General features: G+C 49.0%; 4 long non-coding RNA genes across 5 annotated transcripts; 2 read left to right on the forward strand and 2 right to left on the reverse strand.

Annotated features, from left to right (window-relative positions):
• Positions 1-2,352: 2,352 nt before the first annotated feature.
• On the reverse strand, positions 2,353-7,711 carry LOC148217663 (uncharacterized). Of its 2 annotated transcripts, XR_015800881.1 has the most exons (4): positions 7,564-7,711; positions 6,803-6,901; positions 5,078-5,294; positions 2,353-2,435 (listed from the first exon to the last, which is right to left on the reverse strand). It is a non-coding gene; the product is annotated as an uncharacterized LOC148217663 (long non-coding RNA). The 2 variants fall into 2 exon arrangements; XR_015800880.1 differs by lacking the exon at positions 2,353-2,435 and having other exon boundaries at positions 3,806-5,294.
• Positions 7,712-24,203: 16,492 nt separating this feature from the next.
• LOC148217664 (uncharacterized) lies at positions 24,204-27,136 on the reverse strand. Its single transcript, XR_015800883.1, has 3 exons — positions 26,689-27,136; positions 25,929-26,027; positions 24,204-24,420 (listed from the first exon to the last, which is right to left on the reverse strand). It is a non-coding gene; the product is annotated as an uncharacterized LOC148217664 (long non-coding RNA).
• Positions 27,137-41,487: 14,351 nt separating this feature from the next.
• On the forward strand, positions 41,488-43,977 carry LOC148217665 (uncharacterized). The gene is made up of 2 exons (XR_015800884.1): positions 41,488-42,689; positions 43,008-43,977. It is a non-coding gene; the product is annotated as an uncharacterized LOC148217665 (long non-coding RNA).
• Positions 43,978-59,875: 15,898 nt separating this feature from the next.
• Positions 59,876-62,531, forward strand: LOC148217666 (uncharacterized). Its single transcript, XR_015800885.1, has 2 exons — positions 59,876-61,244; positions 61,562-62,531. It is a non-coding gene; the product is annotated as an uncharacterized LOC148217666 (long non-coding RNA).
• Positions 62,532-72,089: the final 9,558 nt, after the last annotated feature.

Genomic DNA, 72,089 nt, shown 5'->3' on the forward strand with positions numbered 1-72,089 from the left:
TTTCATGGATATTTCCTGATTTTCCCCCCATTTCTCACTGATATTTGCCCCCATTTCTCTCTGAATTATTCCCCCCATTTTTCATGCATTTTCCCGCCCATTAATCACTGATTTTTTCCCCATTTCTCACCGACTTTTCCCCCCATTTCTCACTGATTTTTATCCCCCACTTCTGACTGATTTTTCCCAATTTTTCGTTGATCTTTTTCCCCATTCCTCACCGATTTTTCCCCCATTTCTCTCTGATTTTTCCATCATTTTTCATGGTTTTTCCCCCCCATTTCTCACTGATTTTACCCCCTTTCTCACTGATTTTATTAATGTTTGTATTTCTATTTCTATTTCTATTTCTATTTATTATTATTGTTTTGCATGTTTATGTTTATGTTTATGTTTATGTTTATGTTTATATCTATGCAGGTTAACGTTTGTGCATGTTTATGTCTATGTTTATATTTATGCATATTTATTTTTATGCCGGCGAACGCGGGCAGGCGTTTTATGTAAACGCCTATCCGCCGGGGTCCTAGAGAGGCCGCCATCTTGAGCGTGTCGGGACTCTCAAAATGGCGCCTCGGGCGGCACCCCGGCTGACCTGCCAAAAATGGCGGCAGAAAGGGCGGGAAAAAATCAGGACCCCGGTGTGTAGGCATAAGATGCCTGATTACATCGCCGACGCCGATCCGCTCGCCGACAATTTTCCCGGATGTTTCAGAGCGTGCCGACAACGGCCGCGCGGTCCGCGGTTCCGCGGGCGTGAGGGCGCCGGCGGGCGCGGGCAGGCGTTTTATGTAAACGCCTATCCGCCGGGGTCCTAGAGAGGCCGCCATCTTGAGTGTGTCCGCACTCTCAAAATGGCGGCTCGGGCGGCACCCCGGCTGACCTGCCAAAAATGGCGGCAGAAAGGGCGGGAAAAAATCAGGACCCCGGTGTGTAGGCATAAGATGCCTGATTACATCGCCGACGCCGATCCGCTCGCCGCCAATTTTCCCGGACGTGTCAGAGCGTGCCGACAACGGCCGCGCGGTCCTCGGTGCCGCGGGCGTGAGGGCGCCGGCGAGCGCGGACAGGCGTTTTATGTAAACGCCTATCCGCCGGGGTCCTAGAGAGGCCGCCATCTTGAGCGCTGCCGCACGGCTGGGTCCCGGCCCGCGGGCCCTTCCGCCATCCTGAGAGGGGCACGGTGCAGTACCCGCCTGTGTCCACACGGCGGCAGCACTGCCGCCCAACTCAGCCCGGCACTGCCGCCCTGTCAGGGACAGACAGAGAAGGGAGAGAGTTCCAAGCACCAGAGTCCCCCACCCGTCATAAAATCCTCTCAATGAACGCCCCAAAAAAACCCCGACCCAAACTAAAATGCCCTGCCTCTGACCAAATGAAAAAAAAACCTTTTATATATATAAATCATCTATTTTTTAATATTTAATTTCTAGTCATAATCTAGACATATTTCATATATTCAATTTAATTGCTATCTATTCTATTTATCATATATACAATATTATTTTATTATTCATTATATACATAGATTTATATTACTAATGTTATTTCTATTTTATCTATATCCATCTATATTTGGAGGTTCATAGTTTTTAATATTATTTCTTTAAAAGCTCTGCCTCTAACCAAATAGAAACAAAAAACTCGATTATTTTAAATTATATTTGAATATATTTTTCTATTTAGTTTTCATATTTATATCTGTAGATTTATATGTCTATATTGTGTATTCGATATTTATATACTATTTAATGTAGTTTTTACTAGTATATTAATATACTCGATGCTATTTACATTCTATTATAACATACTATTTAATATAACATATTAAAATCGATAAATTATTTATATTACATACTACATACATGTATTTTATATTTATATTTTATTTCTATATATTTATACTTACATATATATATGCATATATAGTTATCATCATTTTATGTCAGTATCTATTTTTGCATATTTGTATATTTTTGCCTATATTATTTTCAAAAAACCCTCCTCTAACCAAATAAAAACCAATAAAACATTCCTTTTAAAGTCTGAATATTTATATATTTCTATTTTCATAACATAATGTAATGTAATATATTTATATATTGGTTTCTTATATTTGCTTCTATATTTTTATTCTTTATCTTTTCTATTTACAGTATCTATAAAAAAACCCTACCTCTATCCAAACACAAGCCAATAAAACATTCCTTTTAGACTATATTTAGCTATTTTTTAAGGTTCTGTTTTTCATGCATTCTACACCCACCCCTCCCTCTCAATGTTCTGGCACCCACCATGACCCCCCCCCATGCCCGACTCACCTGCTCCTCCAGCGCAGCCCGTCTCCCTCTCCCAGGGACCTTGGGGTGCCCCAAACCACGTCGGAGCCCCCCTCAGCCTTTTTTCCTCACCCCAAAGAAGGCACAGAACGACTCCTTTAATGAAGTTGTTTTAACAATTGTAAGGCTAGAGCTTTTGGTATCCACTGCTTGCCATCCCTTGTAAACCAATTTTTTTCTTCTTTCTTCTGCAGCTTAATAAACCTCTTTTTTTCCCCATAGTTTTCCAAATGCATGTATTACCGCATATGCATATTTAGAATCAGTAAATATATGTAATGTCTTGTCCTGCTATAATTCACAGGCTCTCAAAAGCGTGTGCAGCTCTGCTGTCTGAGCTGACCAGGTGGCTGGTAACCTCCCCCCTTCCTTTAATTGCTTTCCATTCACGATAGAGTATCCTGTAAATCATGAAGAATGGGGGGAAAAATCAGTGAGAAATGGGGAAAAAAATCCCTGAAGAATGGGGGGAAAAATCAGTGAGAAATGGGGAAAAGTGGGGAAAAAATCCGTTAGAAATGGGTGGGGAAATTCCATGAAAAATGGCGAAAGAAATCAGTGAGAAATGGGGAAAAATGGGTAAAAAATCAGTGCGAAATGGGGGGGGGGGGGGGGGAAATCAATGAGAAATCGGGGAAAAACATAAGTAAGAAACGGGGGGGAAAAGTCCATGAAAAATGGGGAAAAATCAGTGGGAAATGGGGATAAATCTGGAAAAAATCCATGAAAAATGGGGGAAAATATCAGTGAGAAATGGGGGAAAATGGGGAAAAAGTCAGTGAGAAATGGGAAAAATCAGTGAAAAACGGGGGGAAAACTCCATGAAGAATGGGGAATAAAATCAGTGAGAAATGGGGAAAAAAATCCCTGAAAAATGGGGGAAAATATCAGTGAGAAATGGGAAAAAATGGGGAAAAAAATCATTGATAAATCGGGGGAAAAATCAGTGTGAAAGGCGGGGAAAAATCGGGATCGGGGACGTGGACCGGGACTGGGATCGGGGACCGGGACGGGGAAATGGGACAGGGACCGGGATCGCGGACGGGGACCTGGGACAGGGACCGGAACCGGGATCGGGGACGGGGACTGGAGACAGGGACCGGGACCGGGATTGGGGACTGGGACCAGGACCGTGATCGGGTTCCGGGACGGGGAACTGGGACTGGGACCAGGATCGGGGACCGGAACCGGGGACTGGGACCGGGACCAGGACTGGGGACGGGGACTGGGGACAGTGACCGGGACTGCAATCGGCACCGCCCCCCGAACCGCTCCCGGAACCGCTCCCCGGGCTACCCCGGCACGGCGACCGGGAACGCCCCCGGCACCGCCCCGGCACCGCCCCCGGTGCCGCCCCCGGCACTGCCCCGGCACCGCCCCGGGTAGCGCCCCCGGCACCGCCCCCGGGGCGGGCCGCCGAACGCACGCGATGACGCGCGGGGGGCGGGACGGCGCGGGGCGGTGACGCGCTTCATGCCAGGAGCAGGGCCCGGGTGCGACGAAGACGGGAGCGGGCCGACCCGATACCGCGCGGGGCCGCGGGCCCGGCGGAGCCCGGCCCGCTGGGTAGGGGCCGCCAATGGCACCGGGGCTTCTGCTTCGGCTTCTGTCCGTGTCGGCGGGGAGGCCCCAGCCAGCGGTGCCCCTCTCCCTCGGCGACACGGGCGTGGAACTCGGCATCGGGCGCTGCATCGCCGCGGACAGCAGGGGGCGCACGGGTACCGATACTGCCATGGGGCCCGGCGCTGCTCTCCTGCTCCGCCGCCAGGCGGCGCTGCGCTGCCGTCCTGCCGCGCCTCCGGGCACGCTCGGTTTCCTCGGGACCCCGGGCCCCGCCTGTCCCGCCGCTGCGGAGGCGGGGGATGCTTTATGGGACTGCCCGAGCTGGCAGTGCCGGGTCTGGGGCGTTGGGGCGCGCCTTGGGGGGCTGCGGGTGCGCTCGTTTCCTCTTCTGCATGGCCTTCTGTGTGAGCATCTCTCGTTGCGACTGCTCTTGGAGAGTCAAACCCCTCCTCCTAAGTGGTCTCAGGAGCCTGGCAGGGTGAGTTTTGTTTCACAGGGGAAAGGGCCACTGGTCGTGTCCAGAGACCTGTGCACCCAGCCAGGTTTCTGCCTGATAAAATTCCAAATGGATGAGGATTTCTCCCAGCCCCAAGCTGCCCCCACCTGTAACCCTGGCTGCCTTTGGGGTGCCCAAAGCCTCCTCTGTGCAGATCTCAGGAACCTGGGAGGGGTGAACAATGTTGCACAGGGAAAAACCCCACAGATTTTATCTCCGGGCCCGGGGCCAGGAGCAGGCATTTGCGTGCTATAATTCCAGAAGGAGCACGGTGTCTCCCAGACCCAAGCCGCATCCAGCTGTGACCCAGCTGCTCTTGGAGTGCCAAAAGCCTCCTCGTAGCTGATCTCAGGAACCCTGGAAGGGTGAGTTTGGTTTCACAGGGAAAAGGCCTCAGTTTGTGTCCAGAGATCAAATAAGGGACTCTGCTTTTCCTCTAGTTCTCCTTCCTGTTTTCACCTGGGCTACAAGGATGGGCATGGCCTGTATTTCTCATATCAAAGTGATGTTACTAAATTTGTCCAGAAGTTCTGATTGTTATTTTTATTAGTAGTAGTAATTTTCTGATAGAAAACACTCTCATTTTGCCTTTCCCACGTTGTTTCCAGGTGCTGCCCAGGATGGACATCCGTGGTCTCAGACAGTGATTCCCGAGGAGCAAGGAAAGCCTTTTCCTCACCTGCACAGTTCAGGTGGATGGGACAGAATTGGTGTGGCCTGACAAGGCAGGAAAAGCTGTCTGTGTTCTGGAGTGCCTTGAAAGCTTTCTCCGTCAGGTTTGGAAGGGGTTTCTCTCTGGGATTTCTTGTGATGCAGCACCACGGGTATCCCTTTGTGCCAAGTCCAGTGCTAAAGGATTGAAGAACTGACAAGTGGGGTCTGGGATGAAAATGCCGCTAATAAAATTAAGCAAAGAATACAATAAGAGAAATGAGCATCCTTTTAATAGTTAGGAATAAAAATGCTGGAAAAGGGCACTCTGAATTGGTGTCACTTGTCATGGATAAAACCCCAGAGTGAGGAATCAGAGCAGAAGTTGAGAGCTGGAATCCTTCTGCAGTCGACTTAATTTTCTTTTCCTCCTCTCTTTCAGGACAGGAAGAATCACGACTCTCCTGGCATCTTTGCCAAGAGCTGTGGTGTTTGATCAGCCAAAGCCCAGAGGCTTCAGCACCAGAGGTCTGAGCCTGGAGGGCTCCTGGTGCTGCCCGTGCTGTGGGCTATGTCAGAGGATGCAGGGTTCCTCTTTGCCTCCCTGCTGGGATTAACTGCCATGGGAATGTGGGATCTGGGTGAAACTCCAGCTCTCCTGGTGTTCAGGGGAGCAAGGTCTGAGGGACTCCTCTCTGGGGATGTGCGGTGAAGGACTGAATAGTGTGGAAGGAGAGTATTTATAAACTGTATCACTGTTTCTCCCAAAATTGGGGTGGAGCGGTGATGGGGGCGGTTGGGTTTGGTCTGGGCCGGTTATTCTTTGTGCAATTTTTAAATTCTCTTGTATGATTTACTGTCCAGTATCTTTCTAACAAAAGCTGACATAAATTTAGATTAAGGATTAGAACTTGGGTCCATTCATTGCAAACATTTGACAAGGCTGGAGGACTGGGGTGGTGACTGCTCTCAGGAAAGGTTACTTATTAATACTGTGTCAGATTTCCCGCAGTGACTGTCAGGCCTGCATGGCTGTGAGTTCGTGCTCTTCTCACTGGGGAAATAAGTTCAGCAAAATTAGAAATGTTAGGAAAATCCAGCCAAAAATTCCACCTCTGTACCCCTAAGTTTTCCCAGTTTTTCCCAGCTAGGAGCTGCACAGAAGTCAGGCAGGGGAAGTGACAACAGGGAACAGCTGAAAAATTCAAAGGCACAAAGAGGAAAGGGGAAAGGTTTCAGAAAACAATTCTATGGTCTAAGAATAATTTCTGATTCCCTACTGAGAAGAACACGAACTCACAGCCATTCAGGCCTGACAGTCCCCTGCAGTGAGAGCTCAGCACACATCCACAGAGGCAAGTCCAGCATCTTAAATGAAAAAATAAAAATAAAAACCAGAAGAAAAAGGTGATTTCTTTTGCTTCAGAGTTATTTCAAGTTCTTAAAGCCCAAGCAACATTTGCTCTTGATTTTGGTTGGGTGAATCATGAGCAGTGGGCACGGGTCATGCCATTCATTGAGCAGAAAACCCGGGGTCATTTAGAGGGGACACAAGAACTGTTTGTGTAGCGACCTCGGGCTGCAGAGGGGCAGGAGAAAGGCCAAGGGAGCTCCCCGGGGCCACCAGGGCCTGTGGGGAACAGAATGGACGCTTGGATGACCAGTGGAGGTGAGGAGTGGATCTGAGTTCATCTACAGGGAAATAAGGAGGGGATACTCTGGAGTGAAAAGCTGAGGTGATGAGTTCACCCACCTGGGCACGAGTTGTGTTTGCACAAAGTGGGACCAGAGGTGAAGGTCAATCCAAAGTCGATCCTGCTTGACCTCTGAATTCCAGGATAAGTTTTACAAGCTGCCAAATGAGGGAGTAAAAATACACAAAAATGAAACTGAGAGCATTCATGAGGTTCCTGGGAGTCCATTACACTGTTGTCATAGAATTCTTAATGAGTTTTGAGCTTTTAATGACAACAATTCAGTACTTTCTTTGGATTATTCACTGTGTAGGATTTGGGGTTTATCTGGATTTTAAAGGCGTCGTGGTGGCCCTGACACTGCTCAGGAGCTGGTAGGAAAAGCAGGGTCAGAGCTCCTGGCAGGCACAGGGTGTTTTTCCCAGAGTGGACTGTGGAGGAATTGTTTGGGCCTTGGATTGTCCCTCTGGGTGATGCCAGTTGCTGTGATTTGTGTAATTCCATACATTTAACTCCCAATACTTCCCAGCCCAGGAGCTTGAGCTGACAGGGCAGCACACAGATTGTTCTCTGTGCTGTGCCCCGATTTGGGGTTGGCTGTCAGCTTTGCTAGCTCCCGTGAATTATGCCCATAGCCCCGAATTCCCTGCTCAATTCCCACTGCCATAACCTCACAGCGCCTCATGGAGTGGGGATATACTGTGGCAGGAAGCTCAGCAGCATCGGCACAGGGACAGGTGTATATTCCAAAGAATTTGCTGTTTCAAACCCTCATCCCCCAGCCCCGCCGATGTCCCTGGGGGGCACTTGACAGAGTTACCTGGATTTCAGCTGATTTCACCCCCCCGAGCTCGGGCTCCAGGTGATCTTTTCAAGCAGGAGAAGGCAGGGGCCGGAGGCGCTCGTGGCCCGTGCCGAGGCAGTCCCTGGGGCCACGAGAGGACATCTCTCCCTGCAGAATTTCAGTTCTTTCCAGAGCCTCAGCAGTGACAGAGGACAAAGAGGAAGATGAGGAGGAGGAAGAAGGGGGAGAGGGTTTGAGAGGAGGGGAAGCCCAAATCCGTGCTGTGTGCGGAGCTCCGACAGCACGCTGCAGCCCGCAGCTCAGTGTGAGCACGGGGCAGAGGAGGCGATTTCTGGGCATTCAATCACCCTGAGGCGGGCCCGGCACCGCCCCTGCAGCACCGTCCCCAGCACAGCTCGGTACCGCTCCGGGATCACCCGGCCCCGCCCCCGGTGCCGCCCGGGACCACTGGGGACCGCCCCTAAAGCACCGCCCCGGCCCCGCCCGGTCCCGTCCCCGGGACCTCCGTGCCCCGCCTCGCCAAGCCCCGGCTCCGCCCCGAGCCTGCCCGGGCTGCGCCGGGACCATCGCTGGCGGCCCCGCCCCTCTCCCCCGGGCCGAAGCGGGCTGAAGGAGATGTCCGCACGATTGGAAACGCCGCCGAAAATCGCACCCGTGGCATCGGTGTCGGCGTCGTGCGCAGGCATCCCACTAGAGCGAGCGGGCTCCTTGCTGTGCCCCCCTCCTTTTGCAGCCAGAGTTAGAAGGTCGGGGAGCGACACCCGAGACGCCATCTTGGGAGAGGCAGGCGCGCAGTACCGCGCTCTGCCCACAGGGTGGCGCTTGGGAGACAGGCAAGGGATGGAATCAAGGAGTGTCCCAATCCTTGAGGAAATCCCCCTGAATGAACGCCCCAAAAAACCGCGACCAGAACTGAGAAACCTCCTGCCTCTGTATGACTGCAAAGCGTGTGCAAGGAGTGTGCAAATAGTGTGCATTAGCAATCGATCGGCAGGCATTGGAAAGCGATCGCCGATCTAATCGATCGGCAGGCGCGATCAATCGATCGCCGAGCTAATCGATCGGCAGGCATTGGCAATCGATCGCCGATCTAATCGATCGGCAGGCATTAGCAATCGATCGCCGATCTAATCGATCGGCAGGCGCGATCAATCGATCGCCGATCTAATCGATCGGCAGGCATTAGCAATCGATCGCCGATCTAATCGATCGGCAGGCGCGATCAATCGATCGCCGATCTAATCGATCGGCAGGCATTAGCAATCGATCGCCGATCTAATCGATCGGCAGGCATTAGCAATCGATCGCCGATCTAATCGATCGGCAGGCGCGATCAATCGATCGCCGATCTAATCGATCGGCAGGCATTACCAATCGATCGCCGATCTAATCGATCGGCAGGCGCGATCAATCGATCGCCAATCTAATCGATCGGCAGGCATTAGCAATCGAACGCCGATCTAATCGATCGGCAGGCGCGATCAATCGATCGCCGATCTAATCGATCGGCAGGCGCGATCAATCGATCGCCGATCTAATCGATCGGCAGGCATTACCAATCGATCGCCGATCTAATCGATCGGCAGGCATTAGCAATCGAACGCCGATCTAATCGATCGGCAGGCGCGATCAATCGATCGCCGATCTAATCGATCGGCAGGCGCGATCAATCGATCGCCGATCTAATCGATCGGCAGGCATTACCAATCGATCGCCGATCTAATCGATCGGCAGGCATTAGCAATCGAACGCCGATCTAATCGATCGGCAGGCGCGATCAATCGATCGCCGATCTAATCGATCGGCAGGCATTAGCAATCGATCGCCGATCTAATCGATCGGCAGGCGCGATCAATCGATAGCCGATCTAATCGATCGGCAGGCATTAGCAATCGAACGCCGATCTAATCGATCGGCAGGCGCGATCAATCGATCGCCGATCTAATCGATCGGCAGGCATTAGCAATCGATCGCCGATCTAATCGATCGGTAGGCATTACCAATCGATCGCCGATCTAATCGATCGGCAGGCGCGATCAATCGATCGCCGATCTAATCGATCGGCAGGCATTACCAATCGATCGCCGATCTAATCGATCGGCAGGCGCGATCAATCGATCGCCGATCTAATCGATCGGCAGGCATTACCAATCGATCGCCGATCTAATCGATCGGCAGGCATTAGCAATCGATCGCCGATCTAATCGATCGGCAGGCATTAGCAATCGAACGCCGATCTAATCGATCGGCAGGCGCGATCAATCGATCGCCGATCGAATCGATCTGCAGGCATTAGCAATCGATCGCCGATATAATCGATCGGTAGTCGTGATCAATCGATCGCCGATCTAATCGATCGGCACGCATTAGCTATCGATCGCCGATCTGATTTTTCCCGCCATTTTTCATGGATTTTTTCCCCCATTTCTTACTGATTTTTCCCCAATTTTTCATGCATTTTTCCCCGCAATTTTCGTGGATTTTTTCCCATATTTTCCCCATTTCTCACTGATTTTTTCCCCCCATTTCTCAATGATTTGTTTCCCCAATTTATCAAAGATTTTTTTTCCCCATTTCACCATGATGTTTCCCCCATTTCTCACTGATTTTTTCCCCCATTTCTCACTGATTTTTTCCCCCCATTTTTCCATGGATATTTCCCGATTTTCCCCCCCATTGCTCACTGATTTTTGCCCCCATTTCTCTCTGAATTTTCCCCCCATTTTCCATGCATTTTTCCCCCCATTAATCACTGATTTTTTTTCCCCATTTATCACTGATATTTGCCCCCATTTCTCTCTGAATTTTTCCTTCCATTTTTCATGCATTTTTCCGCCCATTAATCACTGATTTTCTCCCCATTTATCACTGATTATTGCCCCCATTTTTCACTTATTTTTTCCCCACAGCATCGGCCACCACAGCACGAGCAACAACAGCTCGCTCTGTTCCCGCCATTGCCCATGGATTGTTTGCCTGTTTTCCACGGATTTTTTCCCCATTTCTCACTGATTTCCCCCCCCCCCCCCCCCATTTCTCACTGAATATTCCCCCATTTTTCATCGACTTTTCCCCCATTTACCACTGCTTTTTCCCCCATTTCTCGCTGATTTTGTCCCAAATTTTCCCCCATTTCTCATTGATTTTTTTCCCTGTTTCTCACTGATTTTTCCCCCATTTCTTAATGACTTTTCCCGCCATTCGTCACGGATTTTTTCCCCCATTTCTCAATTATTTTTTCCCCCACTTTTCCCCGTTTCTCACTGATTTATTCCCCCATTTTTCATGGATTTTTTTTCCCCCATTTCTCACTGATTTTTTTCCCCATTTTTCAAAGATTCCCCCCCCATTTTTCACTGATTTTTCTCCATTTCTCACTGATTTTCCCACCATTTTTCATGTGGTTTTTTTCCATTTCTCACTGATGTTTTACCCCATTCTTATTCCCATTCTCATAGCTCTATTTTATATTTATACATATTCTTATATTTGCATTATTTCTATTATACACTAGATTTTTCATAGATATTTGCTACTTATATTTCATTATATTTTACATGTATACCAATCTATTTCTATTCTTTATATTTTATTTTTATATTAGCTATAAAAACCGTGCCTCTACCCAAATAAAAAGCATTTAAACATTCCTTTTAGACTATATTTAGGTATTTTTTATGGTTCTGTTTTTCATGCATTCTACACCCACCCCTCCCTCTCAATGTTCTGGCACCCAGCATGACCCCCCCCCCCCCCCCCCCCCCATGCCCGACTCACCTGCTCCTCCAGCGCAGCCCGGCTCCCTTTCCCAGGGACCTTGGGGTGCCCCAAACCACGTCGGAGCCCCCAGTCTCCACACCCTCCCCCTCCGTAGGGAACGGGAATGGGATGGGGAGCACACAGGACAAGAAAGGAACACAAAAGACACACTGGACAGAGAGAAGAAAAGGGCTGGAAGCTGGATATGAGGATGAAAGTGGAGCAGCAACAAACCTCAGGACTCTTGACTAGAGAGTGTGGCTGCTGAACGTCTCAAAAAAAAACCCCAGCTCCAACACAACATGCTGTGCTCACGGCTCGGCCTGGGACTCGTCAGTGAACATCTCTCTCTTGCCAGGGCCATAAAGCCCCCGAGAAAACACGAGGTGAGGTTGATGTGCTCCGGCTTTGCTCCTGCTCAGCCCTAACCCCAGCCCCTGCTGCCAGCGAGCACCCTGATCTCTGAACCTCTTCTCAGCTTGTTTGTACGCTTCCAAATTCCTTCCTCTTTCTTCAAGCTTCATCTGTTTCCTGGCATTGGGAGAATGACAAGTGTTTAGCACAGCGCAATGAATACAACAGTCTCATTTTCAGAAGACACAACTGAACGAGAACCGACAGCAGCACTGCTTCGAGACAATCTGGGCACACGTTTCCCTTCCAGCAATCTGAGCGTTCTTTTGTGTCACGCCTGAAATCCTGAAAATGGTTTTTTGAGAAAAATTATCCATAACTAGAAAACAATCAAACCAAATAAATAGAACCCCTAGGATATAATAACAGCCCATATACTACAACACTCCAATTCTAATATTAATAAGAAAACAGAAATTAGCTACACAGCATTACCTCAAACAAACACTACATACTGGCAAGAATCAAAGCCACCACAAAATAATTCAAAAACTACCCTATGCCTTATGCTACGGGCTAGAACGCCATCGGCAAACCTTATCAAGGTATCCTTTAAAAACAACGCCCCACCAAAAACAAAAACAACACAAAACGCCATTCAAGAACTCCCTTATCAACACCTGAATGAAAAAACATGGCATTAGATAAATAGACCATAGCCCTTATCATACACCATCTACAAACAAAATAAAGCTATACCATACATCCTCGAAAACCACCTTCAAAGCACGACATTAGAAAAAAAAACTTTCCAGAATTAAAAGCTGTATCTAACAAAAGCCGTCTGATAAAATTAACAACCAAGCCCCCACCATCAGAGCTGCCCCTACTAAACTCCCCATCGTACATATGAAAAATCAGTTTTAAAAACCTACTTCAATTCATTCTGCCTCAAATACAAAGCCATCCAGAAAGTTACCTTCACTCAAAAACAAAAGCGCACGTAGTAAATAACATTAAAAAATAAATCAGCACACTACACACCACAAGCATAAAATATTGAATTAAAACCAAAAATACCCCTATTCATTAAAGAGCCCAGCCGCAAGCTATATTTAACTATAACTTCGTGCAAACGTACACATATCATTAAAATAGATTTCTTTCAGAATACAACTGATGATCTAAAATAGTAAAATGTCCGAGAACGATATTATAATAGGATATCCTCGATCATCCTCCCGCAAATTCTCTCCACTGTATTGTCCGACACACACCGGAAAAAAAATCCAGTTTTTACTTTTTTCAGCTAACTTCTCATTTATTAGCTGAGAGGAATGTTGAATTTGTCTTTACAAATGAGCTGTGGATCAGCCTGTAGATAAGGCTAGCACTGAGAGATAAAAGAAACAATGGGATGGATTCCACTGATTGATGAATGGAAAGAGATAGTTGCCTTTACAAACAAACTGCAGGGCTGCTGATAAATGAAATTGGATATCGAAAGATGAAAGAAGCAACGGGGGGAAGCTATGAATTCTATAAGAATTAAAAATTAAAAGGGAGGGTTATACATTAGAGGGGAATTTCAGGTATCAGGCGTTCCGGGAAGTCTGTGCCTCTCAAGTACCTCAGCCAATGGGAAAAGAGAGAGGGAAATGCGGCCGGGAAAATAGGATAAAAAGGAGGCTGCGTCCTCCAAAAATTTGAGAGATCCCAGGGGAATGTCCCATGGCCTCTCCCTTTATTCGAATAAAGCAAAAAGGACTCCTCTGTTTCCTTTTTGGACATAAACCGCTGGTGTTTGTGGATTAATTTTCCTGACATTTAGCAACATATTGTTAAAAAAAAAAAAAAAAAAAAGTGATCCAGAAGAGGGCAACATTGACAGCCATTCCAAGACAGGATGAACAAATGCTTTCACATTGACAGAGGATGCTGCGATGTTCTGAGAACAGAAGATAGAATAAAATAAAGGAAGGTGATGTTACAAGACAGAAAAGGGTAAAATAAAAGGAGTACCTGAGACTGGGGGGCGGGGGGGAAGAAAATGGGGAAATATTAATTGCTACACACTAGGTACAAATGCTTTTTACAAGTAATTTATGAGAAGCAAGCTAAAAGCGTCTTACTGCTGCTAGTGATATCATGCTCCAAGCTCTGCTAATAATTCCTATTTCTAGCAATAGTTAAATTGAACTCACTACATTCCAACTATTTTTCTGCTTGTTTAGATGGCAGATCCGTTTGGAACACACCTTCGTATAGCAAATTCTATGCCCAGGTAGGGACCTCTCAGTTCTTCCATAAAACATTTTCTTCTGCATTATGGCAAGCCTTTGTTTTAGCTTGACAGCTTTCTTGAAACTTCAATTTACGCATGTATCCAAAGACATTTGCAATTCCAGAAATTGGTAGGCACATCATATGGAAAGTAAATAACATTCTCGAGAGGGAGTTGCTTTGTTACTGAGGGGATGAAAAGCAAGGCTAGAGCTAGTAGAACTACCCAAGAAATTGGACTTAACGCAGCTTTTACAAGGCTCAAAGTAGCCATACCGAGATGTTTGAGCTAAAAGCCCCAGTTACCAGACTTACAGGCCTAATAGTTATCACCACACCACATTCCCTGGTTGCAGTATTTTTAACAGCAGTGCAGAACGCTACTGAAAATTATTTTTAGGTTGAATTGTTCTCTCCCCTCACTGCCTGTGTAGCTGTTAGAGGCTTCCAGGAGGCTGGGGAAGCAGACTGCTGGTTTCACTTCCAGACAGGTCACTTCCATGGTCTGCTGGAGGGCACTTTGAAGCCCGTGGCCTTTTCTTGCTCTATTGTATCTGACAACTTTCCTCCCCCACGTCTGTTTTTTAGCGGGCAGCATTTTTGGAGGGCCAGTCAAAGACCTCAGGCTCCGAGAGAATTCGTCTGCTTTGCTCTGTTTATGTGTGCAACAGATGGGAGCAGCAACTAAGTCAAGTAGTAACTTCTGAGCTGCCCAGTTATCAGTAAACCAAAATATTCTTTTGTGACTCTCGCCAGACGAACATATCATCCTATCCGAGTCACACACTGCCCCTCTGGCATTTTCCAGTCAGACAAAGAATTCCTGGCCCCTTCCTTGCATGAACCTCAGCTCTCCACCTTGTTCCAGAAAGAGTTCTAGATCCAATGCCCAGTGAGCCAGCTACCCTTTGCTGCCCTGAGCAGTATGGAAACAGCCAAGCCCCAGCCCTGCAGCCCTGCCTAACTCGCCTTTGCCTCCCAAACCTGAACCTTTTCCTTGGCTGTGGCATCCTCACTCATGCAATCCTGAAGACAAAAATCTGATTTGGCAGGTGAGGCCGTTTCTAACGCAAAAGCTTCACCAAGGTTTCTCTTCCAACTTCAGCCTTAAACAGTCCTGTCCTCCTCAGACAGCCCCCACCTCCAGCCTTTAGCTGTAAATACTTACTGGTTTATAGCTAATGCTTGCCACCCCTCAAAATTAAGTCTTTTGATATGCATTTACATCCCTCCCTAACCATGTCCTCATCACCCTTCCCAAACTCAGCCTCATCTCCAGGCCTAGAACCTCTCCCTAGGTGAGGGACTGTCCTCGGGCAGGAGTGCTGACAGACCTGTGCATGAGCCCAGCTGCATAGCCCGTGCTAATCCCAGCCCAGCTCTAGCCTTTAAACCCACTGGGGCTTTGGTACTGGAGGCCCAGTTACAGTAACCCCTGTGGCCGTTCCGCTTCCAGGCCATCTGTGAGTTGTGATCCCCCACCCTACACCACTTTGGTGAGAAATGCATTCCTTTCTTACAATAAAGTTTTCATTTTATGTCTAAATTCAAGCATTCCGAGAAAACGTGTAGCAATTATATCAAGACAGACATGACAGGCACCAACATTAGTCTTTCATTACACACTTTTCATGCCTTCTCTCCACAGATTTCTTTGAGGCAACTCTGACTCCTTTTCTCACAGGCAGCTCCACACAGCACCGACTCCTCCTCTCCTCTGTACGACTGGCTAAACCCCAGCCTGTCCCTTCCCCAGCCACCTGAGCCTGTCTGTCCCACACACAGCATCCTCTCACCTTGTCCATCCCTTGCACGGCCACGTGTCCCTTCCTCCTCGCAGCACAGCCAGCAGGCTCCAGCCCACACTGCAGCAGGCTCTGCACCTCCAGCTGGAGCTGTGCTTAGTGAAACTGGCAGCCAGCTGACCCACGCTTTTATAACAACCAGCCTCACTGGGCAGGCAAGGCTGTTTCCACTCCTTGCTAATCACTACAGCTGTAACTCGTTGGCAACTAGTGCCTTCTGCACTATCCTTACAAACTATTCTCCTACAGAAATGGACCGGAATTCCGCGGGGATTTTCCGGGGATTCCGGGGGGATTTTCCGGGGATTCCGGGAGGATTTTGTCGGGAATTCCGGGGGGATTTTGTCGGGGATTCCGGGGGGAATTTCTGGGGGATTCCGGGGGGATTTTATCGGGGATTCCTGGGGGATATTCCCGGGGATTCCGGGGGGATTTTATCGGGGATTCTGGGCATATTTTCTCGCGGATTCCGGGGAGATTTTATCGGGGATTCCGGGGGGATTTTTCCCGGGAAATGCGGGGGGCTTTTTCCCCGCGATTCCAGGGGGATTTTCCAGGGGATTCCAGGGGGATTTTATCGGGGATACCTGGGGGATTTTCCAGGGGATTCCTGGGGGATTTTCCCGGGGATTCCGGGGGGATTTTCACGGGGATTCCGGGGGGATTTTCACTGGGATTCCGGGGCGATTTTCTCAGGGAATTCCGGGGGATTTTCTCGGGAATTCCGGGAGGATTTTCCCGAGTATTCCGGGGGGATTTTCCCGAGTATTCCGGGGGGATTTTTTCGGGGAGTCCGGGGGGATTTTCCCGGGGATTCCGAGGGGATATTCCCGGGGAATTCCGGGGGGATTTTCTCCGGGATTCCGGGGGGATTTTCCAGGGGTTTCAGCGAGGAATTTCCCGGGGAATTCCCGGTGGATTTTCCAGGGGATTCCGGGTGGATTTTCTCGGGGATTCCGGGGGGATTTTCCCGAGTATTCCGGGGGGAATTTTTCGGGGAGTCCGGAGGGATTTTCCCGGGGTATCCGGGGTGATTTGACGAGGAATTCCGGGGGGATTTTCCCGAGTGTTCCGGGGGGATTTCCTCGGGGATTACGGGATGATTTTCTCGGGCAATTCCGGGGGATGTTCTCGGGTATTCCGGGGCCATTATCTCGGTGATTCCGGGGAGATTTTCTCGGGGATTCCGAGATTATTTTCCCGGGGAATTCATGGGGATTTTCGCGGGGATTCCGGGGGATTTTCTCGGAGATTCCGGGGGGATTTTCATGGGGATTCCGGGGTATTTTCTCCTGGATTCCGGGGAATTTTCCGTGGATTCCTGGGGGATTTTGCCGAGTATTTCGGGAGAATTTTCTCGGGGATTCCGGGGTGATTTTCCCGGGAAATTCCGGAGGGATTTTCCCGGGGATTCCGGGGGGATTTTACGAGGAATTCCGGGGGGGTTTTCTCGGCGATACCGGGGGGATATTCTCGGGGATTCCGGGATGATTTTCCCGGAGAATTCCAGGGGATTATTCCGGCGATTCCGGGGGGATTTTCTCGGCGATTGCGGGGGGATTTTCTCGGGGATTCCGGGGGGATTATCCCGGGGAATTCTAGGGGATTTTCTCGGGGATTCCGGGGGGATTTTCCCGGGGAATTCCGGGGGGATTTTCTCGGGGAGTCCGGGGAGATTTGCCCGGGGATTCCGAGGGATTTTCAGGGGAATCCGGGGGGATTTTCTCGGGGATTCAGGGGGGTTTTTCTCGGGGATTCAGGGGGGATTTTCCAGGGGATTCCGGGGGGATTTTCTCGCGTATTCCCGGGGCATTTTCCTGGAGATTCCAGGGGGATTTTATCGGGGATTCCGGGGGGATTATCCAGGGGATTCCGGGGGGTTTTTCCAGGGGATTCCGGGCATATTTTCCCGAGTATTACGGGCGAATTTTCTCGGGGATTCCGGGGAGATTTTCTTGGGGATTCCGGGGGGGCTTTCACAGGGATTTCTGGGGGATTTTCGCGTGGATTCCGGGGGGATTTTCTCGCGGATTCCGGGGGCTATTTTCCCGGGGATTCCGGGGGAAATTTCTCGGGGAGTCCGGGGGGATTTTCTAGGGGATTCTGGGGGGATTTTCCATCGGACTCCGGGTTGATTTTCCCGGGGACTCCGGGGGATTTTCTCGGGGATTTCTGGAGGATTTTCCCGGGGATTCCGGGCGGATTTTCTCGTGGATTCCGGGAGGATTTTCTCTTGGATTCCGGGAGGATTTTCCCGGGGAATTCCGAGGGATTTTCAGGGGAATCCGGGGGGATTTTCTCGGGGATTCCGGGGGGATTTTCTCGGGGATTCAGGGGGGATTTTCCACGGGATTCCGGGGGGATTTTCTCGGGGATTCCGGGGAGATTTTCTCACGTATTCCCGGGGCATTTTCCTGGAGATTCCAGGGGGATTTTATCGGGGATTCCGGGGGGATTATCCAGGGGATTCCGGGGGGATATTGCAGAGTATTCCGGGGGGATTTTCTGGGGGATTCCGGGGGGATTTTCCCGGCGAATTCCGGGGGGATTTTCTCGGGGATTCCTAGGGGATTTTCCAGGGGATTCCGGGGTGATTATCCCGGGGATTTTCCTGGGGGATTTTCCCGGGGATTCCGGGGGATTTTCTCGGGGATTCCGGGTTGATTTTCCCGGGGAATTCCGAGGGATTTTCTCGGGGATTCCGGGGGAATCTTCCAGGGGATTCGGGGCGGATTTTCTCGGGGATTCCGGGGAGATTATCCCGGGGATTTCGGGGAGATTTTCTGGGGGATTCCTGGGGGATTTTCTCGGGGATAGCGGACGGATTATCACGGGGATTCCGGGATGAGTTTCTCGGGGAATTCAGGGGCATTTTCCAGGGGATTCCGGGGGGATTTTCCCGGGGAATTCCGGGGGATTTTCTCGGGGATTCCGGGGGGTTTTTCCCGGGGATTCCCGGGGATTTTCTCTCGGATTTTTTCCCCAATTTTTCAAGCATTTTTTCCCGCAATTTTCCTGGATTTTTCCCAAATTTTCCCCATTTCTCACTGATTATTTTCCCCATTTCTCAATGATTTTTGCCCCAATTTATCAAAGATTTTTTTTCCCCATTTCTCACTGATGTTTTTCCCCATTTTCCCCCCATTTCTCACTGATTTTTATCCCCCATTTTTCAATGATTTTTCCCCATTTCTCTCTGATTTTTGCCCCATTTCACCATGATGTTTTCCCCATTTCTCACTGATTTTTCCGTTGATTTTTCATGGATTTTTCCACCCATTTTTCGTGGATTTTTTCCCCATTTTTCCCCATTTCTCACTGATTTTTTCCGCCATTTTTCATTGATTTTTTCCGCCATTTTTCATGGATGTTTCCCCCAATTTTCATGGATATTTCCTGATTTTCCCCCCCATTTCTCACTGATATTTGCCCCCATTTCTCTCTGAATTATTCCCCCCATTTTTCATGCATTTTCCCGCCCATTAATCACTGATTTTTTCCCCATTTCTCACCGACTTTTCCCCCCATTTCTCACTGATTTTTATCCCCCACTTCTGACTGATTTTTCCCAATTTTTCGTTGATCTTTTTCCCCATTCCTCACCGATTTTTCCCCCATTTCTCTCTGATTTTTCCATCATTTTTCATGGTTTTTCCCCCCCATTTCTCACTGATTTTACCCCCTTTCTCACTGATTTTATTAATGTTTGTATTTCTATTTCTATTTCTATTTCTATTTATTATTATTGTTTTGCATGTTTATGTTTATGTTTATGTTTATGTTTATGTTTATATCTATGCAGGTTAACGTTTGTGCATGTTTATGTCTATGTTTATATTTATGCATATTTATTTTTATGCCGGCGAACGCGGGCAGGCGTTTTATGTAAACGCCTATCCGCCGGGGTCCTAGAGAGGCCGCCATCTTGAGCGTGTCGGGACTCTCAAAATGGCGCCTCGGGCGGCACCCCGGCTGACCTGCCAAAAATGGCGGCAGAAAGGGCGGGAAAAAATCAGGACCCCGGTGTGTAGGCATAAGATGCCTGATTACATCGCCGACGCCGATCCGCTCGCCGACAATTTTCCCGGATGTTTCAGAGCGTGCCGACAACGGCCGCGCGGTCCGCGGTTCCGCGGGCGTGAGGGCGCCGGCGGGCGCGGGCAGGCGTTTTATGTAAACGCCTATCCGCCGGGGTCCTAGAGAGGCCGCCATCTTGAGTGTGTCCGCACTCTCAAAATGGCGGCTCGGGCGGCACCCCGGCTGACCTGCCAAAAATGGCGGCAGAAAGGGCGGGAAAAAATCAGGACCCCGGTGTGTAGGCATAAGATGCCTGATTAAATCGCCGACGCCGATCCGCTCGCCGACAATTTTCCCGGACGTGTCAGAGCGTGCCGACAACGGCCGCGCGGTCCTCGGTGCCGCGGGCGTGAGGGCGCCGGCGAGCGCGGACAGGCGTTTTATGTAAACGCCTATCCGCCGGGGTCCTAGAGAGGCCGCCATCTTGAGCGCTGCCGCACGGCTGGGTCCCGGCCCGCGGGCCCTTCCGCCATCCTGAGAGGGGCACGGTGCAGTACCCGCCTGTGTCCACACGGCGGCAGCACTGCCGCCCAACTCAGCCCGGCACTGCCGCCCTGTCAGGGACAGACAGAGAAGGGAGAGAGTTCCAAGCACCAGAGTCCCCACCCGTCATAAAATCCTCTCAATGAACGCCCCAAAAAAACCCCGACCCAAACTAAAAATGCCCTGCCTCTGACCAAATGAAAAAAAAACCTTTTATATATATAAATCATCTATTTTTTAATATTTAATTTCTAGTCATAATCTAGACATATTTCATATATTCAATTTAATTGCTATTCTATTTATCATATATACAATATTATTTTATTATTCATTATATACATAGATTTATATTACTAATGTTATTTCTATTTTATCTATATCCATCTATATTTGGAGGTTCATAGTTTTTAATATTATTTCTTTAAAAGCTCTGCCTCTAACCAAATAGAAACTAAAAACTCGATTATTTTAAATTATATTTGAATATATTTTTCTATTTAGTTTTCATATTTATATCTGTAGATTTATATGTCTATATTGTGTATTCGATATTTATATACTATTTAATGTAGTTTTTACTAGTATATTAATATACTCGATGCTATTTACATTCTATTATAACATACTATTTAATATAACATATTAAAATCGATAAATTATTTATATTACATACTACATACATGTATTTTATATTTATATTTATTTCTATATATTTATACTTACATATATATATGCATATATAGTTATCATCATTTTATGTCAGTATCTATTTTTGCATATTTGTATATTTTTGCCTATATTATTTTCAAAAAACCCTCCTCTAACCAAATAAAAACCAATAAAACATTCCTTTTAAAGTCTGAATATTTATATATTTCTATTTTCATAACATAATATAATGTAATGTAATATATTTATATATTGGTTTCTTATATTTGCTTCTATATTTTTATTCTTTATCTTTTCTATTTACAGTATCTATAAAAAAACCCTACCTCTATCCAAACACAAGCCAATAAAACATTCCTTTTAGACTATATTTAGCTGTTTTTTAAGGTTCTGTTTTTCATGCATTCTACACCCACCCCTCCCTCTCAATGTTCTGGCACCCACCATGACCCCCCCCCATGCCCGACTCACCTGCTCCTCCAGCGCAGCCCGGCTCCCTCTCCCAGGGACCTTGGGGTGCCCCAAACCACGTCGGAGCCCCCCTCAGCCTTTTTTCCTCACCCCAAAGAAGGCACAGAACGACTCCTTTAATGAAGTTGTTTTAACAATTGTAAGGCTAGAGCTTTTGGTATCCACTGCTTGCCATCCCTTGTAAACCAATTTTTTTCTTCTTTCTTCTGCAGCTTAATAAACCTCTTTTTTTCCCCATAGTTTTCCAAATGCATGTATTACCGCATATGCATATTTAGAATCAGTAAATATATGTAATGTCTTGTCCTGCTATAATTCACAGGCTCTCAAAAGCGTGTGCAGCTCTGCTGTCTGAGCTGACCAGGTGGCTGGTAACCTCCCCCCTTCCTTTAATTGCTTTCCATTCACGATAGAGTATCCTGTAAATCATGAAGAATGGGGGGAAAAATCAGTGAGAAATGGGGAAAAAAATCCCTGAAGAATGGGGGAAAAATCAGTGAGAAATGGGGAAAAGTGGGGAAAAAATCCGTTAGAAATGGGTGGGGAAATTCCATGAAAAATGGCGAAAGAAATCAGTGAGAAATGGGGAAAAATGGGTAAAAAATCAGTGCGAAATGGGGGGGGGGGAAATCAATGAGAAATCGGGGAAAAACATAAGTAAGAAACGGGGGGAAAAGTCCATGAAAAATGGGGAAAAATCAGTGGGAAATGGGGATAAATCTGGAAAAAATCCATGAAAAATGGGGGAAAATATCAGTGAGAAATGGGGGAAAATGGGGAAAAAGTCAGTGAGAAATGGGGAAAAATCAGTGAAAAACGGGGGGAAAACTCCATGAAGAATGGGGAAAAAAATCAGTGAGAAATGGGGAAAAAAATCCCTGAAAAATGGGGGAAAATATCAGTGAGAAATGGGAAAAAATGGGGAAAAAAATCATTGATAAATCGGGGGAAAAATCAGTGTGAAAGGCGGGGAAAAATCGGGATCGGGGACGTGGACCGGGACTGGGATCGGGGACCGGGACGGGGAAATGGGACAGGGACCGGGGATCGCGGACGGGGACCTGGGACAGGGACCGGAACCGGGATCGGGGACGGGGACTGGAGACAGGGACCGGGACCGGGATTGGGGACTGGGACCAGGACCGTGATCGGGTTCCGGACGGGGAACTGGGACTGGGACCAGGATCGGGGACCGGAACCGGGGACTGGGACCGGGACCAGGACTGGGGACGGGGACTGGGGACAGTGACCGGGACTGCAATCGGCACCGCCCCCCGAACCGCTCCCGGAACCGCTCCCCGGGCTACCCCGGCACGGCGACCGGGAACGCCCCCGGCACCGCCCCGGCCACCGCCCCCGGTGCCGCCCCCGGCACTGCCCCGGCACCGCCCCGGGTAGCGCCCCCGGCACCGCCCCCGGGGCGGGCCGCCGAACGCACGCGATGACGCGCGGGGGGCGGGACGGCGCGGGGCGGTGACGCGCTTCATGCCAGGAGCAGGGCCCGGGTGCGACGAAGACGGGAGCGGGCCGACCCGATACCGCGCGGGGCCGCGGGCCCGGCGGAGCCCGGCCCGCTGGGTAGGGGCCGCCAATGGCACCGGGGCTTCTGCTTCGGCTTCTGTCCGTGTCGGCGGGGAGGCCCCAGCCAGCGGTGCCCCTCTCCCTCGGCGACACGGGCGTGGAACTCGGCATCGGGCGCTGCATCGCCGCGGACAGCAGGGGGCGCACGGGTACCGATACTGCCATGGGGCCCGGCGCTGCTCTCCTGCTCCGCCGCCAGGCGGCGCTGCGCTGCCGTCCTGCCGCGCCTCCGGGCACGCTCGGTTTCCTCGGGACCCCGGGCCCCGCCTGTCCCGCCGCTGCGGAGGCGGGGGATGCTTTATGGGACTGCCCGAGCTGGCAGTGCCGGGTCTGGGGCGTTGGGGCGCGCCTTGGGGGGCTGCGGGTGCGCTCGTTTCCTCTTCTGCATGGCCTTCTGTGTGAGCATCTCTCGTTGCGACTGCTCTTGGAGAGTCAAACCCCTCCTCCTAAGTGGTCTCAGGAGCCTGGCAGGGTGAGTTTTGTTTCACAGGGGAAAGGGCCACTGGTCGTGTCCAGAGACCTGTGCACCCAGCCAGGTTTCTGCCTGATAAAATTCCAAATGGATGAGGATTTCTCCCAGCCCCAAGCTGCCCCCACCTGTAACCCTGGCTGCCTTTGGGGTGCCCAAAGCCTCCTCTGTGCAGATCTCAGGAACCTGGGAGGGGTGAACAATGTTGCACAGGGAAAAACCCCACAGATTTTATCTCCGGGCCCGGGGCCAGGAGCAGGCATTTGCGTGCTATAATTCCAGAAGGAGCACGGTGTCTCCCAGACCCAAGCCGCATCCAGCTGTGACCCAGCTGCTCTTGGAGTGCCAAAAGCCTCCTCGTAGCTGATCTCAGGAACCCTGGAAGGGTGAGTTTGGTTTCACAGGGAAAAGGCCTCCGTTTGTGTCCAGAGATCAAATAAGGGACTCTGCTTTTCCTCTAGTTCTCCTTCCTGTTTTCACCTGGGCTACAAGGATGGGCATGGCCTGTATTTCTCATATCAAAGTGATGTTACTAAATTTGTCCCAGAAGTTCTGATTGTTATTTTTATTAGTAGTAGTAATTTTCTGATAGAAAACACTCTCATTTTGCCTTTCCCACGTTGTTTCCAGGTGCTGCCCAGGATGGACATCTGTGGTCTCAGACAGTGATTCCCGAGGAGCAAGGAAAGCCTTTTCCTCACCTGCACAGTTCAGGTGGATGGGACAGAATTGGTGTGGCCTGACAAGGCAGGAAAAGCTGTCTGTGTTCTGGAGTGCCTTGAAAGCTTTCTCCGTCAGGTTTGGAAGGGGTTTCTCTTTGGGATTTCTTGTGATGCAGCACCACGGGTATCCCTTTGTGCCAAGTCCAGTGCTAAAGGATTGAAGAACTGACAAGTGGGGTCTGGGATGAAAATGCCTCTAATAAAATTAAGCAAAGAATACAATAAGAGAAATGAGCATCCTTTTAATAGTTAGGAATAAAAATGCTGGAAAAGGGCACTCTGAATTGGTGTCACTTGTCATGGATAAAACCCCAGAGTGAGGAATCAGAGCAGAAGTTGAGAGCTGGAATCCTTCTGCAGTCGACTTAATTTTCTTTTCCTCCTCTCTTTCAGGACAGGAAGAATCACGACTCTCCTGGCATCTTTGCCAAGAGCTGTGGTGTTTGATCAGCCAAAGCCCAGAGGCTTCAGCACCAGAGGTCTGAGCCTGGAGGGCTCCTGGTGCTGCCCGTGCTGTGGGCTATGTCAGAGGATGCAGGGTTCCTCTTTGCCTCCCTGCTGGGATTAACTGCCATGGGAATGTGGGATCTGGGTGAAACTCCAGCTCTCCTGGTGTTCAGGGGAGCAAGGTCTGAGGGACTCCTCTCTGGGGATGTGCGGTGAAGGACTGAATAGTGTGGAAGGAGAGTATTTATAAACTGTATCACTGTTTCTCCCAAAATTGGGGTGGAGCGGTGATGGGGGCGGTTGGGTTTGGTCTGGGCCGGCTTATTCTTTGTGCAATTTTTAAATTCTCTTGTATGATTTACTGTCCGGTATCTTTCTAACAAAAGCTGACATAAATTTAGATTAAGGATTAGAACTTGGGTCCATTCATTGCAAACATTTGACAAGGCTGGAGGACTGGGGTGGTGACTGCTCTCAGGAAAGGTTACTTATTAATACTGTGTCAGATTTCCCGCAGTGACTGTCAGGCCTGCATGGCTGTGAGTTCGTGCTCTTCTCACTGGGAAATAAGTTCAGCAAAATTAGAAATGTTAGAAAAATCCAGCCAAAAATTCCACCTCTGTACCCCCTAAGTTTTCCAGTTTTTCCCAGCTAGGAGCTGCACAGAAGTCAGGCAGGGGAAGTGACAACAGGGAACAGCTGAAAAATTCAAAGGCACAAAGAGGAAAGGGGAAAGGTTTCAGAAAACAATTCTATGGTCTAAGAATAATTTCTGATTCCCTACTGAGAAGAACACGAACTCACAGCCATTCAGGCCTGACAGTCCCCTGCAGTGAGAGCTCAGCACACATCCACAGAGGCAAGTCCAGCATCTTAAATGAAAAAATAAAAATAAAAACCAGAAGAAAAAGGTGATTTCTTTTGCTTCAGAGTTATTTCAAGTTCTTAAAGCCCAAGCAACATTTGCTCTTGATTTTGGTTGGGTGAATCATGAGCAGTGGGCACGGGTCATGCCATTCATTGAGCAGAAAACCCGGGGTCATTTAGAGGGGACACAAGAACTGTTTGTGTAGCGACCTCGGGCTGCAGAGGGGCAGGAGAAAGGCCAAGGGAGCTCCCTGGGGCCACCAGGGCCTGTGGGGAACAGAATGGACGCTTGGATGACCAGTGGAGGTGAGGAGTGGATCTGAGTTCATCTACAGGGAAATAAGGAGGGGATACTCTGGAGTGAAAAGCTGAGGTGATGAGTTCACCCACCTGGGCACGAGTTGTGTTTGCACAAAGTGGGAACAGAGGTGAAGGTCAATCCAAAGTCGATCCTGCTTGACCTCTGAATTCCAGGATAAGTTTTACAAGCTGCCAAATGAGGGAGTAAAAATACACAAAAATGAAACCGAGAGCATTCATGAGGTTCCTGGGAGTCCATTACACTGTTGTCATAGAATTCTTAATGAGTTTTGAGCTTTTAATGACAACAATTCAGTACTTTCTTTGGATTATTCACTGTGTAGGATTTGGGGTTTATCTGGATTTTAAAGGCGTCGTGGTGGCCCTGACACTGCTCAGGAGCTGGTAGGAAAAGCAGGGTCAGAGCTCCTGGCAGGCACAGGGTGTTTTTCCCAGAGTGGACTGTGGAGGAATTGTTTGGGCCTTGGATTGTCCCTCTGGGTGATGCCAGTTGCTGTGATTTGTGTAATTCCATACATTTAACTCCCAATACTTCCCAGCCCAGGAGCTTGAGCTGACAGGGCAGCACACAGATTGTTCTCTGTGCTGTGCCCCGATTTGGGGTTGGCTGTCAGCTTTGCTAGCTCCCGTGAATTATGCCATAGCCCCGAATTCCCTGCTCAATTCCCACTGCCATAACCTCACAGCGCCTCATGGAGTGGGGATATACTGTGGCAGGAAGCTCAGCAGCATCGGCACAGGGACAGGTGTATATTCCAAAGAATTTGCTGTTTCAAACCCTCATCCCCCAGCCCCGCCGATGTCCCTGGGGGGCACTTGACAGAGTTACCTGGATTTCAGCTGATTTCACCCCCCGAGCTCGGGCTCCAGGTGATCTTTTCAAGCAGGAGAAGGCAGGGGCCGGAGGCGCTCGTGGCCCGTGCCGAGGCAGTCCCTGGGGCCACGAGAGGACATCTCTCCCTGCAGAATTTCAGTTCTTTCCAGAGCCTCAGCAGTGACAGAGGACAAAGAGGAAGATGAGGAGGAGGAAGAAGGGGGAGAGGGTTTGAGAGGAGGGGAAGCCCAAATCCGTGCTGTGTGCGGAGCTCCGACAGCACGCTGCAGCCCGCAGCTCAGTGTGAGCACGGGGCAGAGGAGGCGATTTCTGGGCATTCAATCACCCTGAGGCGGGCGCGGCACCGCCCCTGCAGCACCGTCCCCAGCACAGCTCGGTACCGCTCCGGGATCACCCGGCCCCGCCCCCGGTGCCGCCCGGGACCACTGGGGACCGCCCCTAAAGCACCGCCCCGGCCCCGCCCGGTCCCGTCCCCGGGACCTCCGTGCCCCGCCTCGCCAAGCCCCGGCTCCGCCCCGAGCCTGCCCGGGCTGCGCCGGGACCATCGCTGGCGGCCCCGCCCTCTCCCCCGGGCCGAAGCGGGCTGAAGGAGATGTCCGCACGATTGGAAACGCCGCCGAAAATCGCACCCGTGGGATCGGTGTCGGCGTCGTGCGCAGGCATCCCACTAGAGCGAGCGGGCTCCTTGCTGTGCCACCCTCCTTTTGCAGCCAGAGTTAGAAGGTCGGGGAGCGACACCCGAGCCGCCATCTTGGGAGAGGCAGGCGCGCAGTACCGCGCTCTGCCCACAGGGTGGCGCTTGGGAGACAGGCAAGGGATGGAATCAAGGAGTGTCCCAATCCTTGAGGAAATCCCCCTGAATGAACGCCCCAAAAAACCGCGACCAGAACTGAGAAACCTCCTGCCTCTGTATGAGTGCAAAGCGTGTGCAAGGAGTGTGCAAATAGTGTGCATTAGCAATCGATCGGCAGGCATTGGGAAAGCGATCGCCGATCTAATCGATCGGCAGGCGCGATCAATCGATCGCCGAGCTAATCGATCGGCAGGCATTGGCAATCGATCGCCGATCTAATCGATCGGCAGGCATTAGCAATCGATCGGCAGGCGCGATCAATCGATCGCCGATCTAGTCGATCGGCAGGCATTACCAATCGATCGCCGATCTAATCGATCGGCAGGCGCGATCAATCGATCGCCGATCTAATCGATCGGCAGGCATTAGCAATCGATCGCCGATCGAATCGATCGGCAGGCATTAGCAATCGATCGCCGATCGAATCGATCGGCAGGCGCGATCAATCGATCGCCGATCGAATCGATCGGCAGGCATTAGCAATCGATCGCCGATCTAATGGATCGGCAGGCGCGATCAATCGATCGCCGATCGAATCGATCGGCAGGCATTAGCAATCGATCGCCGATCGAATCGATCGGCAGGCGCGATCAATCGATCGCCGATCTAATCGATCGGCAGGCATTACCAATCGATCGCCGATCTAATCGATCGGCAGGCATTAGCAATCGAACGCCGATCTAATCGATCGGCAGGCGGGATCAATCGATCGCCGATCTAATCGATCGGCAGGCATTAGCAATCGAACGCCGATATAATCGATCGGTAGTCGTGATCAATCGATCGCCGATCTAATCGATCGGCACGCATTAGCTATCGATCGCCGATCTGATTTTTCCCGCCATTTTTCATGGATTTTTTCCCCCATTTCTTACTGATTTTTCCCCAATTTTTCATGCATTTTTTCCCGCAATTTTCGTGGATTTTTTCCCATATTTTCCCCATTTCTCACTGATTTTTTTCCCCCATTTCTCAATGATTTGTTTCCCCAATTTATCAAAGATTTTTTTTCCCCATTTCACCATGATGTTTCCCCCATTTCTCACTGATTTTTTCCCCCATTGCTCACTGATTTTTGCCCCCATTTCTCTCTGAATTTTCCCCCATTTTCCATGCATTTTTCCCCCCATTAATCACTGATTTTTTTTCCCCATTTATCACTGATATTTGCCCCCATTTCTCTCTGAATTTTTCCTTCCATTTTTCATGCATTTTTCCGCCCATTAATCACTGATTTTCTCCCCATTTATCACTGATTATTGCCCCCATTTTTCACTTATTTTTTCCCCACAGCATCGGCCACCACAGCACGAGCAACAACAGCTCGCTCTGTTCCCGCCATTGCCCATGGATTGTTTGCCTGTTTTCCACGGATTTTTTCCCCATTTCTCACTGATTTCCCCCCCCCCCCCCCATTTCTCACTGAATATTCCCCATTTTTCATCGACTTTTCCCCCATTTACCACTGCTTTTTCCCCCATTTCTCGCTGATTTTGTCCCAAATTTTCCCCCATTTCTCATTGATTTTTTTCCTGTTTCTCACTGATTTTTCCCCCATTTCTTAATGACTTTTCCCACCATTCGTCACGGATTTTTTCCCCCATTTCTCAATTATTTTTTCCCCCACTTTTCCCCGTTTCTCACTGATTTATTCCCCCATTTTTCATGGATTTTTTTCCCCCATTTCTCACTGATTTTTTTCCCCATTTTTCAAAGATTCCCCCCCCGTTTTTCACTGATTTTTCTCCATTTCTCACTGATTTTCCCACCATTTTTCATGTGGTTTTTTTCCATTTCTCACTGATGTTTTACCCCATTCTTATTCCCATTCTCATAGCTCTATTTTATATTTATACATATTCTTATATTTGCATTATTTCTATTATACACTAGATTTTTCATAGATATTTGCTACTTAGATTTCATTATATTTTACATGTATACCAATCTATTTCTATTCTTTATATTTTATTTTTATATTAGCTATAAAAACCGTGCCTCTACCCAAATAAAAAGCATTTAAACATTCCTTTTAGACTATATTTAGGTATTTTTTATGGTTCTGTTTTTCATGCATTCTACACCCACCCCTCCCTCTCAATGTTCTGGCACCCAGCATGACCCCCCCCCCCCCCCCCCCCCCCATGCCCGACTCACCTGCTCCTCCAGCGCAGCCCGGCTCCCTTTCCCAGGGACCTTGGGGTGCCCCAAACCACGTCGGAGCCCCCAGTCTCCACACCCTCCCCCTCCGTAGGGAACGGGAATGGGATGGGGAGCACACAGGACAAGAAAGGAACACAAAAGACACACTGGACAGAGAGAAGAAAAGGGCTGGAAGCTGGATATGAGGATGAAAGTGGAGCAGCAACAAACCTCAGGACTCTTGACTAGAGAGTGTGGCTGCTGAACGTCTCAAAAAAAAACCCCAGCTCCAACACAACATGCTGTGCTCACGGCTCGGCCTGGGACTCATCAGTGAACATCTCTCTCTTGCCAGGGCCATAAAGCCCCCGAGAAAACACGAGGTGAGGTTGATGTGCTCCGGCTTTGCTCCTGCTCAGCCCTAACCCCAGCCCCTGCTGCCAGCGAGCACCCTGATCTCTGAACCTCTTCTCAGCTTGTTTGTACGCTTCCAAATTCCTTCCTCTTTCTTCAAGCTTCATCTGTTTCCTGGCATTGGGAGAATGACAAGTGTTTAGCACAGCGCAATGAATACAACAGTCTCATTTTCAGAAGACACAACTGAACGAGAACCGACAGCAGCACTGCTTCGAGACAATCTGGGCACACGTTTCCCTTCCAGCAATCTGAGTGTTCTTTTGTGTCACGCCTGAAATCCTGAAAATGGTTTTTTGAGAAAAATTATCCATAACTAGAAAACAATCAAACCAAATAAATAGAACCCCTATGATATAATAACAGCCCATATACTACAACACTCCAATTCTAATATTAATAAGAAAACAGAAATTAGCTACACAGCATTACCTCAAACAAACACTACATACTGGCAAGAATCAAAGCCACCACAAAATAATTCAAAAACTACCCTATGCCTTATGCTACAGGCTAGAATGCCATCGGCAAACCTTATCAAGGTATCCTTTAAAAACAACGCCCCACCAAAAACAAAAACAACACAAAACGCCATTCAAGAACTCCCTTATCAACACCTGAATGAAAAAACATGGCATTAGATAAATAGACCATAGCCCTTATCATACACCATCTACAAACAAAATAAAGCTATACCATACATCCTCGAAAACCACCTTCAAAGCACGACATTAGGAAAAAAAACTTTCCAGAATTAAAAGCTGTATCTAACAAAAGCCGTCTGATAAAATTAACAACCAAGCCCCCACCATCAGAGCTGCCCCTACTAAACTCCCCATCGTACATATGAAAAATCAGTTTTAAAAACCTACTTCAATTCATTCTGCCTCAAATACAAAGCCATCCAGAAAGTTACCTTCACTCAAAAACAAAAGCGCACGTAGTAAATAACATTAAAAAATAAATCAGCACACTACACACCACAAGCATAAAATATTGAATTAAAACCAAAAATACCCCTATTCATTAAAGAGCCCAGCCGCAAGCTATATTTAACTTCGTGCAAACGTACACATATCATTAAAATAGATTTCTTTCAGAATACAACTGATGATCTAAAATAGTAAAATGTCCGAGAACGATATTATAATAGGATATCCTCGATCATCCTCCGCAAATTCTCTCCACTGTATTGTCCGACACACACCGGAAAAAAAATCCAGTTTTTACTTTTTTCAGCTAACTTCTCATTTATTAGCTGAGAGGAATGTTGAATTTGTCTTTACAAATGAGCTGTGGATCAGCCTGTAGATAAGGCTAGCACTGAGAGATAAAAGAAACAATGGGATGGATTCCACTGATTGATGAATGGAAAGAGATAGTTGCCTTTACAAGCAAACTGCAGGGCTGCTGATAAATGAAATTGGATATCGAAAGATGAAAGAAGCAACGGGGGGAAACTATGAATTCTATAAGAATTAAAAATTAAAAGGGAGGGTTATACATTAGAGGGGAATTTCAGGTATCAGGCGTTCCGGGAAGTCTGTGCCTCTCAAGTACCTCAGCCAATGGGAAAAGAGAGAGGGAAATGCGGCCGGGGAAAATAGGATAAAAAGGAGGCTGCGTCCTCCAAAAATTTGAGAGATCCCAGGGGAATGTCCATGGCCTCTCCCTTTATTCGAATAAAGCAAAAAGGACTCCTCTGTTTCCTTTTTGGACATAAACCGCTGGTGTTTGTGGATTAATTTTCCTGACATTTAGCAACATATTGTTAAAAAAAAAAAAAAAAAAAAAAGTGATCCAGAAGAGGGCAACATTGACAGCCATTCCAAGACAGGATGAACAAATGCTTTCACATTGACAGAGGATGCTGCGATGTTCTGAGAACAGAAGATAGAATAAAATAAAGGAAGGTGATGTTACAAGACAGAAAAGGGTAAAATAAAAGGAGTACCTGAGACTGGGGGGCGGGGGGGAAGAAAATGGGGAAATATTAATTGCTACACACTAGGTACAAATGCTTTTACAAGTAATTTATGAGAAGCAAGCTAAAAGCGTCTTACTGCTGCTAGTGATATCATGCTCCAAGCTCTGCTAATAATTCCTATTTCTAGCAATAGTTAAATTGAACTCACTACATTCCAACTATTTTTCTGCTTGTTTAGATGGCAGATCCGTTTGGAACACACCTTAGTATAGCAAATTCTATGCCCAGGTAGGGACCTCTCAGTTCTTCCATAAAACATTTTCTTCTGCATTATGGCAAGCCTTTGTTTTAGCTTGACAGCTTTCTTGAAACTTAAATTTACGCATGTATCCAAAGACATTTGCAATTCCAGAAATTGGTAGGCACATCATATGGAAAGTAAATAACATTCTCGAGAGGGAGTTGCTTTGTTACTGAGGGGATGAAAAGCAAGGCTAGAGCTAGTAGAACTACCCAAGAAATTGGACTTAACGCAGCTTTTACAAGGCTCAAAGTAGCCATACCGAGATGTTTGAGCTAAAAGCCCCAGTTACCAGACTTACAGGCCTAATAGTTATCACCACACCACATTCCCTGGTTGCAGTATTTTTAACAGCAGTGCAGAACGCTACTGAAAATTATTTTTAGGTTGAATTGTTCTCTCCCCTCACTGCCTGTGTAGCTGTTAGAGGCTTCCAGGAGGCTGGGGAAGCAGACTGCTGGTTTCACTTCCAGACAGGTCACTTCCATGGTCTGCTGGAGGGCACTTTGAAGCCCGTGGCCTTTTCTTGCTCTATTGTATCTGACAACTTTCCTCCCCCACGTCTGTTTTTTAGCGGGCAGCATTTTTGGAGGGCCAGTCAAAGACCTCAGGCTCCGAGAGAATTCGTCTGCTTTGCTCTGTTTATGTGTGCAACAGATGGGAGCAGCAACTAAGTCAAGTAGTAACTTCTGAGCTGCCCAGTTATCAGTAAACCAAAATATTCTTTTGTGACTCTCGCCAGACGAACATATCATCCTATCCGAGTCACACACTGCCCCTCTGGCATTTTCCAGTCAGACAAAGAATTCCTGGCCCCTTCCTTGCATGAACCTCAGCTCTCCACCTTGTTCCAGAAAGAGTTCTAGATCCAATGCCCAGTGAGCCAGCTACCCTTTGCTGCCCTGAGCAGTATGGAAACAGCCAAGCCCCAGCCCTGCAGCCCTGCCTAACTCGCCTTTGCCTCCCAAACCTGAACCTTTTCCTTGGCTGTGGCATCCTCACTCATGCAATCCTGAAGACAAAAATCTGATTTGGCAGGTGAGGCCGTTTCTAACGCAAAAGCTTCACCAAGGTTTCTCTTCCAACTTCAGCCTTAAACAGTCCTGTCCTCCTCAGACAGCCCCCACCTCCAGCCTTTAGCTGTAAATACTTACTGGTTTATAGCTAATGCTTGCCACCCCTCAAAATTAAGTCTTTTGATATGCATTTACATCCCTCCCTAACCATGTCCTCATCACCCTTCCCAAACTCAGCCTCATCTCCAGGCCTAGAACCTCTCCCTAGGTGAGGGACTGTCCTCGGGCAGGAGTGCTGACAGACCTGTGCATGAGCCCAGCTGCATAGCCCGTGCTAATCCCAGCCCAGCTCTAGCCTTTAAACCCACTGGGGCTTTGGTACTGGAGGCCCAGTTACAGTAACCCCTGTGGCCGTTCCGCTTCCAGGCCATCTGTGAGTTGTGATCCCCCACCCTACACCACTTTGGTGAGAAATGCATTCCTTTCTTACAATAAAGTTTTCATTTTATGTCTAAATTCAAGCATTCCGAGAAAACGTGTAGCAATTATATCAAGACAGACATGACAGGCACCAACATTAGTCTTTCATTACACACTTTTCATGCCTTCTCTCCACAGATTTCTTTGAGGCAACTCTGACTCCTTTTCTCACAGGCAGCTCCACACAGCACCGACTCCTCCTCTCCTCTGTACGACTGGCTAAACCCCAGCCTGTCCCTTCCCCAGCCACCTGAGCCTGTCTGTCCCACACACAGCATCCTCTCACCTTGTCCATCCCTTGCACGGCACGTGTCCCTTCCTCCTCGCAGCACAGCCAGCAGGCTCCAGCCCACACTGCAGCAGGCTCTGCACCTCCAGCTGGAGCTGTGCTTAGTGAAACTGGCAGCCAGCTGACCCACGCTTTTATAACAACCAGCCTCACTGGGCAGGCAAGGCTGTTTCCACTCCTTGCTAATCAGTACAGCTGTAACTCGTTGGCAACTAGTGCCTTCTGCACTATCCTTACAAACTATTCTCCTACAGAAATGGACCGGAATTCCGCGGGGATTTTCCGGGGATTCCGGGGGGATTTTCCGGGGATTCCGGGAGGATTTTGTCGGGAATTCCGGGGGGATTTTGTCGGGGATTCCGGGGGAATTTCTGGGGGATTCCGGGGGGATTTTATCGGGGATTCCTGGGGGATATTCCCGGGGATTCCGGGGGGATTTTATCGGGGATTCTGGGCATATTTTCTCGCGGATTCCGGGGAGATTTTATCGGGGATTCCGGGGGGATTTTTCCCGGGAAATGCGGGGGGCTTTTTCCCCGCGATTCCAGGGGGATTTTCCAGGGGATTCCAGGGGGATTTTATCGGGGATACCTGGGGGATTTTCCAGGGGATTCCTGGGGGATTTTCCCGGGGATTCCGGGGGGATTTTCACGGGGATTCCGGGGGGATTTTCACTGGGATTCCGGGGCGATTTTCTCAGGGAATTCCGGGGGATTTTCTCGGGAATTCCGGGAGGATTTTCCCGAGTATTCCGGGGGGATTTTCCCGAGTATTCCGGGGGGATTTTTTCGGGGAGTCCGGGGGGATTTTCCCGGGGATTCCGAGGGGATATTCCCGGGGAATTCCGGGGGGATTTTCTCCGGGATTCCGGGGGGATTTTCCAGGGGTTTCAGCGAGGAATTTCCCGGGGAATTCCCGGTGGATTTTCCAGGGGATTCCGGGTGGATTTTCTCGGGGATTCCGGGGGGATTTTCCCGAGTATTCCGGGGGAATTTTTCGGGGAGTCCGGAGGGATTTTCCCGGGGTATCCGGGGTGATTTGACGAGGAATTCCGGGGGGATTTTCCCGAGTGTTCCGGGGGGATTTCCTCGGGGATTACGGGATGATTTTCTCGGGCAATTCCGGGGGATGTTCTCGGGTATTCCGGGGCCATTATCTCGGTGATTCCGGGGAGATTTTCTCGGGGATTCCGAGATTATTTTCCCGGGGAATTCATGGGGATTTTCGCGGGGATTCCGGGGGATTTTCTCGGAGATTCCGGGGGGATTTTCATGGGGATTCCGGGGTATTTTCTCCTGGATTCCGGGGAATTTTCCGTGGATTCCTGGGGGATTTTGCCGAGTATTTCGGGAGAATTTTCTCGGGGATTCCGGGGTGATTTTCCCGGGAAATTCCGGAGGGATTTTCCCGGGGATTCCGGGGGGATTTTACGAGGAATTCCGGGGGGGTTTTCTCGGCGATACCGGGGGGATATTCTCGGGGATTCCGGGATGATTTTCCCGGAGAATTCCAGGGGATTATTCCGGCGATTCCGGGGGGATTTTCTCGGCGATTGCGGGGGGATTTTCTCGGGGATTCCGGGGGGATTATCCCGGGGAATTCTAGGGGATTTTCTCGGGGATTCCGGGGGGATTTTCCCGGGGAATTCCGGGGGGATTTTCTCGGGGAGTCCGGGGAGATTTGCCCGGGGATTCCGAGGGATTTTCAGGGGAATCCGGGGGGATTTTCTCGGGGATTCAGGGGGGTTTTTCTCGGGGATTCAGGGGGGATTTTCCAGGGGATTCCGGGGGGATTTTCTCGCGTATTCCCGGGGCATTTTCCTGGAGATTCCAGGGGGATTTTATCGGGGATTCCGGGGGGATTATCCAGGGGATTCCGGGGGGTTTTTCCAGGGGATTCCGGGCATATTTTCCCGAGTATTACGGGCGAATTTTCTCGGGGATTCCGGGGAGATTTTCTTGGGGATTCCGGGGGGGCTTTCACAGGGATTTCTGGGGGATTTTCGCGTGGATTCCGGGGGGATTTTCTCGCGGATTCCGGGGGCTATTTTCCCGGGGATTCCGGGGGAAATTTCTCGGGGAGTCCGGGGGGATTTTCTAGGGGATTCTGGGGGGATTTTCCATCGGACTCCGGGTTGATTTTCCCGGGGACTCCGGGGGATTTTCTCGGGGATTTCTGGAGGATTTTCCCGGGGATTCCGGGCGGATTTTCTCGTGGATTCCGGGAGGATTTTCTCTTGGATTCCGGGAGGATTTTCCCGGGGAATTCCGAGGGATTTTCAGGGGAATCCGGGGGGATTTTCTCGGGGATTCCGGGGGGATTTTCTCGGGGATTCAGGGGGGATTTTCCACGGGATTCCGGGGGGATTTTCTCGGGGATTCCGGGGAGATTTTCTCACGTATTCCCGGGGCATTTTCCTGGAGATTCCAGGGGGATTTTATCGGGGATTCCGGGGGGATTATCCAGGGGATTCCGGGGGGATATTGCAGAGTATTCCGGGGGGATTTTCTGGGGGATTCCGGGGGGATTTTCCCGGCGAATTCCGGGGGGATTTTCTCGGGGATTCCTAGGGGATTTTCCAGGGGATTCCGGGGTGATTATCCCGGGGATTTTCCTGGGGGATTTTCCCGGGGATTCCGGGGGATTTTCTCGGGGATTCCGGGTTGATTTTCCCGGGGAATTCCGAGGGATTTTCTCGGGGATTCCGGGGGAATCTTCCAGGGGATTCGGGGCGGATTTTCTCGGGGATTCCGGGGAGATTATCCCGGGGATTTCGGGGAGATTTTCTGGGGGATTCCTGGGGGATTTTCTCGGGGATAGCGGACGGATTATCACGGGGATTCCGGGATGAGTTTCTCGGGGAATTCAGGGGCATTTTCCAGGGGATTCCGGGGGGATTTTCCCGGGGAATTCCGGGGGATTTTCTCGGGGATTCCGGGGGGTTTTTCCCGGGGATTCCCGGGGATTTTCTCTCGGATTTTTTCCCCAATTTTTCAAGCATTTTTTCCCGCAATTTTCCTGGATTTTTCCCAAATTTTCCCCATTTCTCACTGATTATTTTCCCCATTTCTCAATGATTTTTGCCCCAATTTATCAAAGATTTTTTTTCCCCATTTCTCACTGATGTTTTTCCCCATTTTCCCCCCATTTCTCACTGATTTTTATCCCCCATTTTTCAATGATTTTTCCCCATTTCTCTCTGATTTTTGCCCCATTTCACCATGATGTTTTCCCCATTTCTCACTGATTTTTCCGTTGATTTTTCATGGATTTTTCCACCCATTTTTCGTGGATTTTTTCCCCATTTTTCCCCATTTCTCACTGATTTTTTCCGCCATTTTTCATTGATTTTTTCCGCCATTTTTCATGGATGTTTCCCCCAATTTTCATGGATATTTCCTGATTTTCCCCCCCATTTCTCACTGATATTTGCCCCCATTTCTCTCTGAATTATTCCCCCCATTTTTCATGCATTTTCCCGCCCATTAATCACTGATTTTTTCCCCATTTCTCACCGACTTTTCCCCCCATTTCTCACTGATTTTTATCCCCCACTTCTGACTGATTTTTCCCAATTTTTCGTTGATCTTTTTCCCCATTCCTCACCGATTTTTCCCCCATTTCTCTCTGATTTTTCCATCATTTTTCATGGTTTTTCCCCCCCATTTCTCACTGATTTTACCCCCTTTCTCACTGATTTTATTAATGTTTGTATTTCTATTTCTATTTCTATTTCTATTTATTATTATTGTTTTGCATGTTTATGTTTATGTTTATGTTTATGTTTATGTTTATATCTATGCAGGTTAACGTTTGTGCATGTTTATGTCTATGTTTATATTTATGCATATTTATTTTTATGCCGGCGAACGCGGGCAGGCGTTTTATGTAAACGCCTATCCGCCGGGGTCCTAGAGAGGCCGCCATCTTGAGCGTGTCGGGACTCTCAAAATGGCGCCTCGGGCGGCACCCCGGCTGACCTGCCAAAAATGGCGGCAGAAAGGGCGGGAAAAAATCAGGACCCCGGTGTGTAGGCATAAGATGCCTGATTACATCGCCGACGCCGATCCGCTCGCCGACAATTTTCCCGGATGTTTCAGAGCGTGCCGACAACGGCCGCGCGGTCCGCGGTTCCGCGGGCGTGAGGGCGCCGGCGGGCGCGGGCAGGCGTTTTATGTAAACGCCTATCCGCCGGGGTCCTAGAGAGGCCGCCATCTTGAGTGTGTCCGCACTCTCAAAATGGCGGCTCGGGCGGCACCCCGGCTGACCTGCCAAAAATGGCGGCAGAAAGGGCGGGAAAAAATCAGGACCCCGGTGTGTAGGCATAAGATGCCTGATTAAATCGCCGACGCCGATCCGCTCGCCGACAATTTTCCCGGACGTGTCAGAGCGTGCCGACAACGGCCGCGCGGTCCTCGGTGTCGCGGTCCTCGGTGCCGCGGGCGTGAGGGCGCCGGCGAGCGCGGACAGGCGTTTTATGTAAACGCCTATCCGCCGGGGTCCTAGAGAGGCCGCCATCTTGAGCGCTGCCGCACGGCTGGGTCCCGGCCCGCGGGCCCTTCCGCCATCCTGAGAGGGGCACGGTGCAGTACCCGCCTGTGTCCACACGGCGGCAGCACTGCCGCCCAACTCAGCCCGGCACTGCCGCCCTGTCAGGGACAGACAGAGAAGGGAGAGAGTTCCAAGCACCAGAGTCCCCACCCGTCATAAAATCCTCTCAATGAACGCCCCAAAAAAACCCCGACCCAAACTAAAAATGCCCTGCCTCTGACCAAATGAAAAAAAACCTTTTATATATATAAATCATCTATTTTTTAATATTTAATTTCTAGTCATAATCTAGACATATTTCATATATTCAATTTAATTGCTATTCTATTTATCATATATACAATATTATTTTATTATTCATTATATACATAGATTTATATTACTAATGTTATTTCTATTTTATCTATATCCATCTATATTTGGAGGTTCATAGTTTTTAATATTATTTCTTTAAAAGCTCTGCCTCTAACCAAATAGAAACAAAAAACTCGATTATTTTAAATTATATTTGAATATATTTTTCTATTTAGTTTTCATATTTATATCTGTAGATTTATATGTCTATATTGTGTATTCGATATTTATATACTATTTAATGTAGTTTTTACTAGTATATTAATATACTCGATGCTATTTACATTCTATTATAACATACTATTTAATATAACATATTAAAATCGATAAATTATTTATATTACATACTACATACATGTATTTTTATATTTATATTTATTTCTATATATTTATACTTACATATATATATGCATATATAGTTATAATCATTTTATGTCAGTATCTATTTTTGCATATTTGTATATTTTTGCCTATATTATTTTCAAAAAACCCTCCTCTAACCAAATAAAAACCAATAAAACATTCCTTTTAAAGTCTGAATATTTATATATTTCTATTTTCATAACATAATATAATGTAATATATTTATATATTGGTTTCTTATATTTGCTTCTATATTTTTATTCTTTATCTTTTCTATTTACAGTATCTATAAAAAAACCCTACCTCTATCCAAACACAAGCCAATAAAACATTCCTTTTAGACTATATTTAGCTATTTTTTAAGGTTCTGTTTTTCATGCATTCTACACCCACCCCTCCCTCTCAATGTTCTGGCACCCACCATGACCCCCCCCCATGCCCGACTCACCTGCTCCTCCAGCGCAGCCCGGCTCCCTCTCCCAGGGACCTTGGGGTGCCCCAAACCACGTCGGAGCCCCCCTCAGCCTTTTTTCCTCACCCCAAAGAAGGCACAGAACGACTCCTTTAATGAAGTTGTTTTAACAATTGTAAGGCTAGAGCTTTTGGTATCCACTGCTTGCCATCCCTTGTAAACCAATTTTTTCTTCTTTCTTCTGCAGCTTAATAAACCTCTTTTTTTCCCCATAGTTTTCCAAATGCATGTATTACCGCATATGCATACTTAGAATCAGTAAATATATGTAATGTCTTGTCCTGCTATAATTCACAGGCTCTCAAAAGCGTGTGCAGCTCTGCTGTCTGAGCTGACCAGGTGGCTGGTAACCTCCCCCCTTCCTTTAATTGCTTTCCATTCACGATAGAGTATCCTGTAAATCATGAAGAATGGGGGGAAAAATCAGTGAGAAATGGGGAAAAAAATCCTGAAGAATGGGGGGAAAAATCAGTGAGAAATGGGGAAAAGTGGGGAAAAAATCCGTTAGAAATGGGTGGGGAAATTCCATGAAAAATGGCGAAAGAAATCAGTGAGAAATGGGGAAAAATGGGTAAAAAATCAGTGCGAAATGGGGGGGGGGGGGGGGGGGGGAAATCAATGAGAAATCGGGGAAAAACATAAGTAAGAAACGGGGGGGAAAAGTCCATGAAAAATGGGGAAAAATCAGTGGGAAATGGGGATAAATCTGGAAAAAATCCATGAAAAATGGGGGAAAATATCAGTGAGAAATGGGGGAAAATGGGGAAAAAGTCAGTGAGAAATGGGGAAAAATCAGTGAAAAACGGGGGGAAAACTCCATGAAGAATGGGGAAAAAAATCAGTGAGAAATGGGGAAAAAAATCCCTGAAAAATGGGGGAAAATATCAGTGAGAAATGGGAAAAAATGGGGAAAAAAATCATTGATAAATCGGGGGAAAAATCAGTGTGAAAGGCGGGGAAAAATCGGGATCGGGGACGTGGACCGGGACTGGGATCGGGGACCGGGACGGGGAAATGGGACAGGGACCGGGATCGCGGACGGGGACCTGGGACAGGGACCGGAACCGGGATCGGGGACGGGGACTGGAGACAGGGACCGGGACCGGGATTGGGGACTGGGACCAGGACCGTGATCGGGTTCCGGGACGGGGAACTGGGACTGGGACCAGGATCGGGGACCGTGGACTGGGACCGGGACCAGGACTGGGGACGGGGACTGGGGACAGTGACCGGGACTGCAATCGGCACCGCCCCCCGAACCGCTCCCGGAACCGCTCCCCGGGCTACCCCGGCACGGCGACCGGGAACGCCCCCCGGCACCGCCCCGGCACCGCCCCCGGTGCCGCCCCCGGCACTGCCCCGGCACCGCCCCGGGTAGCGCCCCCGGCACCGCCCCCCCGGGGCGGGCCGCCGAACGCACGCGATGACGCGCGGGGGGCGGGACGGCGCGGGGCGGTGACGCGCTTCATGCCAGGAGCAGGGCCCGGGTGGCACGAAGACGGGAGCGGGCCGACCCGATACCGCGCGGGGCCGCGGGCCCGGCGGAGCCCGGCCCGCTGGGTAGGGGCCGCCAATGGCACCGGGGCTTCTGCTTCGGCTTCTGTCCGTGTCGGCGGGGAGGCCCCAGCCAGCGGTGCCCCTCTCCCTCGGCGACACGGGCGTGGAACTCGGCAATCGGGCGCTGCATCGCCGCGGACAGCAGGGGGCGCACGGGTACCGATACTGCCATGGGGCCCGGCGCTGCTCTCCTGCTCCGCCGCCAGGCGGCGCTTGCGCTGCCGTCCTGCCGCGCCTCCGGGCACGCTCGGTTTCCTCGGGACCCCGGGCCCCGCCTGTCCCGCCGCTGCGGAGGCGGGGGATGCTTTATGGGACTGCCCGAGCTGGCAGTGCCGGGTCTGGGGCGTTGGGGGCGCGCCTTGGGGGGCTGCGGGTGCGCTCGTTTCCTCTTCTGCATGGCCTTCTGTGTGAGCATCTCTCGTTGCGACTGCTCTTGGAGAGTCAAACCCCTCCTCCTAAGTGGTCTCAGGAGCCTGGCAGGGTGAGTTTTGTTTCACAGGGGAAAGGGCCACTGGTCGTGTCCAGAGACCTGTGCACCCAGCCAGGTTTCTGCCTGATAAAATTCCAAATGGATGAGGATTTCTCCCAGCCCCAAGCTGCCCCCACCTGTAACCCTGGCTGCCTTTGGGGTGCCCAAAGCCTCCTCTGTGCAGATCTCAGGAACCTGGGAGGGGTGAACAATGTTGCACAGGGAAAAACCCCACAGATTTTATCTCCGGGCCCGGGGCCAGGAGCAGGCATTTGCGTGCTATAATTCCAGAAGGAGCACGGTGTCTCCCAGACCCAAGCCGCATCCAGCTGTGACCCAGCTGCTCTTGGAGTGCCAAAAGCCTCCTCGTAGCTGATCTCAGGAACCCTGGAAGGGTGAGTTTGGTTTCACAGGGAAAAGGCCTCAGTTTGTGTCCAGAGATCAAATAAGGGACTCTGCTTTTCCCTCTAGTTCTCCTTCCTGTTTTCACCTGGGCTACAAGGATGGGCATGGCCTGTATTTCTCATATCAAAGTGATGTTACTAAATTTGTCCAGAAGTTCTGATTGTTATTTTTATTAGTAGTAGTAATTTTCTGATAGAAAACACTCTCATTTTGCCTTTCCCACGTTGTTTCCAGGTGCTGCCCAGGATGGACATCCGTGGTCTCAGACAGTGATTCCCGAGGAGCAAGGAAAGCCTTTTCCTCACCTGCACAGTTCAGGTGGATGGGACAGAATTGGTGTGGCCTGACAAGGCAGGAAAAGCTGTCTGTGTTCTGGAGTGCCTTGAAAGCTTTCTCCGTCAGGTTTGGAAGGGGTTTCTCTCTGGGATTTCTTGTGATGCAGCACCACGGGTATCCCTTTGTGCCAAGTCCCAGTGCTAAAGGATTGAAGAACTGACAAGTGGGGTCTGGGATGAAAATGCCGCTAATAAAATTAAGCAAAGAATACAATAAGAGAAATGAGCATCCTTTTAATAGTTAGGAATAAAAATGCTGGAAAAGGGCACTCTGAATTGGTGTCACTTGTCATGGATAAAACCCCAGAGTGAGGAATCAGAGCAGAAGTTGAGAGCTGGAATCCTTCTGCAGTCGACTTAATTTTCTTTTCCTCCTCTCTTTCAGGACAGGAAGAATCACGACTCTCCTGGCATCTTTGCCAAGAGCTGTGGTGTTTGATCAGCCAAAGCCCAGAGGCTTCAGCACCAGAGGTCTGAGCCTGGAGGGCTCCTGGTGCTGCCCGTGCTGTGGGCTATGTCAGAGGATGCAGGGTTCCTCTTTGCCTCCCTGCTGGGATTAACTGCCATGGGAATGTGGGATCTGGGTGAAACTCCAGCTCTCCTGGTGTTCAGGGGAGCAAGGTCTGAGGGACTCCTCTCTGGGGATGTGCGGTGAAGGACTGAATAGTGTGGAAGGAGAGTATTTATAAACTGTATCACTGTTTCTCCCAAAATTGGGGTGGAGCGGTGATGGGGGCGGTTGGGTTTGGTCTGGGCCGGTTATTCTTTGTGCAATTTTTAAATTCTCTTGTATGATTTACTGTCCAGTATCTTTCTAACAAAAGCTGACATAAATTTAGATTAAGGATTAGAACTTGGGTCCATTCATTGCAAACATTTGACAAGGCTGGAGGACTGGGGTGGTGACTGCTCTCAGGAAAGGTTACTTATTAATACTGTGTCAGATTTCCCGCAGTGACTGTCAGGCCTGCATGGCTGTGAGTTCGTGCTCTTCTCACTGGGGAAATAAGTTCAGCAAAATTAGAAATTTTAGAAAAATCCAGCCAAAAATTCCACCTCTGTACCCCCTAAGTTTTCCCAGTTTTTCCCAGCTAGGAGCTGCACAGAAGTCAGGCAGGGGAAGTGACAACAGGGAACAGCTGAAAAATTCAAAGGCACAAAGAGGAAAGGGGAAAGGTTTCAGAAAACAATTCTATGGTCTAAGAATAATTTCTGATTCCCTACTGAGAAGAACACGAACTCACAGCCATTCAGGCCTGACAGTCCCCTGCAGTGAGAGCTCAGCACACATCCACAGAGGCAAGTCCAGCATCTTAAATGAAAAAATAAAAATAAAAACCAGAAGAAAAAGGTGATTTCTTTTGCTTCAGAGTTATTTCAAGTTCTTAAAGCCCAAGCAACATTTGCTCTTGATTTTGGTTGGGTGAATCATGAGCAGTGGGCACGGGTCATGCCATTCATTGAGCAGAAAACCCGGGGTCATTTAGAGGGGACACAAGAACTGTTTGTGTAGCGACCTCGGGCTGCAGAGGGGCAGGAGAAAGGCCAAGGGAGCTCCCCGGGGCCACCAGGGCCTGTGGGGAACAGAATGGACGCTTGGATGACCAGTGGAGGTGAGGAGTGGATCTGAGTTCATCTACAGGGAAATAAGGAGGGGATACTCTGGAGTGAAAAGCTGAGGTGATGAGTTCACCCACCTGGGCACGAGTTGTGTTTGCACAAAGTGGGAACAGAGGTGAAGGTCAATCCAAAGTCGATCCTGCTTGACCTCTGAATTCCAGGATAAGTTTTACAAGCTGCCAAATGAGGGAGTAAAAATACACAAAAATGAAACTGAGAGCATTCATGAGGTTCCTGGGAGTCCATTACACTGTTGTCATAGAATTCTTAATGAGTTTTGAGCTTTTAATGACAACAATTCAGTACTTTCTTTGGATTATTCACTGTGTAGGATTTGGGGTTTATCTGGATTTTTAAAGGCGTCGTGGTGGCCCTGACACTGCTCAGGAGCTGGTAGGAAAAGCAGGGTCAGAGCTCCTGGCAGGCACAGGGTGTTTTTCCCAGAGTGGACTGTGGAGGAATTGTTTGGGCCTTGGATTGTCCTCTGGGTGATGCCAGTTGCTGTGATTTGTGTAATTCCATACATTTAACTCCCAATACTTCCCAGCCCAGGAGCTTGAGCTGACAGGGCAGCACACAGATTGTTCTCTGTGCTGTGCCCCGATTTGGGGTTGGCTGTCAGCTTTGCTAGCTCCCGTGAATTATGCCCATAGCCCCCGAATTCCCTGCTCAATTCCCACTGCCATAACCTCACAGCGCCTCATGGAGTGGGGATATACTGTGGCAGGAAGCTCAGCAGCATCGGCACAGGGACAGGTGTATATTCCAAAGAATTTGCTGTTTCAAACCCTCATCCCCCAGCCCCGCCGATGTCCCTGGGGGGCACTTGACAGAGTTACCTGGATTTCAGCTGATTTCACCCCCCCGAGCTCGGGCTCCAGGTGATCTTTTCAAGCAGGAGAAGGCAGGGGCCGGAGGCGCTCGTGGCGCGTGCCGAGGCAGTCCCTGGGGCCACGAGAGGACATCTCTCCCTGCAGAATTTCAGTTCTTTCCAGAGCCTCAGCAGTGACAGAGGACAAAGAGGAAGATGAGGAGGAGGAAGAAGGGGGAGAGGGTTTGAGAGGAGGGGAAGCCCAAATCCGTGCTGTGTGCGGAGCTCCGACAGCACGCTGCAGCCCGCAGCTCAGTGTGAGCACGGGGCAGAGGAGGCGATTTCTGGGCATTCAATCACCCTGAGGCGGGCCCGGCACCGCCCCTGCAGCACCGTCCCCAGCACAGCTCGGTAACCCGCTCCGGGATCACCCGGCCCCGCCCCCGGTGCCGCCCGGGACCACTGGGGACCGCCCCTAAAGCACCGCCCCGGCCCCGCCCGGTCCCGTCCCCGGGACCTCCGTGCCCCGCCTCGCCAAGCCCCGGCTCCGCCCCGAGCCTGCCCGGGCTGCGCCGGGACCATCGCTGGCGGCCCCGCCCCTCTCCCCCGGGCCGAAGCGGGCTGAAGGAGATGTCCGCACGATTGGAAACGCCGCCGAAAATCGCACCCGTGGCATCGGTGTCGGCGTCGTGCGCAGGCATCCCACTAGAGCGAGCGGGCTCCTTGCTGTGCCCCCCCTCCTTTTGCAGCCAGAGTTAGAAGGTCGGGGAGCGACACCCGAGACGCCATCTTGGAGAGGCAGGCGCGCAGTACCGCGCTCTGCCCACAGGGTGGCGCTTGGGAGACAGGCAAGGGATGGAATCAAGGAGTGTCCCAATCCTTGAGGAAATCCCCCTGAATGAACGCCCCAAAAAACCGCGACCAGAACTGAGAAACCTCCTGCCTCTGTATGAGTGCAAAGGGTGTGCAAGGAGTGTGCAAATAGTGTGCATTAGCAATCGATCGGCAGGCATTGGAAAGCGATCGCCGATCTAATCGATCGGCAGGCGCGATCAATCGAGCGCCGAGCTAATCGATCGGCAGGCATTGGCAATCGATCGCCGATCTAATCGATCGGCAGGCATTAGCAATCGATCGCCGATCTAATCGATCGGCAGGCGCGATCAATCGATCGCCGATCTAATCGATCGGCAGGCATTAGCAATCGATCGCCGATCTAATCGATCGGCAGGCATTAGCAATCGATCGCCGATCGAATCGATCGGCAGGCGCGATCAATCGATCGCCGATCTAATCGATCGGCAGGCATTACCAATCGATCGCCGATCTAATCGATCGGCAGGCATTACCAATCGATCGCCGATCTAATCGATCGGCAGGCGCGATCAATCGATCGCCAATCTAATCGATCGGCAGGCATTAGCAATCGAACGCCGATCTAATCGATCGGCAGGCGCGATCAATCGATCGCCGATCTAATCGATCGGCAGGCGCGATCAATCGATCGCCGATCTAATCGATCGGCAGGCGCGATCAATCGATCGCCGATCTAATCGATCGGCAGGCATTAGCAATCGAACGCCGATATAATCGATCGGTAGTCGTGATCAATCGATCGCCGATCTAATCGATCGGCAGGCATTACCAATCGATCGCCGATCTAATCGATCGGCAGGCATTAGCAATCGAACGCCGATATAATCGATCGGTAGTCGTGATCAATCGATCGCCGATCTAATCGATCGGCACGCATTAGCTATCGATCGCCGATCTGATTTTTCCCGCCATTTTTCATGGATTTTTTCCCCCATTTCTTACTGATTTTTCCCCAATTTTTCATGCATTTTTTCCCGCAATTTTCGTGGATTTTTTCCCATATTTTCCCCATTTCTCACTGATTTTTTTCCCCCATTTCTCAATGATTTGTTTCCCCAATTTATCAAAGATTTTTTTTCCCCATTTCACCATGATGTTTCCCCCATTTCTCACTGATTTTTTCCCCCATTTCTCACTGATTGTTTCCCCCCATTTTTCCATGGATATTTCCCGATTTTCCCCCCCCATTGCTCACTGATTTTTGCCCCCATTTCTCTCTGAATTTTCCCCCCATTTTCCATGCATTTTTCCCCCCATTAATCACTGATTTTTTTTCCCCATTTATCACTGATATTTGCCCCCATTTCTCTCTGAATTTTTCCTTCCATTTTTCATGCATTTTTCCGCCCATTAATCACTGATTTTCTCCCCATTTATCACTGATTATTGCCCCCATTTTTCACTTATTTTTTCCCCACAGCATCGGCCACCACAGCACGAGCAACAACAGCTCGCTCTGTTCCCGCCATTGCCCATGGATTGTTTGCCTGTTTTCCACGGATTTTTTCCCCATTTCTCACTGATTTCCCCCCCCCCCCCCCCCCATTTCTCACTGAATATTCCCCCATTTTTCATCGACTTTTCCCCCATTTACCACTGCTTTTTCCCCCATTTCTCGCTGATTTTGTCCCAAATTTTCCCCCATTTCTCATTGATTTTTTTCCCTGTTTCTCACTGATTTTTCCCCCATTTCTTAATGACTTTTCCCGCCATTCGTCACGGATTTTTTCCCCCATTTCTCAATTATTTTTTCCCCCCACTTTTCCCCGTTTCTCACTGATTTATTCCCCCATTTTTCATGGATTTTTTTTCCCCCATTTCTCACTGATTTTTTTTCCCCATTTTTCAAAGATTCCCCCCCCGTTTTTCACTGATTTTTCTCCATTTCTCACTGATTTTCCCACCATTTTTCATGTGGTTTTTTTCCATTTCTCACTGATGTTTTACCCCATTCTTATTCCCATTCTCATAGCTCTATTTTATATTTATACATATTCTTATATTTGCATTATTTCTATTATACACTAGATTTTTCATAGATATTTGCTACTTATATTTCATTATATTTTACATGTATACCAATCTATTTCTATTCTTTATATTTTATTTTTATATTAGCTATAAAAACCGTGCCTCTACCCAAATAAAAAGCATTTAAACATTCCTTTTAGACTATATTTAGGTATTTTTTATGGTTCTGTTTTTCATGCATTCTACACCCACCCCTCCCTCTCAATGTTCTGGCACCCAGCATGACCCCCCCCCCCCCCCCCCCCCCCCCCCATGCCCGACTCACCTGCTCCTCCAGCGCAGCCCGGCTCCCTTTCCCAGGGACCTTGGGGTGCCCCAAACCACGTCGGAGCCCCCAGTCTCCACACCCTCCCCCTCCGTAGGGAACGGGAATGGGATGGGGAGCACACAGGACAAGAAAGGAACACAAAAGACACACTGGACAGAGAGAAGAAAAGGGCTGGAAGCTGGATATGAGGATGAAAGTGGAGCAGCAACAAACCTCAGGACTCTTGACTAGAGAGTGTGGCTGCTGAACGTCTCAAAAAAAAACCCCAGCTCCAACACAACATGCTGTGCTCACGGCTCGGCCTGGGACTCGTCAGTGAACATCTCTCTCTTGCCAGGGCCATAAAGCCCCCGAGAAAACACGAGGTGAGGTTGATGTGCTCCGGCTTTGCTCCTGCTCAGCCCTAACCCCAGCCCCTGCTGCCAGCGAGCACCCTGATCTCTGAACCTCTTCTCAGCTTGTTTGTACGCTTCCAAATTCCTTCCTCTTTCTTCAAGCTTCATCTGTTTCCTGGCATTGGGAGAATGACAAGTGTTTAGCACAGCGCAATGAATACAACAGTCTCATTTTCAGAAGACACAACTGAACGAGAACCGACAGCAGCACTGCTTCGAGACAATCTGGGCACACGTTTCCCTTCCAGCAATCTGAGCGTTCTTTTGTGTCACGCCTGAAATCCTGAAAATGGTTTTTTGAGAAAAATTATCCATAACTAGAAAACAATCAAACCAAATAAATAGAACCCCTAGGATATAATAACAGCCCATATACTACAACACTCCAATTCTAATATTAATAAGAAAACAGAAATTAGCTACACAGCATTACCTCAAACAAACACTACATACTGGCAAGAATCAAAGCCACCACAAAATAATTCAAAAACTACCCTATGCCTTATGCTACAGGCTAGAACGCCATCGGCAAACCTTATCAAGGTATCCTTTAAAAACAACGCCCCACCAAAAACAAAAACAACACAAAACGCCATTCAAGAACTCCCTTATCAACACCTGAATGAAAAAACATGGCATTAGATAAATAGACCATAGCCCTTATCATACACCATCTACAAACAAAATAAAGCTATACCATACATCCTCGAAAACCACCTTCAAAGCACGACATTAGAAAAAAAAACTTTCCAGAATTAAAAGCTGTATCTAACAAAAGCCGTCTGATAAAATTAACAACCAAGCCCCCACCATCAGAGCTGCCCCTACTAAACTCCCCATCGTACATATGAAAAATCAGTTTTAAAAAACCTACTTCAATTCATTCTGCCTCAAATACAAAGCCATCCAGAAAGTTACCTTCACTCAAAAACAAAAGCGCACGTAGTAAATAACATTAAAAAATAAATCAGCACACTACACACCACAAGCATAAAATATTGAATTAAAACCAAAAATACCCCTATTCATTAAAGAGCCCAGCCGCAAGCTATATTTAACTATAACTTCGTGCAAACGTACACATATCATTAAAATAGATTTCTTTCAGAATACAACTGATGATCTAAAATAGTAAAATGTCCGAGAACGATATTATAATAGGATATCCTCGATCATCCTCCCGCAAATTCTCTCCACTGTATTGTCCGACACACACCGGAAAAAAAAATCCAGTTTTTACTTTTTTCAGCTAACTTCTCATTTATTAGCTGAGAGGAATGTTGAATTTGTCTTTACAAATGAGCTGTGGATCAGCCTGTAGATAAGGCTAGCACTGAGAGATAAAAGAAACAATGGGATGGATTCCACTGATTGATGAATGGAAAGAGATAGTTGCCTTTACAAACAAACTGCAGGGCTGCTGATAAATGAAATTGGATATCGAAAGATGAAAGAAGCAACGGGGGGAAGCTATGAATTCTATAAGAATTAAAAATTAAAAGGGAGGGTTATACATTAGAGGGGAATTTCAGGTATCAGGCGTTCCGGGAAGTCTGTGCCTCTCAAGTACCTCAGCCAATGGGAAAAGAGAGAGGGAAATGCGGCCGGGAAAATAGGATAAAAAGGAGGCTGCGTCCTCCAAAAATTTGAGAGATCCCAGGGGAATGTCCCATGGCCTCTCCCTTTATTCGAATAAAGCAAAAAGGACTCCTCTGTTTCCTTTTTGGACATAAACCGCTGGTGTTTGTGGATTAATTTTCCTGACATTTAGCAACATATTGTTAAAAAAAAAAAAAAAAAAAAAGTGATCCAGAAGAGGGCAACATTGACAGCCATTCCAAGACAGGATGAACAAATGCTTTCACATTGACAGAGGATGCTGCGATGTTCTGAGAACAGAAGATAGAATAAAATAAAGGAAGGTGATGTTACAAGACAGAAAAGGGTAAAATAAAAGGAGTACCTGAGACTGGGGGGCGGGGGGGAAGAAAATGGGGAAATATTAATTGCTACACACTAGGTACAAATGCTTTTTACAAGTAATTTATGAGAAGCAAGCTAAAAGCGTCTTACTGCTGCTAGTGATATCATGCTCCAAGCTCTGCTAATAATTCCTATTTCTAGCAATAGTTAAATTGAACTCACTACATTCCAACTATTTTTCTGCTTGTTTAGATGGCAGATCCGTTTGGAACACACCTTCGTATAGCAAATTCTATGCCCAGGTAGGGACCTCTCAGTTCTTCCATAAAACATTTTCTTCTGCATTATGGCAAGCCTTTGTTTTAGCTTGACAGCTTTCTTGAAACTTCAATTTACGCATGTATCCAAAGACATTTGCAATTCCAGAAATTGGTAGGCACATCATATGGAAAGTAAATAACATTCTCGAGAGGGAGTTGCTTTGTTACTGAGGGGATGAAAAGCAAGGCTAGAGCTAGTAGAACTACCCAAGAAATTGGACTTAACGCAGCTTTTACAAGGCTCAAAGTAGCCATACCGAGATGTTTGAGCTAAAAGCCCCAGTTACCAGACTTACAGGCCTAATAGTTATCACCACACCACATTCCCTGGTTGCAGTATTTTTAACAGCAGTGCAGAACGCTACTGAAAATTATTTTTAGGTTGAATTGTTCTCTCCCCTCACTGCCTGTGTAGCTGTTAGAGGCTTCCAGGAGGCTGGGGAAGCAGACTGCTGGTTTCACTTCCAGACAGGTCACTTCCATGGTCTGCTGGAGGGCACTTTGAAGCCCGTGTCCTTTTCTTGCTCTATTGTATCTGACAACTTTCCTCCCCCACGTCTGTTTTTTAGCGGGCAGCATTTTTGGAGGGCCAGTCAAAGACCTCAGGCTCCGAGAGAATTCGTCTGCTTTGCTCTGTTTATGTGTGCAACAGATGGGAGCAGCAACTAAGTCAAGTAGTAACTTCTGAGCTGCCCAGTTATCAGTAAACCAAAATATTCTTTTGTGACTCTCGCCAGACGAACATATCATCCTATCCGAGTCACACACTGCCCCTCTGGCATTTTCCAGTCAGACAAAGAATTCCTGGCCCCTTCCTTGCATGAACCTCAGCTCTCCACCTTGTTCCAGAAAGAGTTCTAGATCCAATGCCCAGTGAGCCAGCTACCCTTTGCTGCCCTGAGCAGTATGGAAACAGCCAAGCCCCAGCCCTGCAGCCCTGCCTAACTCGCCTTTGCCTCCCAAACCTGAACCTTTTCCTTGGCTGTGGCATCCTCACTCATGCAATCCTGAAGACAAAAATCTGATTTGGCAGGTGAGGCCGTTTCTAACGCAAAAGCTTCACCAAGGTTTCTCTTCCAACTTCAGCCTTAAACAGTCCTGTCCTCCTCAGACAGCCCCCACCTCCAGCCTTTAGCTGTAAATACTTACTGGTTTATAGCTAATGCTTGCCACCCCTCAAAATTAAGTCTTTTGATATGCATTTACATCCCTCCCTAACCATGTCCTCATCACCCTTCCCAAACTCAGCCTCATCTCCAGGCCTAGAACCTCTCCCTAGGTGAGGGACTGTCCTCGGGCAGGAGTGCTGACAGACCTGTGCATGAGCCCAGCTGCATAGCCCGTGCTAATCCCAGCCCAGCTCTAGCCTTTAAACCCACTGGGGCTTTGGTACTGGAGGCCCAGTTACAGTAACCCCTGTGGCCGTTCCGCTTCCAGGCCATCTGTGAGTTGTGATCCCCCACCCTACACCACTTTGGTGAGAAATGCATTCCTTTCTTACAATAAAGTTTTCATTTTATGTCTAAATTCAAGCATTCCGAGAAAACGTGTAGCAATTATATCAAGACAGACATGACAGGCACCAACATTAGTCTTTCATTACACACTTTTCATGCCTTCTCTCCACAGATTTCTTTGAGGCAACTCTGACTCCTTTTCTCACAGGCAGCTCCACACAGCACCGACTCCTCCTCTCCTCTGTACGACTGGCTAAACCCCAGCCTGTCCCTTCCCCAGCCACCTGAGCCTGTCTGTCCCACACACAGCATCCTCTCACCTTGTCCATCCCTTGCACGGCCACGTGTCCCTTCCTCCTCGCAGCACAGCCAGCAGGCTCCAGCCCACACTGCAGCAGGCTCTGCACCTCCAGCTGGAGCTGTGCTTAGTGAAACTGGCAGCCAGCTGACCCACGCTTTTATAACAACCAGCCTCACTGGGCAGGCAAGGCTGTTTCCACTCCTTGCTAATCACTACAGCTGTAACTCGTTGGCAACTAGTGCCTTCTGCACTATCCTTACAAACTATTCTCCTACAGAAATGGACCGGAATTCCGCGGGGATTTTCCGGGGATTCCGGGGGGATTTTCCGGGGATTCCGGGAGGATTTTGTCGGGAATTCCGGGGGGATTTTGTCGGGGATTCCGGGGGGAATTTCTGGGGGATTCCGGGGGGATTTTATCGGGGATTCCTGGGGGATATTCCCGGGGATTCCGGGGGGATTTTATCGGGGATTCTGGGCATATTTTCTCGCGGATTCCGGGGAGATTTTATCGGGGATTCCGGGGGGATTTTTCCCGGGAAATGCGGGGGGCTTTTTCCCCGCGATTCCAGGGGGATTTTCCAGGGGATTCCAGGGGGATTTTATCGGGGATACCTGGGGGATTTTCCAGGGGATTCCTGGGGGATTTTCCCGGGGATTCCGGGGGGATTTTCACGGGGATTCCGGGGGGATTTTCACTGGGATTCCGGGGCGATTTTCTCAGGGAATTCCGGGGGATTTTCTCGGGAATTCCGGGAGGATTTTCCCGAGTATTCCGGGGGGATTTTCCCGAGTATTCCGGGGGGATTTTTTCGGGGAGTCCGGGGGGATTTTCCCGGGGATTCCGAGGGGATATTCCCGGGGAATTCCGGGGGGATTTTCTCCGGGATTCCGGGGGGATTTTCCAGGGGTTTCAGCGAGGAATTTCCCGGGGAATTCCCGGTGGATTTTCCAGGGGATTCCGGGTGGATTTTCTCGGGGATTCCGGGGGGATTTTCCCGAGTATTCCGGGGGGAATTTTTCGGGGAGTCCGGAGGGATTTTCCCGGGGTATCCGGGGTGATTTGACGAGGAATTCCGGGGGGATTTTCCCGAGTGTTCCGGGGGGATTTCCTCGGGGATTACGGGATGATTTTCTCGGGCAATTCCGGGGGATGTTCTCGGGTATTCCGGGGCCATTATCTCGGTGATTCCGGGGAGATTTTCTCGGGGATTCCGAGATTATTTTCCCGGGGAATTCATGGGGATTTTCGCGGGGATTCCGGGGGATTTTCTCGGAGATTCCGGGGGGATTTTCATGGGGATTCCGGGGTATTTTCTCCTGGATTCCGGGGAATTTTCCGTGGATTCCTGGGGGATTTTGCCGAGTATTTCGGGAGAATTTTCTCGGGGATTCCGGGGTGATTTTCCCGGGAAATTCCGGAGGGATTTTCCCGGGGATTCCGGGGGGATTTTACGAGGAATTCCGGGGGGGTTTTCTCGGCGATACCGGGGGGATATTCTCGGGGATTCCGGGATGATTTTCCCGGAGAATTCCAGGGGATTATTCCGGCGATTCCGGGGGGATTTTCTCGGCGATTGCGGGGGGATTTTCTCGGGGATTCCGGGGGGATTATCCCGGGGAATTCTAGGGGATTTTCTCGGGGATTCCGGGGGGATTTTCCCGGGGAATTCCGGGGGGATTTTCTCGGGGAGTCCGGGGAGATTTGCCCGGGGATTCCGAGGGATTTTCAGGGGAATCCGGGGGGATTTTCTCGGGGATTCAGGGGGGTTTTTCTCGGGGATTCAGGGGGGATTTTCCAGGGGATTCCGGGGGGATTTTCTCGCGTATTCCCGGGGCATTTTCCTGGAGATTCCAGGGGGATTTTATCGGGGATTCCGGGGGGATTATCCAGGGGATTCCGGGGGGTTTTTCCAGGGGATTCCGGGCATATTTTCCCGAGTATTACGGGCGAATTTTCTCGGGGATTCCGGGGAGATTTTCTTGGGGATTCCGGGGGGGCTTTCACAGGGATTTCTGGGGGATTTTCGCGTGGATTCCGGGGGGATTTTCTCGCGGATTCCGGGGGCTATTTTCCCGGGGATTCCGGGGGAAATTTCTCGGGGAGTCCGGGGGGATTTTCTAGGGGATTCTGGGGGGATTTTCCATCGGACTCCGGGTTGATTTTCCCGGGGACTCCGGGGGATTTTCTCGGGGATTTCTGGAGGATTTTCCCGGGGATTCCGGGCGGATTTTCTCGTGGATTCCGGGAGGATTTTCTCTTGGATTCCGGGAGGATTTTCCCGGGGAATTCCGAGGGATTTTCAGGGGAATCCGGGGGGATTTTCTCGGGGATTCCGGGGGGATTTTCTCGGGGATTCAGGGGGGATTTTCCACGGGATTCCGGGGGGATTTTCTCGGGGATTCCGGGGAGATTTTCTCACGTATTCCCGGGGCATTTTCCTGGAGATTCCAGGGGGATTTTACCGGGGATTCCGGGGGGATTATCCAGGGGATTCCGGGGGGATATTGCAGAGTATTCCGGGGGGATTTTCTGGGGGATTCCGGGGGGATTTTCCCGGCGAATTCCGGGGGGATTTTCTCGGGGATTCCTAGGGGATTTTCCAGGGGATTCCGGGGTGATTATCCCGGGGATTTTCCTGGGGGATTTTCCCGGGGATTCCGGGGGATTTTCTCGGGGATTCCGGGTTGATTTTCCCGGGGAATTCCGAGGGATTTTCTCGGGGATTCCGGGGGAATCTTCCAGGGGATTCGGGGCGGATTTTCTCGGGGATTCCGGGGAGATTATCCCGGGGATTTCGGGGAGATTTTCTGGGGGATTCCTGGGGGATTTTCTCGGGGATAGCGGACGGATTATCACGGGGATTCCGGGATGAGTTTCTCGGGGAATTCAGGGGCATTTTCCAGGGGATTCCGGGGGGATTTTCCCGGGGAATTCCGGGGGATTTTCTCGGGGATTCCGGGGGGTTTTTCCCGGGGATTCCCGGGGATTTTCTCTCGGATTTTTTCCCCAATTTTTCAAGCATTTTTTCCCGCAATTTTCCTGGATTTTTCCCAAATTTTCCCCATTTCTCACTGATTATTTTCCCCATTTCTCAATGATTTTTGCCCCAATTTATCAAAGATTTTTTTTCCCCATTTCTCACTGATGTTTTTCCCCATTTTCCCCCCATTTCTCACTGATTTTTATCCCCCATTTTTCAATGATTTTTCCCCATTTCTCTCTGATTTTTTGCCCCATTTCACCATGATGTTTTCCCCCATTTCTCACTGATTTTTCCGTTGATTTTTCATGGATTTTTCCACCCATTTTTCGTGGATTTTTTCCCCATTTTTCCCCATTTCTCACTGATTTTTTTCCGCCATTTTTCATTGATTTTTTCCGCCATTTTTCATGGATGTTTCCCCCAATTTTCATGGATATTTCCTGATTTTCCCCCCCATTTCTCACTGATATTTGCCCCCATTTCTCTCTGAATTATTCCCCCCATTTTTCATGCATTTTCCCGCCCATTAATCACTGATTTTTTCCCCATTTCTCACCGACTTTTCCCCCCATTTCTCACCGACTTTTCCCCCCATTTCTCACTGATTTTTATCCCCCACTTCTGACTGATTTTTCCCAATTTTTCGTTGATCTTTTTCCCCATTCCTCACCGATTTTTCCCCCATTTCTCTCTGATTTTTCCATCATTTTTCATGGTTTTTCCCCCCCATTTCTCACTGATTTTACCCCCTTTCTCACTGATTTTATTAATGTTTGTATTTCTATTTCTATTTCTATTTCTATTTATTATTATTGTTTTGCATGTTTATGTTTATGTTTATGTTTATGTTTATGTTTATATCTATGCAGGTTAACGTTTGTGCATGTTTATGTCTATGTTTATATTTATGCATATTTATTTTTATGCCGGCGAACGCGGGCAGGCGTTTTATGTAAACGCCTATCCGCCGGGGTCCTAGAGAGGCCGCCATCTTGAGCGTGTCGGGACTCTCAAAATGGCGCCTCGGGCGGCACCCCGGCTGACCTGCCAAAAATGGCGGCAGAAAGGGCGGGAAAAAATCAGGACCCCGGTGTGTAGGCATAAGATGCCTGATTACATCGCCGACGCCGATCCGCTCGCCGACAATTTTCCCGGATGTTTCAGAGCGTGCCGACAACGGCCGCGCGGTCCGCGGTTCCGCGGGCGTGAGGGCGCCGGCGGGCGCGGGCAGGCGTTTTATGTAAACGCCTATCCGCCGGGGTCCTAGAGAGGCCGCCATCTTGAGTGTGTCCGCACTCTCAAAATGGCGGCTCGGGCGGCACCCCGGCTGACCTGCCAAAAATGGCGGCAGAAAGGGCGGGAAAAAATCAGGACCCCGGTGTGTAGGCATAAGATGCCTGATTAAATCGCCGACGCCGATCCGCTCGCCGACAATTTTCCCGGACGTGTCAGAGCGTGCCGACAACGGCCGCGCGGTCCTCGGTGCCGCGGGCGTGAGGGCGCCGGCGAGCGCGGACAGGCGTTTTATGTAAACGCCTATCCGCCGGGGTCCTAGAGAGGCCGCCATCTTGAGCGCTGCCGCACGGCTGGGTCCCGGCCCGCGGGCCCTTCCGCCATCCTGAGAGGGGCACGGTGCAGTACCCGCCTGTGTCCACACGGCGGCAGCACTGCCGCCCAACTCAGCCCGGCACTGCCGCCCTGTCAGGGACAGACAGAGAAGGGAGAGAGTTCCAAGCACCAGAGTCCCCACCCGTCATAAAATCCTCTCAATGAACGCCCCAAAAAAAACCCCGACCCAAACTAAAAATGCCCTGCCTCTGACCAAATGAAAAAAAAAACCTTTTATATATATAAATCATCTATTTTTTAATATTTAATTTCTAGTCATAATCTAGACATATTTCATATATTCAATTTAATTGCTATTCTATTTATCATATATACAATATTATTTTATTATTCATTATATACATAGATTTATATTACTAATGTTATTTCTATTTTATCTATATCCATCTATATTTGGAGGTTCATAGTTTTTTAATATTATTTCTTTAAAAGCTCTGCCTCTAACCAAATAGAAACAAAAAACTCGATTATTTTAAATTATATTTGAATATATTTTTCTATTTAGTTTTCATATTTATATCTGTAGATTTATATGTCTATATTGTGTATTCGATATTTATATACTATTTAATGTAGTTTTTACTAGTATATTAATATACTCGATGCTATTTACATTCTATTATAACATACTATTTAATATAACATATTAAAATCGATAAATTATTTATATTACATACTACATACATGTATTTTATATTTATATTTATTTCTATATATTTATACTTACATATATATATGCATATATAGTTATAATCATTTTATGTCAGTATCTATTTTTGCATATTTGTATATTTTTGCCTATATTATTTTCAAAAAAACCCTCCTCTAACCAAATAAAAACCAATAAAACATTCCTTTTAAAGTCTGAATATTTATATATTTCTATTTTCATAACATAATATAATGTAATATATTTATATATTGGTTTCTTATATTTGCTTCTATATTTTTATTCTTTATCTTTTCTATTTACAGTATCTATAAAAAAAACCCTACCTCTATCCAAACACAAGCCAATAAAACATTCCTTTTAGACTATATTTAGCTATTTTTTAAGGTTCTGTTTTTCATGCATTCTACACCCACCCCTCCCTCTCAATGTTCTGGCACCCACCATGACCCCCCCCCCATGCCCGACTCACCTGCTCCTCCAGCGCAGCCCGTCTCCCTCTCCCAGGGACCTTGGGGTGCCCCAAACCACGTCGGAGCCCCCCTCAGCCTTTTTTCCTCACCCCAAAGAAGGCACAGAACGACTCCTTTAATGAAGTTGTTTTAACAATTGTAAGGCTAGAGCTTTTGGTATCCACTGCTTGCCATCCCTTGTAAACCAATTTTTTTCTTCTTTCTTCTGCAGCTTAATAAACCTCTTTTTTTCCCCATAGTTTTCCAAATGCATGTATTACCGCATATGCATACTTAGAATCAGTAAATATATGTAATGTCTTGTCCTGCTATAATTCACAGGCTCTCAAAAGCGTGTGCAGCTCTGCTGTCTGAGCTGACCAGGTGGCTGGTAACCTCCCCCCTTCCTTTAATTGCTTTCCATTCACGATAGAGTATCCTGTAAATCATGAAGAATGGGGGGAAAAATCAGTGAGAAATGGGGAAAAAAATCCCTGAAGAATGGGGGGAAAAATCAGTGAGAAATGGGGAAAAGTGGGGAAAAAATCCGTTAGAAATGGGTGGGGAAATTCCATGAAAAATGGCGAAAGAAATCAGTGAGAAATGGGGAAAAATGGGTAAAAAATCAGTGCGAAATGGGGGGGGGGGGGGGGGGGGGGGAAATCAATGAGAAATCGGGGAAAAAACATAAGTAAGAAACGGGGGGGAAAAGTCCATGAAAAATGGGGAAAAATCAGTGGGAAATGGGGATAAATCTGGAAAAAATCCATGAAAAATGGGGGAAAATATCAGTGAGAAATGGGGGAAAATGGGGAAAAAGTCAGTGAGAAATGGGGAAAAATCAGTGAAAAACGGGGGGAAAACTCCATGAAGAATTGGGGAAAAAAATCAGTGAGAAATGGGGAAAAAAATCCCTGAAAAATGGGGGAAAATATCAGTGAGAAATGGGAAAAAATGGGGAAAAAAATCATTGATAAATCGGGGGAAAAATCAGTGTGAAAGGCGGGGAAAAATCGGGATCGGGGACGTGGACCGGGACTGGGATCGGGGACCGGGACGGGGAAATGGGACAGGGACCGGGATCGCGGACGGGGACCTGGGACAGGGACCGGAACCGGGATCGGGGACGGGGACTGGAGACAGGGACCGGGACCGGGATTGGGGACTGGGACCAGGACCGTGATCGGGTTCCGGGACGGGGAACTGGGACTGGGACCAGGATCGGGGACCGGAACCGGGGACTGGGACCGGGACCAGGACTGGGGACGGGGACTGGGGACAGTGACCGGGACTGCAATCGGCACCGCCCCCCGAACCGCTCCCGGAACCGCTCCCCGGGCTACCCCGGCACGGCGACCGGGAACGCCCCCGGCACCGCCCCGGCACCGCCCCCGGTGCCGCCCCCGGCACTGCCCCGGCACCGCCCCGGGTAGCGCCCCCGGCACCGCCCCCGGGGCGGGCCGCCGAACGCACGCGATGACGCGCGGGGGGCGGGACGGCGCGGGGCGGTGACGCGCTTCATGCCAGGAGCAGGGCCCGGGTGCGACGAAGACGGGAGCGGGCCGACCCGATACCGCGCGGGGCCGCGGGCCCGGCGGAGCCCGGCCCGCTGGGTAGGGGCCGCCAATGGCACCGGGGCTTCTGCTTCGGCTTCTGTCCGTGTCGGCGGGGAGGCCCCAGCCAGCGGTGCCCCTCTCCCTCGGCGACACGGGCGTGGAACTCGGCATCGGGCGCTGCATCGCCGCGGACAGCAGGGGGCGCACGGGTACCGATACTGCCATGGGGCCCGGCGCTGCTCTCCTGCTCCGCCGCCAGGCGGCGCTGCGCTGCCGTCCTGCCGCGCCTCCGGGCACGCTCGGTTTCCTCGGGACCCCGGGCCCCGCCTGTCCCGCCGCTGCGGAGGCGGGGGATGCTTTATGGGACTGCCCGAGCTGGCAGTGCCGGGTCTGGGGCGTTGGGGCGCGCCTTGGGGGGCTGCGGGTGCGCTCGTTTCCTCTTCTGCATGGCCTTCTGTGTGAGCATCTCTCGTTGCGACTGCTCTTGGAGAGTCAAACCCCTCCTCCTAAGTGGTCTCAGGAGCCTGGCAGGGTGAGTTTTGTTTCACAGGGGAAAGGGCCACTGGTCGTGTCCAGAGACCTGTGCACCCAGCCAGGTTTCTGCCTGATAAAATTCCAAATGGATGAGGATTTCTCCCAGCCCCAAGCTGCCCCCACCTGTAACCCTGGCTGCCTTTGGGGTGCCCAAAGCCTCCTCTGTGCAGATCTCAGGAACCTGGGAGGGGTGAACAATGTTGCACAGGGAAAAACCCCACAGATTTTATCTCCGGGCCCGGGGCCAGGAGCAGGCATTTGCGTGCTATAATTCCAGAAGGAGCACGGTGTCTCCCAGACCCAAGCCGCATCCAGCTGTGACCCAGCTGCTCTTGGAGTGCCAAAAGCCTCCTCGTAGCTGATCTCAGGAACCCTGGAAGGGTGAGTTTGGTTTCACAGGGAAAAGGCCTCAGTTTGTGTCCAGAGATCAAATAAGGGACTCTGCTTTTCCTCTAGTTCTCCTTCCTGTTTTCACCTGGGCTACAAGGATGGGCATGGCCTGTATTTCTCATATCAAAGTGATGTTACTAAATTTGTCCAGAAGTTCTGATTGTTATTTTTATTAGTAGTAGTAATTTTCTGATAGAAAACACTCTCATTTTGCCTTTCCCACGTTGTTTCCAGGTGCTGCCCAGGATGGACATCCGTGGTCTCAGACAGTGATTCCCGAGGAGCAAGGAAAGCCTTTTCCTCACCTGCACAGTTCAGGTGGATGGGACAGAATTGGTGTGGCCTGACAAGGCAGGAAAAGCTGTCTGTGTTCTGGAGTGCCTTGAAAGCTTTCTCCGTCAGGTTTGGAAGGGGTTTCTCTCTGGGATTTCTTGTGATGCAGCACCACGGGTATCCCTTTGTGCCAAGTCCAGTGCTAAAGGATTGAAGAACTGACAAGTGGGGTCTGGGATGAAAATGCCGCTAATAAAATTAAGCAAAGAATACAATAAGAGAAATGAGCATCCTTTTAATAGTTAGGAATAAAAATGCTGGAAAAGGGCACTCTGAATTGGTGTCACTTGTCATGGATAAAACCCCAGAGTGAGGAATCAGAGCAGAAGTTGAGAGCTGGAATCCTTCTGCAGTCGACTTAATTTTCTTTTCCTCCTCTCTTTCAGGACAGGAAGAATCACGACTCTCCTGGCATCTTTGCCAAGAGCTGTGGTGTTTGATCAGCCAAAGCCCAGAGGCTTCAGCACCAGAGGTCTGAGCCTGGAGGGCTCCTGGTGCTGCCCGTGCTGTGGGCTATGTCAGAGGATGCAGGGTTCCTCTTTGCCTCCCTGCTGGGATTAACTGCCATGGGAATGTGGGATCTGGGTGAAACTCCAGCTCTCCTGGTGTTCAGGGGAGCAAGGTCTGAGGGACTCCTCTCTGGGGATGTGCGGTGAAGGACTGAATAGTGTGGAAGGAGAGTATTTATAAACTGTATCACTGTTTCTCCCAAAATTGGGGTGGAGCGGTGATGGGGGCAGTTGGGTTTGGTCTGGGCCGGTTATTCTTTGTGCAATTTTTAAATTCTCTTGTATGATTTACTGTCCGGTATCTTTCTAACAAAAGCTGACATAAATTTAGATTAAGGATTAGAACTTGGGTCCATTCATTGCAAACATTTGACAAGGCTGGAGGACTGGGGTGGTGACTGCTCTCAGGAAAGGTTACTTATTAATACTGTGTCAGATTTCCCGCAGTGACTGTCAGGCCTGCATGGCTGTGAGTTCGTGCTCTTCTCACTGGGGAAATAAGTTCAGCAAAATTAGAAATGTTAGAAAAATCCAGCCAAAAATTCCACCTCTGTACCCCCTAAGTTTTCCCAGTTTTTCCCAGCTAGGAGCTGCACAGAAGTCAGGCAGGGGAAGTGACAACAGGGAACAGCTGAAAAATTCAAAGGCACAAAGAGGAAAGGGGAAAGGTTTCAGAAAACAATTCTATGGTCTAAGAATAATTTCTGATTCCCTACTGAGAAGAACACGAACTCACAGCCATTCAGGCCTGACAGTCCCCTGCAGTGAGAGCTCAGCACACATCCACAGAGGCAAGTCCAGCATCTTAAATGAAAAAATAAAAATAAAAACCAGAAGAAAAAGGTGATTTCTTTTGCTTCAGAGTTATTTCAAGTTCTTAAAGCCCAAGCAACATTTGCTCTTGATTTTGGTTGGGTGAATCATGAGCAGTGGGCACGGGTCATGCCATTCATTGAGCAGAAAACCCGGGGTCATTTAGAGGGGACACAAGAACTGTTTGTGTAGCGACCTCGGGCTGCAGAGGGGCAGGAGAAAGGCCAAGGGAGCTCCCCGGGGCCACCAGGGCCTGTGGGGAACAGAATGGACGCTTGGATGACCAGTGGAGGTGAGGAGTGGATCTGAGTTCATCTACAGGGAAATAAGGAGGGGATACTCTGGAGTGAAAAGCTGAGGTGATGAGTTCACCCACCTGGGCACGAGTTGTGTTTGCACAAAGTGGGAACAGAGGTGAAGGTCAATCCAAAGTCGATCCTGCTTGACCTCTGAATTCCAGGATAAGTTTTACAAGCTGCCAAATGAGGGAGTAAAAATACACAAAAATGAAACTGAGAGCATTCATGAGGTTCCTGGGAGTCCATTACACTGTTGTCATAGAATTCTTAATGAGTTTTGAGCTTTTAATGACAACAATTCAGTACTTTCTTTGGATTATTCACTGTGTAGGATTTGGGGTTTATCTGGATTTTAAAGGCGTCGTGGTGGCCCTGACACTGCTCAGGAGCTGGTAGGAAAAGCAGGGTCAGAGCTCCTGGCAGGCACAGGGTGTTTTTCCCAGAGTGGACTGTGGAGGAATTGTTTGGGCCTTGGATTGTCCCTCTGGGTGATGCCAGTTGCTGTGATTTGTGTAATTCCATACATTTAACTCCCAATACTTCCCAGCCCAGGAGCTTGAGCTGACAGGGCAGCACACAGATTGTTCTCTGTGCTGTGCCCCGATTTGGGGTTGGCTGTCAGCTTTGCTAGCTCCCGTGAATTATGCCCATAGCCCCGAATTCCCTGCTCAATTCCCACTGCCATAACCTCACAGCGCCTCATGGAGTGGGGATATACTGTGGCAGGAAGCTCAGCAGCATCGGCACAGGGACAGGTGTATATTCCAAAGAATTTGCTGTTTCAAACCCTCATCCCCCAGCCCCGCCGATGTCCCTGGGGGGCACTTGACAGAGTTACCTGGATTTCAGCTGATTTCACCCCCCCGAGCTCGGGCTCCAGGTGATCTTTTCAAGCAGGAGAAGGCAGGGGCCGGAGGCGCTCGTGGCCCGTGCCGAGGCAGTCCCTGGGGCCACGAGAGGACATCTCTCCCTGCAGAATTTCAGTTCTTTCCAGAGCCTCAGCAGTGACAGAGGACAAAGAGGAAGATGAGGAGGAGGAAGAAGGGGGAGAGGGTTTGAGAGGAGGGGAAGCCCAAATCCGTGCTGTGTGCGGAGCTCCGACAGCACGCTGCAGCCCGCAGCTCAGTGTGAGCACGGGGCAGAGGAGGCGATTTCTGGGCATTCAATCACCCTGAGGCGGGCCCGGCACCGCCCCTGCAGCACCGTCCCCAGCACAGCTCGGTACCGCTCCGGGATCACCCGGCCCCGCCCCCGGTGCCGCCCGGGACCACTGGGGACCGCCCCTAAAGCACCGCCCCGGCCCCGCCCGGTCCCGTCCCCGGGACCTCCGTGCCCCGCCTCGCCAAGCCCCGGCTCCGCCCCGAGCCTGCCCGGGCTGCGCCGGGACCATCGCTGGCGGCCCCGCCCCTCTCCCCCGGGCCGAAGCGGGCTGAAGGAGATGTCCGCACGATTGGAAACGCCGCCGAAAATCGCACCCGTGGCATCGGTGTCGGCGTCGTGCGCAGGCATCCCACTAGAGCGAGCGGGCTCCTTGCTGTGCCCCCCTCCTTTTGCAGCCAGAGTTAGAAGGTCGGGGAGCGACACCCGAGACGCCATCTTGGGAGAGGCAGGCGCGCAGTACCGCGCTCTGCCCACAGGGTGGCGCTTGGGAGACAGGCAAGGGATGGAATCAAGGAGTGTCCCAATCCTTGAGGAAATCCCCCTGAATGAACGCCCCAAAAAACCGCGACCAGAACTGAGAAACCTCCTGCCTCTGTATGACTGCAAAGCGTGTGCAAGGAGTGTGCAAATAGTGTGCATTAGCAATCGATCGGCAGGCATTGGAAAGCGATCGCCGATCTAATCGATCGGCAGGCGCGATCAATCGATCGCCGAGCTAATCGATCGGCAGGCATTGGCAATCGATCGCCGATCTAATCGATCGGCAGGCATTAGCAATCGATCGCCGATCTAATCGATCGGCAGGCGCGATCAATCGATCGCCGATCTAATCGATCGGCAGGCATTAGCAATCGATCGCCGATCTAATCGATCGGCAGGCGCGATCAATCGATCGCCGATCTAATCGATCGGCAGGCATTAGCAATCGATCGCCGATCTAATCGATCGGCAGGCATTAGCAATCGATCGCCGATCGAATCGATCGGCAGGCGCGATCAATCGATCGCCGATCTAATCGATCGGCAGGCATTACCAATCGATCGCCGATCTAATCGATCGGCAGGCGCGATCAATCGATCGCCAATCTAATCGATCGGCAGGCATTAGCAATCGAACGCCGATCTAATCGATCGGCAGGCGCGATCAATCGATCGCCGATCTAATCGATCGGCAGGCGCGATCAATCGATCGCCGATCTAATCGATCGGCAGGCATTACCAATCGATCGCCGATCTAATCGATCGGCAGGCATTAGCAATCGAACGCCGATCTAATCGATCGGCAGGCGCGATCAATCGATCGCCGATCTAATCGATCGGCAGGCATTAGCAATCGATCGCCGATCTAATCGATCGGAAGGCGCGATCAATCGATAGCCGATCTAATCGATCGGCAGGCATTAGCAATCGATCGCCGATCTAATCGATCGGCAGGCGCGATCAATCGATCGCCGATCTAATCGATCGGCAGGCATTAGCAATCGATCGCCGATCTAATCGATCGGCAGGCATTAGCAATCGATCGCCGATCTAATCGATCGGCAGGCGCGATCAATCGATCGCCGATCTAATCGATCGGCAGGCATTACCAATCGATCGCCGATCTAATCGATCGGCAGGCGCGATCAATCGATCGCCGATCTAATCGATCGGCAGGCATTAGCAATCGATCGCCGATCTAATCGATCGGCAGGCATTAGCAATCGAACGCCGATCTAATCGATCGGCAGGCGCGATCAATCGATCGCCGATCGAATCGATCTGCAGGCATTAGCAATCGATCGCCGATATAATCGCTCGGTAGTCGTGATCAATCGATCGCCGATCTAATCGATCGGCACGCATTAGCTATCGATCGCCGATCTGATTTTTCCCGCCATTTTTCATGGATTTTTTCCCCCATTTCTTACTGATTTTTCCCCAATTTTTCATGCATTTTTCCCCGCAATTTTCGTGGATTTTTTCCCATATTTTCCCCATTTCTCACTGATTTTTTCCCCCCATTTCTCAATGATTTGTTTCCCCAATTTATCAAAGATTTTTTTTCCCCATTTCACCATGATGTTTCCCCCATTTCTCACTGATTTTTTCCCCCATTTCTCACTGATTTTTTCCCCCCATTTTTCCATGGATATTTCCCGATTTTCCCCCCCATTGCTCACTGATTTTTGCCCCCATTTCTCTCTGAATTTTCCCCCCATTTTCCATGCATTTTTCCCCCCATTAATCACTGATTTTTTTTTCCCCATTTATCACTGATATTTGCCCCCATTTCTCTCTGAATTTTTCCTTCCATTTTTCATGCATTTTTCCGCCCATTAATCACTGATTTTCTCCCCATTTATCACTGATTATTGCCCCCATTTTTCACTTATTTTTTCCCCACAGCATCGGCCACCACAGCACGAGCAACAACAGCTCGCTCTGTTCCCGCCATTGCCCATGGATTGTTTGCCTGTTTTCCACGGATTTTTTCCCCATTTCTCACTGATTTCCCCCCCCCCCCCCCATTTCTCACTGAATATTCCCCCATTTTTCATCGACTTTTCCCCCATTTACCACTGCTTTTTCCCCCATTTCTCGCTGATTTTGTCCCAAATTTTCCCCCATTTCTCATTGATTTTTTTCCCTGTTTCTCACTGATTTTTCCCCCATTTCTTAATGACTTTTCCCGCCATTCGTCACGGATTTTTTCCCCCATTTCTCAATTATTTTTTCCCCCACTTTTCCCCGTTTCTCACTGATTTATTCCCCCATTTTTCATGGATTTTTTTTCCCCCATTTCTCACTGATTTTTTTCCCCATTTTTCAAAGATTCCCCCCCCGTTTTTCACTGATTTTTCTCCATTTCTCACTGATTTTCCCACCATTTTTCATGTGGTTTTTTTCCATTTCTCACTGATGTTTTACCCCATTCTTATTCCCATTCTCATAGCTCTATTTTATATTTATACATATTCTTATATTTGCATTATTTCTATTATACACTAGATTTTTCATAGATATTTGCTACTTATATTTCATTATATTTTACATGTATACCAATCTATTTCTATTCTTTATATTTTATTTTTATATTAGCTATAAAAACCGTGCCTCTACCCAAATAAAAAGCATTTAAACATTCCTTTTAGACTATATTTAGGTATTTTTTATGGTTCTGTTTTTCATGCATTCTACACCCACCCCTCCCTCTCAATGTTCTGGCACCCAGCATGACCCCCCCCCCCCCCCCCCCCCATGCCCGACTCACCTGCTCCTCCAGCGCAGCCCGGCTCCCTTTCCCAGGGACCTTGGGGTGCCCCAAACCACGTCGGAGCCCCCAGTCTCCACACCCTCCCCCTCCGTAGGGAACGGGAATGGGATGGGGAGCACACAGGACAAGAAAGGAACACAAAAGACACACTGGACAGAGAGAAGAAAAGGGCTGGAAGCTGGATATGAGGATGAAAGTGGAGCAGCAACAAACCTCAGGACTCTTGACTAGAGAGTGTGGCTGCTGAACGTCTCAAAAAAAAACCCCAGCTCCAACACAACATGCTGTGCTCACGGCTCGGCCTGGGACTCGTCAGTGAACATCTCTCTCTTGCCAGGGCCATAAAGCCCCCGAGAAAACACGAGGTGAGGTTGATGTGCTCCGGCTTTGCTCCTGCTCAGCCCTAACCCCAGCCCCTGCTGCCAGCGAGCACCCTGATCTCTGAACCTCTTCTCAGCTTGTTTGTACGCTTCCAAATTCCTTCCTCTTTCTTCAAGCTTCATCTGTTTCCTGGCATTGGGAGAATGACAAGTGTTTAGCACAGCGCAATGAATACAACAGTCTCATTTTCAGAAGACACAACTGAACGAGAACCGACAGCAGCACTGCTTCGAGACAATCTGGGCACACGTTTCCCTTCCAGCAATCTGAGCGTTCTTTTGTGTCACGCCTGAAATCCTGAAAATGGTTTTTTGAGAAAAATTATCCATAACTAGAAAACAATCAAACCAAATAAATAGAACCCCTAGGATATAATAACAGCCCATATACTACAACACTCCAATTCTAATATTAATAAGAAAACAGAAATTAGCTACACAGCATTACCTCAAACAAACACTACATACTGGCAAGAATCAAAGCCACCACAAAATAATTCAAAAACTACCCTATGCCTTATGCTACGGGCTAGAACGCCATCGGCAAACCTTATCAAGGTATCCTTTAAAAACAACGCCCCACCAAAAACAAAAACAACACAAAACGCCATTCAAGAACTCCCTTATCAACACCTGAATGAAAAAACATGGCATTAGATAAATAGACCATAGCCCTTATCATACACCATCTACAAACAAAATAAAGCTATACCATACATCCTCGAAAACCACCTTCAAAGCACGACATTAGAAAAAAAAACTTTCCAGAATTAAAAGCTGTATCTAACAAAAGCCGTCTGATAAAATTAACAACCAAGCCCCCACCATCAGAGCTGCCCCTACTAAACTCCCCATCGTACATATGAAAAATCAGTTTTAAAAACCTACTTCAATTCATTCTGCCTCAAATACAAAGCCATCCAGAAAGTTACCTTCACTCAAAAACAAAAGCGCACGTAGTAAATAACATTAAAAAATAAATCAGCACACTACACACCACAAGCATAAAATATTGAATTAAAACCAAAAATACCCCTATTCATTAAAGAGCCCAGCCGCAAGCTATATTTAACTATAACTTCGTGCAAACGTACACATATCATTAAAATAGATTTCTTTCAGAATACAACTGATGATCTAAAATAGTAAAATGTCCGAGAACGATATTATAATAGGATATCCTCGATCATCCTCCCGCAAATTCTCTCCACTGTATTGTCCGACACACACCGGAAAAAAAATCCAGTTTTTACTTTTTTCAGCTAACTTCTCATTTATTAGCTGAGAGGAATGTTGAATTTGTCTTTACAAATGAGCTGTGGATCAGCCTGTAGATAAGGCTAGCACTGAGAGATAAAAGAAACAATGGGATGGATTCCACTGATTGATGAATGGAAAGAGATAGTTGCCTTTACAAACAAACTGCAGGGCTGCTGATAAATGAAATTGGATATCGAAAGATGAAAGAAGCAACGGGGGGAAGCTATGAATTCTATAAGAATTAAAAATTAAAAGGGAGGGTTATACATTAGAGGGGAATTTCAGGTATCAGGCGTTCCGGGAAGTCTGTGCCTCTCAAGTACCTCAGCCAATGGGAAAAGAGAGAGGGAAATGCGGCCGGGAAAATAGGATAAAAAGGAGGCTGCGTCCTCCAAAAATTTGAGAGATCCCAGGGGAATGTCCCATGGCCTCTCCCTTTATTCGAATAAAGCAAAAAGGACTCCTCTGTTTCCTTTTTGGACATAAACCGCTGGTGTTTGTGGATTAATTTTCCTGACATTTAGCAACATATTGTTAAAAAAAAAAAAAAAAAAAAGTGATCCAGAAGAGGGCAACATTGACAGCCATTCCAAGACAGGATGAACAAATGCTTTCACATTGACAGAGGATGCTGCGATGTTCTGAGAACAGAAGATAGAATAAAATAAAGGAAGGTGATGTTACAAGACAGAAAAGGGTAAAATAAAAGGAGTACCTGAGACTGGGGGGCGGGGGGGAAGAAAATGGGGAAATATTAATTGCTACACACTAGGTACAAATGCTTTTTACAAGTAATTTATGAGAAGCAAGCTAAAAGCGTCTTACTGCTGCTAGTGATATCATGCTCCAAGCTCTGCTAATAATTCCTATTTCTAGCAATAGTTAAATTGAACTCACTACATTCCAACTATTTTTCTGCTTGTTTAGATGGCAGATCCGTTTGGAACACACCTTCGTATAGCAAATTCTATGCCCAGGTAGGGACCTCTCAGTTCTTCCATAAAACATTTTCTTCTGCATTATGGCAAGCCTTTGTTTTAGCTTGACAGCTTTCTTGAAACTTCAATTTACGCATGTATCCAAAGACATTTGCAATTCCAGAAATTGGTAGGCACATCATATGGAAAGTAAATAACATTCTCGAGAGGGAGTTGCTTTGTTACTGAGGGGATGAAAAGCAAGGCTAGAGCTAGTAGAACTACCCAAGAAATTGGACTTAACGCAGCTTTTACAAGGCTCAAAGTAGCCATACCGAGATGTTTGAGCTAAAAGCCCCAGTTACCAGACTTACAGGCCTAATAGTTATCACCACACCACATTCCCTGGTTGCAGTATTTTTAACAGCAGTGCAGAACGCTACTGAAAATTATTTTTAGGTTGAATTGTTCTCTCCCCTCACTGCCTGTGTAGCTGTTAGAGGCTTCCAGGAGGCTGGGGAAGCAGACTGCTGGTTTCACTTCCAGACAGGTCACTTCCATGGTCTGCTGGAGGGCACTTTGAAGCCCGTGTCCTTTTCTTGCTCTATTGTATCTGACAACTTTCCTCCCCCACGTCTGTTTTTTAGCGGGCAGCATTTTTGGAGGGCCAGTCAAAGACCTCAGGCTCCGAGAGAATTCGTCTGCTTTGCTCTGTTTATGTGTGCAACAGATGGGAGCAGCAACTAAGTCAAGTAGTAACTTCTGAGCTGCCCAGTTATCAGTAAACCAAAATATTCTTTTGTGACTCTCGCCAGACGAACATATCATCCTATCCGAGTCACACACTGCCCCTCTGGCATTTTCCAGTCAGACAAAGAATTCCTGGCCCCTTCCTTGCATGAACCTCAGCTCTCCACCTTGTTCCAGAAAGAGTTCTAGATCCAATGCCCAGTGAGCCAGCTACCCTTTGCTGCCCTGAGCAGTATGGAAACAGCCAAGCCCCAGCCCTGCAGCCCTGCCTAACTCGCCTTTGCCTCCCAAACCTGAACCTTTTCCTTGGCTGTGGCATCCTCACTCATGCAATCCTGAAGACAAAAATCTGATTTGGCAGGTGAGGCCGTTTCTAACGCAAAAGCTTCACCAAGGTTTCTCTTCCAACTTCAGCCTTAAACAGTCCTGTCCTCCTCAGACAGCCCCCACCTCCAGCCTTTAGCTGTAAATACTTACTGGTTTATAGCTAATGCTTGCCACCCCTCAAAATTAAGTCTTTTGATATGCATTTACATCCCTCCCTAACCATGTCCTCATCACCCTTCCCAAACTCAGCCTCATCTCCAGGCCTAGAACCTCTCCCTAGGTGAGGGACTGTCCTCGGGCAGGAGTGCTGACAGACCTGTGCATGAGCCCAGCTGCATAGCCCGTGCTAATCCCAGCCCAGCTCTAGCCTTTAAACCCACTGGGGCTTTGGTACTGGAGGCCCAGTTACAGTAACCCCTGTGGCCGTTCCGCTTCCAGGCCATCTGTGAGTTGTGATCCCCCACCCTACACCACTTTGGTGAGAAATGCATTCCTTTCTTACAATAAAGTTTTCATTTTATGTCTAAATTCAAGCATTCCGAGAAAACGTGTAGCAATTATATCAAGACAGACATGACAGGCACCAACATTAGTCTTTCATTACACACTTTTCATGCCTTCTCTCCACAGATTTCTTTGAGGCAACTCTGACTCCTTTTCTCACAGGCAGCTCCACACAGCACCGACTCCTCCTCTCCTCTGTACGACTGGCTAAACCCCAGCCTGTCCCTTCCCCAGCCACCTGAGCCTGTCTGTCCCACACACAGCATCCTCTCACCTTGTCCATCCCTTGCACGGCCACGTGTCCCTTCCTCCTCGCAGCACAGCCAGCAGGCTCCAGCCCACACTGCAGCAGGCTCTGCACCTCCAGCTGGAGCTGTGCTTAGTGAAACTGGCAGCCAGCTGACCCACGCTTTTATAACAACCAGCCTCACTGGGCAGGCAAGGCTGTTTCCACTCCTTGCTAATCACTACAGCTGTAACTCGTTGGCAACTAGTGCCTTCTGCACTATCCTTACAAACTATTCTCCTACAGAAATGGACCGGAATTCCGCGGGGATTTTCCGGGGATTCCGGGGGGATTTTCCGGGGATTCCGGGAGGATTTTGTCGGGAATTCCGGGGGGATTTTGTCGGGGATTCCGGGGGGAATTTCTGGGGGATTCCGGGGGGATTTTATCGGGGATTCCTGGGGGATATTCCCGGGGATTCCGGGGGGATTTTATCGGGGATTCTGGGCATAT

The sequence above is a fragment of the Sturnus vulgaris genome, unplaced genomic scaffold, assembly GCF_052056855.1.
Source record: "Sturnus vulgaris isolate bStuVul1 unplaced genomic scaffold, bStuVul1.hap1 Scaffold_504, whole genome shotgun sequence".
Taxonomy (NCBI): Eukaryota; Metazoa; Chordata; class Aves; order Passeriformes; family Sturnidae; genus Sturnus; species Sturnus vulgaris.